A 72089-nucleotide genomic window follows, 5' to 3' on the forward strand; every position below is an offset into this window, starting at 1 on the left:
TATTAAAAAATTATTTAAATAAAATTATTAAAAAAAACGTTTATATAAACGTTTTTAAAATACATTTAAATATTTTATTAAAAAAAACGTTATAAAACTATGCATTTATATAATTATATAATTATAAAATACATTTAAAAATGTTATAAAATAATGCATTAAAATATATTTTATAATTGTATTCAGCAATGTATTTAATTATTGTATTCAGCAATGTATTTTATAATTATATTTTATAATATATAGAACTCCATTACAATTCTAAGCAACTAAACATGCATGGTCTGGTGGTAAGCTTGTAGCAATTTAGCCTTGGTGACTTGGTTTCAAATCCTAGTTTTGCAATTTATTAATTTGCAATTTTTCAAGCTTTCCAAATGCAGTAGCCACGTCAGCCAAACAAGGAAATCAGGCGCCCAGTCAGCAAGATTCTCCCAGCACAGTCAGCCAAACAGGTGATAGGGGGTTCCTGGAAACAGAATCTTGTTTTCTAAGGGGCGAAGGCTAAATTTTTTTTTAATAAGGGGGAAAACCGAATCTCGCTACTTTGGCAGGGGGGTAAATAGTATTTAACCCTATTTACTATTCTTAAAAATATTATTTAATAACAATACTACTAATATTTTTAACTACACATGTTATATTAAACATATGTTAACCATAAAGTTATTATTTTTTTAACTACACATTTTAAACTACACATATTGGAAATATTATTTAATAAAAATACTACTATCATGTTTTTGTTACATATATAGTAATAAAAATAAGAAATAAGAAATATTACTATTATGTTTGGAAATATACAAACACATACATATTATGTTTTTATTACATATATATACAAATTCAGTTTTAAATCTATTATATATGAACAAAATAAAAAATAAAAATAAAAACTGTTTTTATTAAATATATCATATACATATACATATTCTGTTTTTTTTAAATATAATATAATATTACTCATTATAATAAATGATATATATATATATATATATATATATATATATATATATATATATATATATATATATATATATATAATAAAAATTAAAAATTAAAACTTTATAATATATATAACTATTATATTAGTTTTGAATATATTAAATTTGTTTAAGTTATAATAATCTATTTTTTAAAGTGAGAACTTTATAATATATATCTATATTATATTCTTAAAAATGAAAACTTTATAATATATATAACTATTATATTTGTTTTAAAATTATATTAATATTTATAATAATCTATTTTATATATTGTAAAATATTAAACAAAAAATCCGTTTTAATAATATTAATACATAATAATTTTAATAATAGTTTTAATATAATCTATTAGATATGTTTATACTCTATTAGATATGTTTCTAACACCTACTTCAATTTATAACCCAGAATTCATACTCAGTACAGCAAACGTTACAAATTTTATTTTCAACGATTCCACATTAGAACTTATTAGTACAGCAAACATATCTAATTTTATTTTAATATAACCTAATAAATCTATTAAAAAATATACCTAATAAATCTATTAAAAAACTTATCTCTTTAAAATCTATACAAAAATAACCTAATAATCTATTAAAAATATACTACATTAGAAAAAAATAACTTACCTCTTCTTCAATCTACTCCTCCTTCTTCAATCTACTCCACCTTCTTCAATCTACTAAATCTATACAAAAAAATAAATCAAAATTTAAAAACAGAATATAGAATGAAATTATAAGAAAATAATGATGTAACCTTAATTACCTTTGATATAAAAAAATTATTTGGGATTGAATTGGTATTTTAATTGGATTTTGGAAGAGAAGGTTGTGGTTCTGGGTTTGGTTTTGCAGAGGAAAACGAAAATGAATGTGTTCTTGTATGGTGGTGGAGTGAAGTGAATTGGGTACATAAATACACAATGTAGCGACGTGAGAATCACATCGCTATTTGCCACGTGAGAAACACGTTGCAACATGGCAACGGTAACATTAATTAATGTCTCTGCCTGCAAAGCTGTCACTATGTCACTTTAGTGGAACGTTGTGTTTGGTTTATAAATGTTGCGACGTGTTTCTAACGTCACAACCAAATTTTTAAAAATTTGAATATTCCCCCCATGTGAACGTTATGGCTTTTAATGAATTAATTTATAAATTTAATGTAGCGACGTGTATCCCACGTCGCAACCTTTTTTCACATAACCCAATGACTGACTTCTGATTACTTTATGGCTATAAAGTTATTTAATATTTAAAAACACCTTGCGAAGTGATTTTCACGTCGCAACAGGAAATTTTGAGCCATATTAGAATAACAGAAATTAAGCATTTGCAAGAAGCAATAGTGAAGAGAAAAGAAGAAGAAGGAGCTAATTCTCATTGATAAGGTAAAAATCATCTCAACCATACAAAGTGTTACAACTTGGCTTATATACAATTTTGGAAAAGAGAAGAGGCGGGAAAGTATAAAAGGCATAAAGAGAGAAGCTTAACTAGTTAATCACTTAACTAATTAACTTTCTTAACAGTCCCCCTCAAGCTAAGCATGGTATATGTTGATCATGCCAAGCTTGGAAACAAACTTGTTGAAGGTAGCAATGGGTAGTGCCTTGGTGAGAAAATTTGCTAGTTGTTCGTGTGTAGAGATAGGAAGCAATCTGAGCAAACCTTGTTGTAGCTTTTCGCGAACTAGATGGCAGTCAATCTCAAGATGCTTGGTGCGCTCATGAAACACCGGATTGGATGCAATATTCAGAGCACTCTGGCTGTCACAGTATAGCACGGGAAGCTTTGAACAAGATATTCGAAGTTCTTTCAATAAGTAAGTCAGCCAAATCAATTCACAAGTAGCAAATGAAAGAGCTCTATATTCAGCTTCAGATGATGATCGTGATATAGTTTGTTGTTTCTTTGCCCTCCATGAGATGAGAGAGGTGCCCAAGAAGAAATAATATCCAGAAATAGACTTGCGAGAATCGAGGCAACCTGCCCAGTCAGCATCCGAATAGCCCAGAATTTGCAGATCAGAGGTTTTGGAGAATAATAAACCTCTCCCAGGGCAACTCTTGAGATATCGCAAAATACGACAAGCAGACTGATAGTGAATCATTGTTGGGCTGTGAAGAAATTGGCTAAGCTGCTGCGTAGCGTATGTGATGTCTGGCCTAGTAGTGTTGAGATACAAAAGACGACCAATGAGTCTTCTATAGGCACCAATGTCATCGAAAGATTTACCACCATCAGCATGTAACTTGATAGAAGGATCAAGAGGAGTAGCTGCAGGTTTTGAACCAATAAGACCTGACTCTTGTAGGAGATCAAGACAGTATTTTCTTTGAGACAAAGTGATCCCTTCTTTGGAATGAGCAACCTCAAGTCCCAAGAAATATTTCAACAAACCAAGATCTTTGATGCTAAAATTGGTATCCAAACAGACTTTAATTTTGTCAAATTCTTCCATAGAATTACCAGCCAAAATTATGTAATCTACATATACCAATATAGCAGTGAATGTGTTGGCAGTATTGAGAGTGAACAAGGAATAATCAGCAGTAGATTGAATGTATCCTTGTTGAGTAAGTAAGGCAGTTAACTTCTCATACCATTTTCGACTTGCCTATTTTAAACCATACAAACTCTTCAATAATTTGCAAACTTGATTTGGTTTTTCACAAGGAAGCCCCTCCGGTATGGTCATATATACATCCTCCTGTAAGTCCCCATGCAAAAAAGAATTATTCACATCAAGTTGATGTAAAAACCAACCGTTGATGGCAGCAACAACTATAAGTGTTCTAACAGTAGTCAAATTTGCTACAGGAGAAAATGTATCAAAAAAATCCAGCCCTTCAATTTGATTGTAGCCTTTGGCCACCAATCTGGCCTTATATCTCTCCACAGTTCCATCAGCTTTATGTTTGACCTTATATACCCATCTACTCCCTATAGGCTTTACATGAGGAGGCAGATCAACAATATTCCAAGTTTTGTTTTTGTGTAATGCCTCAATTTCAGAAGCCATAGCCTTGACCCAATATTCAGATAGACAAGCCTCTTTATAATTCTGGGGTTCAATATCATGTGTGATTGAGGTGGTGAATACTCGATGGGACTCAGATAAGTGGGAAAGAGAATCAAAAGTAGAGATAGGATAAAGAGTATTAGTACAAGAATTACAAGAGTTATCTGCATGATCATGGAAAGTATGACACACATAATATGAAAGATAAGTAGGGGCATGCTTGGTCCTAACAGGTCTACTACTGACAGACTCGTGTGCAGAATTGGTAGTATCAATGTTATCATTATGATGCTCAACAGTTTCAGTGATGTCTGGATGTTCCATATGAACATCATCCTGAATGTTGGCAGTATGAGGAACTGAAACAGGATTAGGAGAAACTGAATCATCAAAACTAACTGGAGACTCTACATGCATATGATAATGCCAAGAAGGATGATGATCCCCTGAGTAAGGGAATATATGTTCATTATGCGTGACATTTCTAGAAACAAATATATCATGATTATGAATATCATACAAGACAGCTCCTTTCATGCCATTCTTGTATCCTAGGAAAACACACTTTCTACTTCGAGGCTCAAGTTTAGTCCTATTAATCTGAAGTGTGGAAGCATATGCCAGGGAACCAAAAACCTTAAGATTTTGAATGTTAGGAACTTCATGATGTAAGAGAAAATGAGGTGACTGATTATTAAGGACAGGAGTAGGAATTTTATTGATAATAAAAGTGGAATGTAAGAAAGCATATGACCAAAATTTCTTTGGAAGTTTGGACTGAAAAAGAAGGGCTCTACCAACATTTAGAAGGTGTTGGCGTTTTCTCTCTACTCTTCCATTTTGTTATGGAGACTCTACACAACTAGTTTGGTGGACTATACCATTTGGGGCATAAAAGTCAGGCATGTTAAATGCAGGCCCATTGTCAGTTCTAATGATCTTAACCTTAGCAGAATGTTGTTTCTCAATGAGTCTAACAAAATTAATGACATGCTGTCTAGCTTCAGACTTAGCTTTCATCAAGGTTATCCAAGTATATCTACTGCAGTCATCAACTGCAGTGAGGAAGTATGCATGACCATGAAAGGACTTAATTGCCAAGTGCCCCCATATGTCAAAATGTACCATATCATAAGGATGCAAAGCTCTATTTATGCTATCATGATAAGGAAGTTTTTTTTGACGAGTAAAATGACAAATGTCACATACATCTTTATTATTGACAACAATGAAAGGATACAAAGAATGTAAAGCAGATAATCTATTTTGAGACAAATGCCCTAACCTAAAATGTCATAAGGCTTTATCAGGTAAGGAAACAGAATTCACATAAACATGGAAGGAACTATTAATGAATGGCTTATCTTCTACATTCAAGTAATACAAGCCATCCCTCCTTTCAGATGAACCAGTCATCATCGAGGATGTGGTGTCCTGAATGTAACAATGAGAACTTGAAAACTTGACATTATATTTTGAAACTTCACATAACTTTGACACAAATATTAAGCTCAAAGTGAATTCAGGGATGAACAGAACATTGGATACAGAGAATTGAGGAGAGAAACTGACAGTTCCAGAATATTTGGCAAGAAGAGAGTGACCATTAGGTAATTTAACATGTATGGGAGGAATAGCACTATAATTTTGAAACCAAGAAAGAGATCCACAATTGTGATCACTAGCACCAGAGTCAACTATCCAAAGACTAGAGTTATGGATGGATAAAGGGAATTGGATAGTACCTGATGATGTGTTTGCAGTGGCAACTTGATTAGAAGAGGCACTCCCAGTAGCTTGATTAAGGCCAGATTTTTGGAGTAACTCCATCAAGGCATTGAATTGGTCCTGAGTCATAGGTGAATTACCACTCTTCATGTCAACAGAATTAGAAGTAGAAGTGGGAGTAGATCCTTGATCTCCTCCTTCAGAACTAGCATTGTTCACAGAATTGGAGTATTATTTCTGCATATGAGGTGGAACTCCATGTTTCTTGAAACAATTCTCAATAGTATGATTGGTTTTCCCACAGAAGGTACAAACACGAGCACTCGTTTTATTGAATCTTGAAGGAAACCTTTTTGAATCAGCAGCATTTATCAAGGCCTGAGCTTCATCAGGGAGAATTTGAGTTGAATTTTGTCTCTCATGTTGAATAACCATGGAGAAAATCTTATTCAAAGGAGGCAATGGTTCCATTAGAAGGATTTGGGATTTAACCACAGCAAAGTTGTCATTTAGGCCAGTCAAAAACCTAATAATGTGCAGCAATTTGTGGTTCGATCTAGCACTACGCAAGGCTTCACATGAACATTGAATGCGACAAGTACACATTGGTAAAGGCAGATACAAATCAAGCTCTTCCCGCAAGATCTTTAATTCAGAAAAGAATGAAGTAACAGATTTATCTTCTTGTTTGAGGCTAAAAAATTCTTGTTGTAATTCAGAAATACGAATCAAATCACCTTGCGAAAAACGTTCTTTAAGATCGTTCCACACATCAATAGAATTTTCAAGAAAAACAATAGATTGAGCTATAGAATCGGAAACAGAATTCATGATCCAAGAATGTACCAGCATATTGCAGAGATTCCACACGCGAAACGAAGGATCGAAAGCATTGATCAGAGGAGGAAGACTTCCATCAATGAATTCAAGCTTCAATTTTCCACCAAGAGCTCGCTTCATTGATCGCGCCCAAGAATGATAGTTGGAACCGGTAAGCTTCGGAGAAACGGTGACAGAATTGGGACCGTCGCTTAGATGGACGAAGTACGGTGAGTGCGGATCAGAAAGAGGATCTGGAGGTGGATTCCTCGGTGGAGCCATGGGAAAGAGGAAGAAGACGATATCAGAGAGTAACGATTGCGGAAGAAGGATCAAATGGCGAAGTGTGGTTGGGCCTAACTCATCCCTACAAAACCGGTTCGTAGGGTGAGGATTGCCCCCACTTATAAGGACATGTTCCAGGCCATATATTGTCCGATGTGGGACTCTTAACACACCCCCTCACGCCCAGGACTAGACAATTGGAGCGTGGAAATAAATGGCGGGTGGCCCGATAGAGGAAACCATAGAAGGTGGCCCACCAGATCTTAAACCAGGCTCTGATACCATATTAGAATAACAGAAATTAAGCATTTGCAAGAAGCAATAGTGAAGAGAAAAGAAGAAGAAGAAGCTAATTCTCATTGATAAGGTGAAAATCATCTCAACCATACAAAGTGTTACAACTTGGCTTATATACAATTTTGAAAAAGAGAAGAGGCGGGAAAGTATAAAAGGCATAAAGAGTGAAGCTTAACTAGTTAATCACTTAACTAATTAACTTTCTTAACAAGCCACATGTTTTTCACGTCGCTAATATATGTCGTTGGGGAGAAGATTTCTTGTAGTCTAAGTAGTCACTTGGGTTGAGTACATATGATCATGTCTATTTAGGTACAAATGATAATTCTTGCCTTGAGGCCTAGATGACCGTATTAGCCTTGAAACAAATTATCAACCTTGTAGATTTAATCACATATGATCATTCTTTTTCACCATGGACATATGATCATGTCTTCTAGCTTAGTGCAAATGCTATTTTGGTCAATATTGTTAACTCTGATGCATATGATAATTTCCATCGTCTAAGTGCATATGATTATTTAGACTTTGGGTTTAGCTGATCAAACATTTTGACTCTAGTATAGATGATAATTCCTCCAGCGGACAATCATGACTTTATTTCTGTAAATAATTGAAAATTGTTCTACACATAAAAACAAACACATTAGAATATCAATTGTTATTAACTATATTGTTATCATTAAAATTTTACCTATAGAGATTATTGTTCTTCAAACCATATTTGATACAAAAACAATTTATGAACAATGACAAAAGTTTCTTTCTTAAGTTGTCCCAAACAAATAGTTTCACAACTTATGTTACAAGATAAACTCTAATATAATGTGATTTAAATGAGTTCTTAGTCTCATTTATATTTTGGGTCTGTTTGGTAAAAATAGCGGTTGACTGATAAGCTAGCTGATAGTTTATGACTGATGGCTGATAACTGGTGACTTATAGCTTATAGCGGATGGTTGAGACTGATAGCTTATAAGCTAATTGAAGTGTTTGGTAAAATTAGCGGTTCAATTAACTTATAAATGTAAAATGACATAAAAGATATTTAATATATATTTATTTTATTTTAAATTAAAATAAATTACAAGGGTTAAAAATGAATTTTAATTAAAATAATAAGGATAAAAAAGGAAGAAAAAATGATAAGCTATAAGACATAAGCTAAAACGCTATTTGAAATAGCGTCTGGAAAATAAGCTATAAGCTAGTAAAATAAGCTATAAGCTCGTGATGAAAAGACCGTTACCAAACGGGTCTAAATTATCATATGAGCTTATAAGACATAAGACATAAGCTATAAGCTCGAAAACTTGACTTACCAAACGGAGCCTTTATCTCGTTACTCTATTTAAACATAAATTAAAGGGTACAACTTCTCTACCCATCACAAAAAGTTGGGTAGTGTACCTTTAACCAATCACAAGACTCAATTTAAGTTTAACACATTTAATTAATTATAAAATAATACAATTGTTTGTTGTTTCCAAGATATTTTACATTGAAGATAACTTTACCCAACTTTTTGAGTTGGGTAGATAAGAATTCACCTATTTTTAAAAGTATAAGATATACTTCATATATATATATATATATATATATATATATATATATATATATATATATATATATATATATATATATATATATATATATATATATATATATGGGGACGACTCAAGTGAGAACACTTGGTTATTATGAGAAATGAGAACAATAAATCACGACCATTAAATTTTGATTTTGTTGATTTTAATGGACTGGATTGGTTTCTCTTTCTATGATCCTTAATATTTATTATAAAGAAAAACCAATCTAGTCGATTAAAATCAACAAAATCGAAATTTAATGGTCGTGATTTATTATTCTCATTTCTCATAATAACCAAGTGTTCTCACTTGAGTCGTCCCCTATATATATATATATATATATATATATATATATATATATATATATATATATATATCACTACAAGAAATACTCGATTTACCTGCGGAATTTTCTGCGGAAAATATTCCGCAGGAATACCTGCGGATTTTCCTGGGAATTTCATCTTAAAATAAAATTTTCTACGGATTAAAAATTGGCAGAAAATTCCGCAGGAATACCTGCGGATTTTTCTGCGGAATTTATATTTCAAAGAAAATATCTCACTTCACTATAAAATCCGCAGGTAATTTCGCAGGAAACTTTCCTGCGGAATTTGCTGCGGGTATTTATCATAACAAAACCAAACTATAATACAAAATCCGCAGGTAACTCCGCAGGAAATCTTCCTGCGGATTTTGCTGCGAATATCTATTTTTATTTTTTATTTTTATTTTTCTGATTTTTTTTATAATATTTTTTATTTAGTTTAATTTTAATTTTTAATCCTTATTTTTTCTATTTTAGTAATTATTTTTATAATGTATTTGAATTAATTTTTAATTTCAACCTTAGTTTTTAATAATTGATATATTTCAGAATTGTTGAAAATTTTCATTTTTAATTTTATTAATTACTAAACATTTCTCATATTAGAATTGAATATTTCTCATATTGGAATTGAACCTATTATGTAACTCATATTGGACCAAAAAATCTACCAGTAAGACAGAATCTTAAATTAATATTTCCCAAAAATTTAATACATCTAAATGATTTCTAAAAATAATAATAATTTTTTTAAAGTTTAATAAAAGCTAGTTTTTAAAATTTAATGTTATTCTTTAATTTATATTTTAATAAATGGTATGATAATTTTGAATAATAAAATTAAAAAATATATAAAAAATTGAAAACAAAAATCTGATAAAATTTATAGAATAGGAATCGAACCTACTATTTGTCATATTTGACCAAATAACCTACTACTAAAAAATAATTTAGTGAAATGAATATTTATATACTTTATTAATTTCTCTTTTTATATATTTTAAAATTATTTCTAAATTTTAAATTTAATCTAGTTATACATTTTGAGTTATAGAAAATTATACGTGTTCAATTGTTAATTATTATTATTATAAAGTTTTAATCCTACTACTCTAATAATAATATTGTTAAAATACCAAATTATATATAGGATTTTAAATTTATAAATTTTATATAGAGAGAAAAATCTAATCGTGTTTCAATCTAAATTCTAAAGCCCTGTTTCTCTCTTCTCTTGTCGTGAATCGCCTCCATCCACATGAAGGTTGCACTGAATCTCTCTCTATCCACCCTTGCGAGTCCTCTCCGTCGAATGCTCCTGCATCTTCGTGTATCATTGCCGTTTTGGTTCGAGTTTGGAGGTTTCAACTCAGTTTAGAGTTTGGATTCGAGCAGCTTTTTCACAGGTTTGTTTTGATTTCAAATCGAGTTTTGTTTCAGTTCAGAATTGGTTGCATTTTGGAATTCTGGCATTTTTACGCTTTCGACTCAATTACGGGTTCTATTACAGTTTGATTGTGATTCGATTTTGGTGAAGAGTTTGAATTAAAATTAACACGAGTATACAACTTCATAAACCTAAATTGGATGAGCACTTACCAGTTGAAATGAAGAAAAATGCGGATTTCGTTCTCGCTCGCAAGGTGTTCGATGAAATGTCCCAACCGGATTATTTCTTTCTCGCTTGCTCATATTGCGGCACTAGAGGTTGATCCTCCAGGATGCGCTTTTAATCCCACGCATGAAAGTCATCAGGTAGGTTTTCTAGCTTTTAGTGATATAATTTATAAGCAGTATAGAATAGATTTGAAAATAAAAATAATTTTATCTGATAGTTTGAATGAAATGTGATTTATATTTAGAAATATTTTTAAAAAATTAGATTTACATTTAGGGGTGGAGGTAGTGTTTTTTTCTTCTTCTTTTGTTATCATACATTCAATCTTCTTTTGTGATTACGTTTAATTTATTCAGTTTTTAAAATTATTACTCGTGTCAACGTATTAGTGTTGGTGTCGTATTTCCGGTGTCCGTGCTTCATAGCTTCCTTGTGATGAGATTTACTTTGAATTTTACTATTTTTTAGGGGTTTGTATCGTGATTGTTTATTGCTTTTGTAAATGATGATGTTGTTGCTTTGATTGTTTCTTCGCTTTGTTGTTTATGTGCTATTTGTTTTGTGTTATGTTTGTTAGTCCTTTGCTTTTTTGGATGTATGTGGTTGTATTTGTATGCCAAAGGTCTAGGATACGATCAATTTCGGTTGGAACTTTGATAACAGTGTAATTGGACTTCGAAATAGAACTAAAACTGATTTATTTGTTGGTGCCAACGGGATAAATCAATTTGTATCATTTCTATTATCTGCTACAATTTTGTAGGTTCTTAACAACCTGCAGATGGGATTGAAAATCAAACAAGATTGTTTATACTTTCACGATGCTTCAATGTTTGTCGTGTTTTAGAAATGCCCTGTTTGGTAAAACTGTTATTGTTTGTGTATAAAACATGAAAACACTTTGTAGTATATTGAACCATAAGACCTTATCTCCATGCATTCATATCTAAAATGTTGCTATCACAATTCTATCTAATGCAAACTGCTAATAGAAATAAGTTTGCCTTGCAGAATCTTTCAGACGAAGGACTTGAATGTATTTTGAAATGCAAGAACCTTGTATCCCTCAATCTGACTTGGTAAACTCACGATCAACTTGAATATCCGTCTATCTCATTTTATGAAACTAATCGAGCTGTATCTGTTTTTACGTGATAGGTGTGTACGTGTGACCGATAAGGGAGTTATAGCTGTTGCTCAGAGTTGCACCTCTCTTGAATTTGGTTTGTGGTTTGAGCTTTGTTTCTGCAGGTAACATTAGGGCTGAGATAGTTAAATTTCTTCTTGAGTGGTAAGGATCAGAGAGAGTTGAGATGGACGCTACGACGACATGCAGGCTGGCTGTTGTATCAAGGTTTGATTTATGATTCGGAAAATTGGTCTTTTGATTCAATTTTGAGCTGATGTTTTCAGAAACTCTATGAAATTAGTCGAGATTCTTTACTGCTTGTAACTATTATGACAAGGAATTTGGTCTGGACATGATAACAAACATGAAAAATAAAATGTTTCATTTGCCAATTTGATCATTAACATAAATCTAGTCTCACTTGCATAACAGTGGCATATATCTCAAATATAAGTGCTTTCACTTTAAAAAGTTGTCTTTTTTTAGAATTTCCCTATATAGAATGCGGTAAATGTTCATATTCAATCTTATATTCATAAAAAATTAATCGTGCTAACATTTAGGCCTCCATATATCCTTTAGCTCCTCTGTTGCTTGGACTGAAACTAATTTAGACTGGACTCAACAATCTTGATTAACACATCCTGTATCTGTTCAAAACAGTATGAGGGATACACTTTTATTCTTCACTGTGCAACCTAGAAAACAGTGGCATATATGAGTTTCGATGGAATATCAACATGAATCTCAACCACATGTTTTCTTTTGAGCAACTCACCACCGGAACTCTTTATCTCTCCACTGGGGGAAGCTATGATTGTAAAGTGAAAGGTCAGGTTTTGTCATTTTGTTCTATCTTTGATCTATTTGATCAAACTATTAAAAGCTTCATATTTAAATGATTCGTAGGTAGGACCTGGAACTTCCTTCTTTGATGTCATTTCCAAAGCAATTGGAAGGATTGATATCTTCTTAGAAAGGACCTGGGCATGCTTTGTAGATGTGTGCTACCAACATGTTAGCTTATAATATTTTAGTTGTTTTATTTCCATACTTTTATCACTGTCTTTAATAATTTCTTCACCCGTCGATAATAAATCTTGACAACAGATATATTTTTGTTACAGATTAAGGGTTGAAGGGAATTCTGCCAGTATGAATATTACTGCAACTCAGGTAAAAGTCCATTCATAGTTATCATAGTTCGCTCTAGCAATAACAGTTTACTTGAGCATAACTAAGAAAATCAATTCTTAATCTTATGACCGATGCAATTTGGAAACTGGGGATGGAGGGCTCCAAGTTCTGTGAGCTTTGACGGGGTACATACAGAGTCAAAATGAAACAGCTATCAACATGGGAGCAGAATGGTTTGAAAATGTCTTTTGGAATATGATGTATTCTATATATGAAAACTAGAATGAAAGTGTTGGTTTAATAGTATATCTAACACCTATACTAATTATATGAAGTTTCATTAAATCCACATTTCATTCTCTTAATAAAAACTTGTGTAGAGTTTATAATAAAAGTCATAATCCATTCTCTCTTAGACTTTGTTCTCCCCATTCAGGAGTTTATAATGTATGTTTTATGTTTTATGTATATCTTATTTCTTTATTCTTTTTTCTTCAAAATCTTATTTCTCCTTAGCGTAATATTACAATAAGAAGTCATATGGATTGTTGAATTTACAGAAGTTCATGCCGCGGTGGACATCATAGGGGAAAAGTGATTTCATCTACGGTTTTGCCAGATGTTCAGCCTCCCATGGTAAATATATAACTTTAATCAATTTGAATGACTTTGAAAGATTAGGATTTTTAATAGAACCTATAACCTATTCAAAATTTGTTTGTTTGCATTGTTCACTCTGCAACTATAGGATGCTGTGGAGTATGCTGAATGTGAAGCTGTTGTGAAGGACTTTCCTCCGTTTCAAGAGGCAATGAAGAAGAGAGGAATTGAAGATATGGATCTTGTGATGGTTGATCCTTGGTTAGTTAGCTACTACATCAAGATAATTAATTTCATTGACATGATACAATTTATTTGATCCATTCATTTCACTAATAATTAATTATAATTGACATGATACAATTTTATTTTTATATCATGGTCATTTTAATATATAATTTATAATGTTTTAAAAATTTATTAAATTTTTTTTTTAATTTGAGATAGAAACTACCTGCGGATTTACCTGCGGACTGTTTCCTGCGGATTTACCTGCGGAATTTACTGCGGAACTTCCTGCCGAAAATATTACCCACGAAGGTTTTAGCTGGGAACATTAAACCGCAGGTAAATCCGCAGGAAATTCCTGCGGAAATTTAACAAAAATCCGCAGGAAAACAGAGTATTTCTAGTAGTGTATATATATATATATATATATATATATATATATATATATATATATATATATATATATATATATATATATGCCATTGTGCTTTCAATTCACCCATCACAAAATAATTTTAGAGAGATACGCGGACCTTGCGCAATTTAAATCTCATTTTAAATAGTTTTATATCTCATTTTATATATATATATATATATATATATATATATATATATATATATATATATATATATATGCCATTGTGCTTTCAATTCACCCATCACAAAATAATTTTAGAGAGATACGCGGACCTTGCGTAATTTAAATCTCATTTTAAATAGTTTTATATCTTATTTGGTGTTTCCATTGTGTCACGTTATATTTATGCAGTTTACTAATGTATATATATACTTGAGCAATTCATGATACCCTACTTCTATTAATTATTTTGTTCATTGATTGTTAGCATAATTAATTCTATATATGGAATGGTAGTTTAAATTTATAAAAATTATGAAAGTCAGATTGTCATGTGCGGATTAGATCGAGTATTTCTAAAAATATTGAAAAAAAAGTTGGTTATTGACATGTTAACCTATTTAAATACTTCTTTGGGTTAATGAACTTTTTGGTCCCTCTAAATATTACAGGTTTCGTTTTTAGTCCCTTCAAAATTTTCCTTTAAGAAATCGTCCCTTCAAAATTTTTCATCTAAACTATTGATCCCTAACGTCAAATTTGCTAGAGATTAGCTACGACTTTAGCCACTGATTAGCTACGAAATTTGACGTTAGGGACCAATAGTTCAGAAGAAAAATTTTGAAGGGACGATTTCTTAAAGGAAAATTTTGGAGGGACTAAAAACGAAATCTGTAATATTTAAAGGGACGAAAAAGTTCATTAACCCTACTTCTTTCATTCGAACATATTTAAATTAGTTATTTGATTTAGGTGAATTTTTTTCTACCCAACTTTTTTTTTTGACTAAAAAGATATTCATTCATTCAAATTGAAAAATATATCGATCATTATAAATTCAAGATCGCTAAAAACGAAAAAAAGGTGAATCTGCAAACAATCTTGCAACACCTAGGTTAATAGCATACAACGGCAAACTGAAAGTGCCTACAAATATGACAAAATAAAAGTCACCAGAATATTCATACTTCTGGATCTGCAACATTGACGCCCAAGTCTTCCTCAAATCTGCAATGATTTGAAGTAAATGTGTCAATCTGAACCAACAAACATCGTATTAAGACGGGAAAACCAACAAACACCGTACTAAGACGGGAAAACCAACAAACACCGCACAAGACGATGAAAACTTAAAAACACACAAAAGAAAAAGAAAATCTATATGAATAACCACTTATTTAAATAAAAAGAGAAAGAAAACGGTGTTGAGGGAAGGGTGATTTCTAGTCAAAAACCACCCCTACGTTGAAATAATGAAAAGAGAGAAAAGTTTAGAGGAGAGAGGTTATCTACCCAACTTAAAAATAACATACCACTTCCGTTTATATATTTTATTATGATTGAACCTTTTTAAAACATGCATATAACATTCTCTCACTTTTAAAATTCTTTAACTTCTTCTTTGCTTAAAATGTGGATGAACCATATGAGTTCTGCAATCTTATTAAACAAAGACTCATGACTAGAGCAACCACTACAACTAATCAATAGTCAATAGTTTCTTATAAAAAGAGGACTACGTATATACGAGTGAAACTATCTAAGCGAGGAACATATGCATCATAAAAATAAAAAACCATGCATGTCATGCGTTAGCTATATATATTATAGATAATTGTCATTCAATAAAAAAAAAGGTTTTAAAAGAAAAATTAAAAAAGACCCTTGTTACATTTTATTTGCATTATTAGACTATGAATTACATTCAGTTATGTTGCTTTCCATTACGTTTGACAATTTTCCTAGCTTATATTGTCATGAAGTAAGATCTGTAATCCCAATGGGCGTGCTTAAATTGACTCTTCTTACTAGCCAAAGGCCAATTAAAACTGGTCTAATTATAACGGTCCGATTTGAGACATCATCAGAAAGCTTAAAGACCAGTGAACAGGTGAAACCTAGTTAGAGAACCAAATACTTGATCTGAGTTATCAATGACGGTCAAGTGTTTAGAAAGAACCAATAATTATTATTACAAAAAATACATATACTGTCGGACACTAAATGTAATTGACCTCGGCTACGGAAGCGTGATAATGAAGGGCGTCATGAAAAGCTACCACTTAAGACCACGATTATTTAAAAGCTAAGGGGTAAAGTTATCTGCACGTTGATTCGATCTCGAATATCTGCATTTTTATTATTTTCACAACTGGATGGCGCAACAAATATTAACACTCAATGTTTTGTAGAACCGAGATAATATCTCAATGTTTTTACCTTGATTTTATGTAAAAATTGAGGGGTTAAGTTTTTTTACTGTCGTTTACAACTATATTATAGAACCATATTACAGAATATAGAACCATATTTTGCAGATTCTTGAAACAGAAACATTGTACATTTTGCCAATTTTTCAATCTGAAACATTGTACAACAAATATTCATTAATTACACCTAATGCAAACCCAAAATGCCACACACTTTATAATTTTACATCAAAACTAAAATAAATGATTAACCAACAAAAGCAAAAACCAAAATGGAAAATTTTGCAGGTGGTCCAATAGGATTTGTCACTGATCGTTAAGCACCTATAATTTGAACAACATTTGAAACTAATTAGGATAGTCAACAACAACTTTAAATCTATAGTACAATGATTAAAAATGAGTAGAATGATTAATTATAAATTACTAAGGAATATAAAACATTTACTTACTAGTTTTCCAATATTTCCCTTTTCATGATCACGACAAATAGCATGCACATCATCTATATCATTTTTTTAAATGATTGACGTACATGTGTTGCTAAACAAGGTGTCTCGTAGTCAAAATCTTGATTTTCATCAATACTATAAAGAAGATTGTTTTCTTGAAGAACAATTTATCATCTAGTGTTAGAAGGATCAGTAACATAAAAAACTTGTTTTGCTTGGGTTGCCATGATGAATGGTTCGTTCTTATAAGTTACCTTTCAACTATCAATCCGTATGAATTCTATTTCATCGGTTTCTTCATCAGTGTTGCTCTCAATCCACTTGCACTTAAATAAAGTCACTTTAAAATAAACATAGTCAATCTCCAAAATCTCCTCAATGACCCTCAAAGTACGCTCTAGATGCTAGTACACAATTGTTATCTCTGGAACTATAAAATTACATGGATTCAACCTCAACCATAACCCTGCTATTTTACATGGTGCTACAATTATCCTTTGATTTTGTATAGACTAAATATTTACTAATGTCGTATGCACTCCAAGTAATTATGTTAAACTTAGGCATACGTGACAACCATTTGCAATTATCTGATGCATTACTCTCTTTAGAAATACTTTCATTAAACCAAGTTATGAAAATTTTGTTATGCTTTGTCAAAACCATTTTTCATTCATCCGGGAGAATTTTTCCTTTATAAAACTTTTGTGAGCGGTCAAGTAAGGTTGAACTTCACTAACCTTATTCAATATATACAAATGTGTTTGAAGAACGGTTTCTCGATCAAATGTCTTAACATTTAAACTTCGAATACCTCTTCCATCATAACAACCATCATGACGAGACTCCGGAATTCCTATAAAGTTCGCTTATGACAAATAGTTTCTACGAAACTCAATAGTTTCTTCTATGATGTACCTTTCTACGATCGAAGCTTCAAGACGGTGATGATTCTTTGTATACCCTTTAAAAAATTTCATGTAACGCTCTACCAGATACATCTATCGTAAATAAAGTGGACCAAAAATTCTAATCCCCCTTATTAGATGAACAACTAATGTCAAATAATAATGGAGGGAAAAATATCTCTAATTGACACAAGATAATTTTAGCTTTGTGTTCCAAGTCATCTAAACTTCCAGGATCAATAACTTTACTACATATAGCATTGAAGAATAAGCATAATCTATAGTTACCCTTACATTTCTTGGTAAAATGTCATGGATAGCCACGGGTAGAAGTTGTTTCACATTTGATGAGTACCATTGGAGAACTTTGATACCTTGAAAACATTCGCAAAAACTTTTTTCATTTTTAGACAAAGTGTGACATGCTGAGGGAAAATAGGTTCTATTTCCTACTTATTTGGGGGCTAACTCTTGTTGTATACCCATCACAACCATATCTTTGCGGGATTTCTTAGTATCTTTTGTCTTTTCTATAATGTTGAGAAGTGTTCTAATCAAACTATCACATACATTTTTCTCCACATGCATCACATCAAGACAATGTCTTGCATCAACACTAAACCAAAATACCGATCTCTTTTTCCAATTATTTTTCTCCACATGTTTTTTTTTGTTTCTTTCCAAAGACAACTTCTTTCCTAGTTAAGGGCTTTGGAGAAATATCAAACTATTGTTCTCAATTAAAAGCCTAGTGAAATCTACGACATGGATGATTAGGTCTTATAAAACTTTTATGCCCAAGATAAATTGTTTTTTTTCCTTTTTGTAATTAATAGTAACATGTATCAACTTCACATATAGGACACGCTTTATTTCCATTGACGCTTTACCCAGACAAATTACCATATGCAGGAAATTCATTGATTGTGCAAAACAACATGGCACACAATTTAAAGTTATCACATGTATACGCATCATCAACATCAACCCATTCCTTCCATAAAAGTCTTAAATCTTCAATCAATGACATTAAATAAACATCTATGTCATTCCCTGATTGTTTTGGACCCGAAATGATCATCGATAGCATCATATACTTGTGCTTCATGCATAACCTTGGAGATAGGTTGTAAATTATGAGAAGTGCAAACCATGACGTATATTTGTTACTCAAAAGGGTTCATTCCTTCGGTGGCGAGTCCAAGCCTAAGGTTCCTTGATTCATGGACAAAATTTGAAAACAAGGAATCAATTTTCTTCCATTGCACTGAATCAGCTACATGGCGAATTTTTCCATCACACACTCTTTCATTTGCAAGCCATCTAGTATTTTTTGCGTAACTAACATTAGCAAACAATCTCTTGAACCTTAGAATTATCAGTAGGTATCACATCACCTTGGCAGGAACACTTTTGCTAGTTACACCATCATTGTCTTTCTGCTTGTAGCGTGACTCCCTACACCTCGGGCACTCCTTCAAGTTTTCAAACTCTTTCCTATATAATATGCAATCATTACAACATGCATGTATTTTGACATAGTCCAAACCTATTTGGCTCAATATCTTCTTGGCCTCATAAGTACGGTTCGGTAACGTGTTACCTTCAGGAAGCAATTCAAGCATTTCTTCTAGATCCAACAATTCTAAAATAACTCGAAACATCGAAAACTTACTGATTAAATAGAGTTTGGAACTTGTTGGAATGTGTTGGTAGTTGATCTTGACGTTATCGGCCGAACTCGAGAGGAAGAAAACAACTTGTTTGGAAGTTTGATTTTTGGTGTTGAGAGAAAGTGTGAGTTAAGAAATGAGAAAGTGAAGAATGGGGACTGGGGAGAGGAAGAATCTGACGCGAATATAACATCAAATGCTTCCGTAGATGCATCTACGGAAGCTTCCGTATATGCATCTACGGAACAAAACTGTAAAAAACTGACTGCTACTTCTATTCTGCAGTTGTAACAATTTTGGACACTTTTAACACTATACTTCCACTGGTGGAAGACTTGCTTTAAAACTGCACAGGACACTTTTTACACTATACTCCCACTGGTGGATATCTTACTTTAAAACTGCACTTTTTACTTTCTTGTTGAAAATGAAAATACAAACAAGTCTTTATATAGACCTAAAAGACTTCTGCTATATTAGGAAATTAAAGCAAATAAATACTCTTAATATGCCACTATCTCTTGGCTTTTCCACTACAAGAACTCTTGGCATTTCAACTACAAGAGACTCTTTATTTTTCACTAACTTATCAATAAAAATCCACTTAATAACATTAAAGTTTATTCAACAAAACTCCCCTGTAAACTTAAATGTTTCTTCTATCCATCATGCCTATCATTTTCTTGCCTCTGTCGAAAATTTCTTTCGATAATGGTTTTGTGAAAATATCTGCTGCTTGATCCTTGCTTGCTACATGCCTCAATTCGACACTTCCTTCCTTCACATGTTCTCGAATGAAGTGGAAGCGAACGTCAATGTGTTTTCTCCTTTCATGATTCACTGGATTCTTTGCTAACTCAATTGCTGACTTGTTATCCACTTGAATTATTGTTTCACCTACCTGCTTTAGCTCTATTTTGCTTAACAATCTTCTAAGCCATATTGCGTGACAAACGCACCAAGATGCTGCTATGTATTCAGCTTCACATGTCGAGAGTGTTAAAATCGGCTGTTTCTTTGAAATCCATGTAAAAGCGGTATTTCCCATAAAGAACACATATCCTGAGGTGCTTTTTTGATAGTCTACATCTCCGCACCAATCGTTGTCGGAATAACCAATCAAATTGTAATCTTATGCTCTTGAATAAAACATTCCAAGTGACACAGTTCCTTGGATGTATCGAAGGATTCTTTTCAATGCCTTCCAATGTGTATATACTGGTTCCTCCATGAAACGACTTACAATTCCGACACTAAGCGAAAGATCTGGCCTTGTACATGTGAGATATCGAAGACTTCCTACCAAAATTTGATATTTGCTTGCTTCGATGCGTTCTCCTCCATCAAATTTCGACAACTTTGCACCTGGTTCCATTGGTGTCGAAATCGGATTACAGTTTTCCATCTTATATTTTTTCAAGATTTCTTTTGCATATTTCTCCTGTGAAATGAAAATTCCTGTTTCTTCTTGTTGAACCTCTAGACCAAGAATGAATCTCATCAGACCTAAGTATGTCATCTCGAATTCATGTGTCATTGTGCCCTTGAATTCTTCTATCATCTGATTGTTGTTACTTAAGAAAATTAGATCATTGACATAGAGAGAAACGAGTAACAAGTTACCTCCATTCTTCTTTACATACAGAGCATGTTCGTAAGGACATTGCTTGAAACTATTTTCTTTGAAGTATGTGTCGATTCGTGTATTTCATGCTCGCGGTGCTTGCTTCAACCCATAAAGCGCCTTTTTTAACTTTAGCACTTTTTCTTCTTTTCCAACTTTCATGTATCTGGGTGGTTGTTCGATGTAAACTTCTTCTTCGAGCACACCATTTAGAAATGTTGTCTTGACATCCATTTGAAATATCGGCCATTTGAATTGAGCAGCTTGTGAGATAAGTAATCGAATTGTCTCCATTCTTGCAACAGGAGCAAATACTTCGTCATAATCAATTCCAGCTTTCTGTTTGTATCCCTTTGCACCAAGCCGTGCTTTATACCGTTCTATTTCGCCTTGAGCATTCATCTTTTTCTTGAACACCCACTTCACACCGATGGGTTGACTTCCTTTTGGTAATTCTGCTAGTTCCCATGTGTTGTTGCGTTCAATGGCCTTGATCTCTTCGTTCATGGCAGTTTTCCATTTTTCGTCTCGTAACGCTTCTTCGAGGCTAATGTTTTCAGTATCTGCCAAAAGACATACAAGGTGTACTTCTTCAGTCATATCATACAAATCTTGAAGACTTCGCATTTTGGGTTGTAGAGGTTCATCTTCATTGTCAGAATCTTCAAGTTATGTTGAATTGCATATTGGTGCAGCGACTGATGTTTCTCCAACTTCAACGATAACTTCTATCGAATTATTCCAGTCCCCCTTGCTCATTTCGTTTACTCGAACATCTCTACTCACTATCACCTTCTTGCTTATGGGATCAAACAGCCTGTACCCTTTTGTCTTCTCATCATATCCAATGAATATGTATTTCTGACTTTTGTCTTCAAGCTTTGTTCTTTGTTGATCCGGTACGTGTGCATAAGCCACACTACCAAATACTTTGAAATGAGAAACTGTTGGCTTTTATCCGCTCCATGCTTCTTGTGGTGTTTGATCTTCTAACTTCGAATGTGGACATCGGTTCTGAACATAAATGGCACATTGTACAGCTTCTGCCCAAAATTTCTTTGACATGTTCTTGCTCTTAAGCATTGATCGAACCATGTCGAGAACTGTTCGATTCTTCCTTTCAGCCACACCGTTTTGTTGAGGTGAATATGGTGCAGTTAGAAATCTCCTTATGCCCTGCTCTTCACAGTACTTCATAAAGGTTGTCGAAGTATACTCACCACCTCTGTCAGATCGAACGGCTTTGATGTGTGTGTCAGTTGCCTTCTCCACCATTACTTTGAACTTTTTGAACACCTCGAATGCTTCAGATTTTTCTTTCAAGAAATAAACCCAGGTCTTTCGTGAGAAATCGTCGAAAAATGAAATGAAATACCTTTTTCCACTGAAAGATTCCGGAGTGATTGGCCCACATATGTCGGTATGAATCAGTTCGAGAATGTGTTTAGATTGATATTCTGCCTTCTTTTGAAATGAGGTTCTGGTTTGTTTGCTAAGCACACACTCTTCACAAAACTTTCCTTCATAGTCCATGTCTGGTAGCCCGTGCACCATGTTCCTCTTTGTTAACCTTCTCAGACCAGCATGATGTAGATGACCAAAATGTAGATGCCACAGCAACCCTTTGTCTTCGACATTGACTTGCAAACATTTTCCTCGAACGCTTCTCAAGTTTAGTTTGTACATTCGATTTTTCCCTTTTCGACTTGAGCAACCAAATGCCCTATCTTTTCCTTCAAGTGTAATATCTGATCTTTCATGAATATCGAATAACCCTTTTCCGTGAATTGCCCCAAACTTGTCTTGAGATCTGGTACATAGTACACATCTTGGATTGACCCAATCAAGTCATCCTTCTGCAAGTAACAAATCGTACCTTTGCCTTCGACCTTCACTTTCGATGCATCTCCGAAAGACACATGACCATCTTCAATCTTTTTCATTTCTTTAAACAGGTGTTTGTGACCACACATATGGTTACTTGCCCCTGAGTCAAGATACCACATATTATCATTATTCGCGTCTACTTCTTTTTGAGTCATCAGCAGAAAGCCTTCATTTGCTTCGGCTTCCAAAGCTAGATTGTTTGTTTCTTCTACCTTCTTTTCGACTCGACAATCTTTAGCAAGATGTCCCATTTTATCACAGTTATAGCATTTGTAGGAGTTGCAATCCTTCGCGTAATGACCATACTTCCCACACTTGTAGCATTCGAAGTTGGTGTAGTTCGACCGACCACCTCTTTGACCTCGTCCTATGTCACGCCAATTTCGTTGGCTCGACTGTCCTCTCTCGAAGTTGTTGCCTCGACCACTTCGACCACTATCACGACCTCCACGGCCACGTCCTCTTCCTCGAAAGTTTTGAGAAAAGAGAACCTTTTCGTCTTTGGTGGACTCCTTGGTCTGAACTGCTTCGTCGTTTGTCTCCTCCTTCTTTTTGATCTTACGTTGTTCGTGTGCCTTGAGAGAACCAGCTAGCTCTTTGACTGTGAGCGTTGCAAGGTCCTTCGACTCTTCTATCGCGCACACAACATTCTCAAAGTTATCAGTTAAAGATCTGAGAATCTTTTCGACAATACGAGCATCAGTCATTATTTCTCCATTTCGATTGAGTTTATTCACCATTGTTTGCAAACGCGTGATGTATTCTGATACAGTTTCCGACTCCTTCATCTTCATTCTCTCCAATTCTCCTCGAAGAGTTTGAAGACGAACTTGCTTGACTCGGTTAGCTCCTTTGTATACTTTTTCTAACGTGTCTCATGCTTGTTTCGAAGTCGTTGCACCTGCAATCTTTTCAAAGCCCGATTCATCAATAGCTCAGAACAAGATGTACAGTGTCGTCTTATCCTTCGAACGCGTCTCTTTCAACGCCTTGGTTTGAGCCGCCGTATACCCTCCGGTATTATCTGGTTCTGTGAAACCAGTTTCAACTGTCTCCCACGAATCTAGAGATCCAAGAAGAGCTTTCATTTGGATACTCCAGTTTTCGTAATTCGCCTTCGTTAATCGTGGTAGCGGCATTTGACTCATCGTATTCGCCATTAGCTCTGATGCCAATTTGTAAAAAACTGACTGCTACTTCTATTCTGCAGTTGTAACAATTTTGGACACTTTTAACACTATACTTCCACTGTTGGAAGACTTGCTTTAAAACTGCACATAACACTTTTTACACTATACTTCCACTGGTGGATATCTTACTTTAAAACTGCACTTTTTACTTTCTTGTTGAAAATGAAAATACAAACAAGTCTTTATATAGACCTAAAAGACTTCTGCTATACTAGGAAATTAAAGCAAATAAATACTCTTAATATGTCACTATCTTTTGGCTTTTCCACTACAAGAACTCTTGGCATTTCAACCACAAGAGACTCTTTATTTTTATCAATAAAAATCCACTTAATAACATTAAAGTTTATTCAACAAAAACAACATTAAACAAAAAAAAAATACTTTCAGAGATATATCTAGAAAAATAAGAAGGTATTTTAGGCAACTCGCATGGTGAGTGAGAGAACTAAAGAGTGGGGTAAGATATTGTCTAATATAAAAAGAGCTTGACCATTACATGGAGGAAAATATATTTTTGATAATAAAAGAAATCCAACGTTCTTTGCAAAAGTAAAATCAGAATGCAGACACACTACATATTACCTAAAACATTACCTAAAACACATTAAATATATTGGCACCCATTTAGTATCACCTATCATACGTAACACTCTAATAACGTTATTCATAAAAAGTAAGAAAAAAACAAGACCTTTGGATGGACTATATAGTAATACTCAATGAGCAAATAATGAGAAAAAAAAAAGTGTGGAGTGCAACTCAACAACCACAATGCAATCCATAGAGAAAAACTAGACGAAAAAAACAGTCCTAGAAGAAGCCAATGACGGTGAAGCCACGACTTACCTTTTTCTCCATACACCTTTTGTTTTCCCTACAGATATGGAAGATTCTAAAACTAAAAGTTCTGAGTAAACTCAGTCGGTTAGATCATCTATTTGGTAATGCAACTCAAGTTGATACCTAAATTATTCAATTTTTTAAATGCAACTCAAATTGATACTTAAATATTAGAAAATATTGTATTTTCCAATAACATATATATATATATATATATATATATATATATATATATATATATATATATATATATATATATATATATATATATATATATATATGGGGACGTATCAAATGAGAACTTTGGTTATTATAAGAATGAGAACTTTTAATAACAACCGTATGATTTAAAATCAATGCTCAGATATGCATTTATGTGATATGTATTTAAATCAGAATCTATCTATTAATTATTGTCTTTTAAAATTTGAGTGAAATCTAAGGCATTGATTTTAAATCATACGGTTATTATTAAAAATTCTCAGTTCTCACGAATCGACACATATATTATGGATTAATACAATTCTGTTAATTATAAAATATTAAAAATCAATATTAAACAGAAGATTTGATTTGAACTTTTTAACAAATTTATTTTATAATAGTTCATTTTATTTAAATAGAAATTTTACATTTGATTCCAAATTTGATCTAATTATTGAGTAAGTATTCTTTTCATTTCTCAAAAGAAATGGATGTGTAAATTATTATATTATAGTTCGATGTTCGATGTGTCGACTATTATTTGGGATGAATATTCGATTTGACCTCAAATTTGTAAATTTAAAAGGATTTTTAGATCTTTGTACAAAATTTATGGAAACAAATAAGTGCAATATATTCGATATGGTTTATAAGTTTTTGAAGTTGACTTTAGTCTTTACAAGTTGTAACTGGAAGCATGTGTTGTGTTTTTTCAGCTGTAAGCTATGTAATAAAATGAGTGATCAATGATTAAAGGATAGTCTTATATTTTTTATAGAAAAAGATTTTCTTGAAATAATTAACAATGATGTTATTTTATTCCATTTGCAAAAAATGGATAGTAGAGGTTTGTCATTGTAAATGTATTTTATTAAAAAAAATATTTTTTATTTTAAATATAACTTACTTTATATTTTCTTGTATGTTTAACCACACCAATATACGGTGTCTAGATCCGTCCCTGACTCACACCTCCATTCATGCACAAGAATATTGAAGGTGAAGATGAAAGAATATAGAGAAAAAGAGAGAAAACTTAACAAACTTTTCTAACAAAATTTCTCAATTGTTTTCAACAGCATAACAAACTGAACTGAATGTAGCTTCAGTTTATATACTAACCAAGTTCCAAAATAAATTCCAAATGAAAACTAAATGCAACTAAAATTGAGACTAAACTCAAATGTAAGACTTGAATATGAATTACGTTTCAACACCATCCCTTAATTCATATTCAAGTTAAAATCATCAACACCAATTACATCCCTCAAATTGATGAAGTGTTTAGTCTTTTGCTTTGGTCAGCACATCTGCAAGTTGCTTCTGAGTGCTACAGTGAACAACTTCAAGCACTCCATTCTGAACTTGATTGTGCAAAAAAATGAAACTTTGTGTCAATGTGCTTGTGACTCCCATGCTGTATTGGGTTCTTGGCAAGACTTACAGCAGATCTATTGTCTATCATCAACTTGACTGGTTTGCTTACTTTGAACTTCAGTTCCTGCTGCAAATTCATCAGCCAAATCGCTTGACAAGCAAATAATGCTCCAACAATGTATTCAGCTTCACAGGTTGACAATGCAACCACCACTATGCCAAATTTGTCCTTTAACAGCACCCCTACTAAAGCGCTTTTAGGAGAAAGCGCTGGTATAGGTTTCGCTAAAAACAAAATAAAAAAACACGCAAAAAAAGCGCTCTTAAAGGGGGGGTTACGAAAGCGCTTTCAAAAAGCATTCTTATATGGGGGGTACGAAAGCGCTTTCAAAAAGCGCTCTTATAGGGGGGTACGAAAGCGCTTTCAAAAAGAGCTCTTATAGGGGGCTTATGAAAGCGCTTTCAGAAGCGCTCTTAAAGGGGGGGTACGAAAGCGCTTTTACCCTAAAAAGCGCTGGTAAAGGCAGGGCTACCAGAGCGCTTTTTAAAAGCGCTTTCATAGCTGTTTCGTTAATTAAAATTTTTAAAATCAAAATAATAGCTGTTTCATAATCCCTAAATCTTCTTTCACTGCCATCGCTGCCCAGAACGAAGAAACGAAGAACCATCGCTGCCCAGAACGAAGAACTCCATAAAAACTCAAAACCGTATCTCATCCTCAAAACCGCAACACTTAATATCCATAAAAACTCCATTGCTGCCCAGAATACGAAGCTAGACAAAGAAAAATCCCTGCCCAGAAAACGAAGACGAAGAGAAGACGAAGGTACACGATTTATAGTTCTGTTTTTGACATTTGAAAGATTAGTGTTTATAGGTATTTTATTCAGACCTTTACTAGACCTTTCAAAAAAGACAGTGTATGTTTCTTCAGAAATAATGCATTTTTGTGTTCTCTGAGTGATGCTGGGGATGGAATAGACCAATGAATATATATTGTGACATAACTGTATAGTTCAGCTTGTGTACCCATTCAGCTTGAGAGATTACTATGTCGTTATGCTGCCGAATGATATGTTTGTTGCTGTGAAAATTCTGTTTTTATCTTTGAAAATTTAGACATTAATCTACATATAATTTAATAGCTGAATTTTAAATATGTTTTGAATAACATTATATCAAAACTAAGTAGTGTGATGGAGTATCAATTTGTTTGAGTTGTATCAATATTTGAAGGCTAGACCTTGGGTTTGTTAAACTTGCATTGTTTAAATAATTGCTGAAGATGTAACCATGCTATCTTTGAAATTGGTGTCAACTGATCCTAACTAGACACACCAGCATGTTAAGGAGAGGGGATTCTAGTTCTGTTAAAAAGGAATAACAAAATTTGATTATCAGAACCTTGTATGTTGACTGTGTAGATTGCTTTAAGTGGCCGGTATGCTTGTAAATGAAAAGCGAAAATATGATTAAGAGATAGCCCTTTATATATGTTGCTTCCTTTCTGTGTTATATAGGTTAGTGTATGTCCAGCGATGGTTTTAGGTTGTAGTTTGTGCTACAGTTTGCATATAGTTCCTTCACTTTTATGATATTTGTATTTAACTGCATCGTGTGTGTGTTTAAATTTATAGTTACTTTGAAGTCTCTGGTTTCTACTTGTACAACACCGATTCAAACCTACCCATCTCCCACATCAAGTCTAACTCAGGTTACTATCCCTTTCTTCTTGCTTATAGTTTGTTGTTTTCTGCTTATAGTTTATTGTTTATGGTTCTATTTAATATCAATTTAGTGTCTCTCAATCAGTTTTTTGGTTTGTGGACTTATATTACCTTGAAATAATGTAATGTCTTCTTTAAGAAATCGGGTATTCTGATTAGGTATTCTATTATTCACACTTTATAAGATCTCATTAGGTATTCTGATCAAGACATAATGATGATAGCTATTTATTATCTTGACAGAATTCCTTAGTACCTGATAGAGAAACCAAGAAGCATTTGTTTAGCTTAATTAAGACATGGATAAGACATGGATGAATTCAAACCGATTGTCGAAAGAGTACGAGAAAGGGGTATGGGAATTCGTTGAGTTTGCGGTTGCGCACTCCGAAGACCCGATTCGAATGTCGTGTCCTTGCTTGGGTTGCTGTTATGGGGATAAGGTTGACGGGAATAAGTTGGCATCGCATTTACTACGGTTTGGAATTGATAAAAGTTATACATGTTGGACAATGCATGGTGAGAAAAGTAACGGGAATGCTGAGTCGAGGTGTAATAGGAAGTATGCTTCAAACGACGATTGCACAGACACATACGATTGCGATCGAGTCGAAGAGATTGCAGAAGCGCTTGAAGAAGATCTTGAGGATTGTCCCAAAATGTTCGAGAGGTTGGTAAGCGATGCAGAGAAACCGTTGTATGATGGTTGTTCAAAATTCACAAGATTGTCTGCGGTGTTAAAGTTGTACAACTTAAAGGCGGACAATGGATGGTCGGATAAAAGTTTCACAGAGTTATTAGCCCTTATGAAAGATATGCTACCAAAGGATAATGTTCTTCCCAATCGAACGTATGAAGCCAAAAAGATGTTGTCCTCTATTGGCATGAGCTATGATAAGATACATGCATGTCCAAACGATTGCGTTTTGTTTCAAAACGAGTATGCAGCGTTGAATGAGTGTCCTAAATGCGGTGCCCCTCGATATAAGAAAAATTTGTCTCCTGCCAAAGTCTTATGGTATTTTCCTATAATTTCGAGATTTAGACGCATGTATCGTAGTGAGACCGATTCAAGACACTTGACTTGGCATGCAGATGAAAGAATTATTGATGGAAAGTTGCGACATCCGGCAGACTCATGTTGCACCCCAAAATTTGCCCTCTTCATTGTGCTATAAGTTATGGTAGACGCTTATTTCGTCGGCCAAAAATAAAGAAAAAGTATAAAGAGTTTCTTATGCATGATGTGTGCGATCGTTAATTCAACGGGGATTCATTGGATTTCATAGTGAGTTGTTCTTATGTGCTTCGATTTTTATCTTCATCAAAGGAGTTCTCAAAGCCTTATGGTTATGTTAAAGTCCTTTGTTGAGGGAGTACCTTTGCCAAAACATGATATATGACTTAAGAATTCATTACAATCGATGCATCCTCGCTCTTTCAGATTGTTTGGTTGTTTGAAGTGCAAGTTGCTTAGGGTTTAAATTGAAGACATGTTTTCATTAAGGTGAAGATGGGGATTCATTGGTAATTACTTGATGCTATGTGTTCAAATTGTTCAAGAGCATATGTTTGTTCATGATGGCAAGATTCGGCGCATACGAGGGATTTCTTAAAATTCAAGTTACAAGCATAAAAGACATATATCATTCATTCAAATTTCAAGGACATAGTTTTATCAAAATATTCATTACAAAAATGTCTAAAAATATACATTCAAATTCATTGTTCAATTCATCATTATCCATACATTATCCATATTTCCATTCAAAATTCCCTGCAAAATACAATTTGATGTTCATTACAAGAATACAAGAATACCAATTGTCCAATTATCCATTACACAAAATATTCAAATATCTCCATATGCTACAAGAACTTTCAGTGGGACCAAAGTCAAAAACCATCAAAAAATCTAAATGCCCTTTCACGTGTTCTTCAATTCTTCAAGACCATCCCTTTTGCGCAAAACCTCACGCTGCATTTCAAATAAACCGAACCGCCTCCTCGGTTCATACCCTGCTTCCAAAACTCAATTCGCAGCCCCATAATACCAACAAAAACCGAACCTGCAAGGGGATGGAGCCGGTTCAACAATCCATCAACAAACTGAAGAACAAAAGCATAACAGAAAAGAAAAGAGAGGAAAAAATCAGGGAGAACAAAAAAAACCTGTAACTGAAAAATCGATAACAAACTGGCTCTTCAATCATCACCAACGCTTCAACCTTCTGAATTCACAATCTCAATTCTCCAGAATCCTTCACAAAACTGTTGAATCTTCATCAGCTCCTTCACGTGACAGAACTTTCAACCATCATCTTCTTTGTAACATCAACAATCTTCATCATCTACAATCACGCTCTCTCTTCAATCGAATCTTTCACTATACGAAAAGTAACCAGAAAATCTCCATCGAAAGCTCTTCAATCTTCACCTTGAATCCACACAGAAAATCGCCAATCTTTCTCGCGTTCTTCAATTCACGCAACATCATCAATAATCTGCAGAAACTTCACATAGAGTCAAACTTCGATCTTCATCATTAGACCTTCAACGTACATCTGCAGAATTATTAGTATCATTCATCATCATCAATTCAAGAACATACGGAGAATGAGAGGAAGAAGAATGAACGAATAAGAATGCAAGCGAGCATACCTGAATTCTTGAGGAACTTCTCCAGATTTCGTACTCGGTTTCGTCAAACTCAAAGAGTCTCCGAACTTGTCTCCGTGAAACGAAATGGATCGTCGAGGGATTTGAGAGAATCGAACGACGCGAGTGAGAGAGTGAGCCGAGAAGTCTTGAGATGAGGTCGAGATCGGAGAGTCTAGAATCGGAATCGAGAGAAAGGAAGACGAGATTGAGAGAAGAGATGGTGTTGATTCGCGGCGGCGTTCAAAACGCTCGCCGGAGAAGGTGGGATTTCCGCCGCCGTCGTTTGTCTGAGTGAGAATAGAAGATGAAGTTCAGCTTGTCACGCAAACATAACCTTAATCCCTTTCTATTTCATTCTTTAATTGATTGATGATTAGTAGAGATTAAATGAGAATTAATGTGAGATTAAGTCTGATGTTTTTTTTTTGATTAAGTCTGATGTTTGAAATCATAAAAATCTGATTAATGCAAGTAATTGGATCGATTGGTTGAATCCCTTGGGCCTTTACCACTTTTGCGCTTTGCACCCCCTCTAGCCCAATCACCACCTTTTTTTTTATGCTGAAGAAAAATATGTACAAAAAACAATCAACCTTGGGCCAAACGAATTACTACCATACAGAGGCCCATCGCACCCCCTTTGTTTAGCCACAAAAATCTGTACAAAAACAATATTATGGGCCTTGCGCCTTGCTTAGACTGTACCTCAATTTCCAGCAATACACCCCCTTGTTTGCATGTTTTGTGTTTAGATTTAATTTTCTTTTTAGTATTTTCTTTCTAGATTTTTTTGAGACATAAAATCATAATAAAATTTGTTAGGTTTTGGATTTAATCTTGATATTGTTTTGTTAAATTTTAGAATTTAATCGAATAGTTTGTTTTGGTAGCTTTTGGTTGAGTATAATGCCATGAAACAATAATTTTTGTTAGTTTCCTTTAGCATGATAAAAAGATAATAAAAACATGTATATTTTGCTTGTTAGAATTTAAATGTTTAGTTTAAATTCTTTGATAAAATACCATGAAAAATATTATGTTTGATTAGATTTCTCGCATTATAAAAAAAATGACGTAAAAACATGTAATATTTTGCTTGTTAGAATTTAAATGTTTTGTTATATAGTTTAGTTTTTATCGTTTTTACCCGATTTTACCGTTTCGGTGTACCTTTTGACTTGTAAATAATTGTTTTGGTTTTCATAATACTGTACATATTTGACTAACATTTGAGTGTTATTTCCGGTTGTTGTCTTACTTTCGCTCGATTTATGTTTTAAAAGTGTATTAATGTCAAATTTCTCATTTCGTTATCCTTTTTCGGTGTAAAGCACCAACGCAATTCCGATTGCGATGTTTGTTATCTCTAACTTGTGTGCTAGTGTGCAAGGCATTTGGATAGTCACCGATCGACACTTATTGCTCGAGTGTCTCGCTTCACTTGCGTGACACGATTCTATTCACTCGTGGCGTGTTCTCATCCTGGAGACACGTTTCTATTACTTTATATCTGCTTGTTTGGTTTGCTTGTTCCTCTTGCAGGTGTATTGTGATTATGCTCGATGCGCAAGTCGACCTTCGTGTGCTTTCATGACTAATCGGTGTGCTGACCATTCGCTTTTGCTATCTAGCTCGCTCGCGGGATCCTAGTTTCCTTGCTCTCTTCGCTTTAGTTTACGGATCATCATCCGTTTGGTATTGATCCCGTTTCATTTTATTTTTCTCGCACTTTATCGCTTTCTCGCATCATCCAATAACATGAGAAGTAGGACTTAGACATTCATCTGGCCAAGCCCTCGAAAGAGGCTCTGTTTTTGTTGGTGTGTTTATATTTGTGCTTTGCGCAGGGAGTCACAGTGTAATAAGTCCTATATGGCACTCCGTTAAGTCCTCATGGAAGGCATGCGGAAAGGGTTAGCAATCAACCCCCGCCTAGTCTCATCGAGTCCGTTCGGTATGCGCATGCTACGCGTTTCTCGCTTCCGAACATGCACAAGATCTTGTTATCGAGTATGTCAGGAAAAGGGTTCATGTAGCCGGACCCCCGCCTTTCCTATAGCTCGCGTCGCTCGACGCTGATGCTCGGTGTACGCACGCACCGTTTTCCTTTACGATCCGTGACGGCTTGGTTGTTGAGAGGGACTCGCTCCTCTTGTCTATGGCCCGGTCATTTTCGCGAGGTCTAATGCTTGGTTGACTTGGGTCGAGTTGCTCCCCTTGGCTATGGCGGGACCGCTTTTCTACCATTCGGTCAGTACCGTTGGTTTTGTTTGCTTTACGAGCGGAGCTCGTTTGTGTGACATTATTGTTTGTTTCCCTTATCCCTCATAGGTTGCTAGTTTAGTTTAGACTTGTACCCTCTGTATGATAACATTAGGTAGAAAGCTTTCCCCCTTAGCTTAGGTCTTCCTCATGCATTCTTTAAAACACAAACCACACTCTTTGATTTTCTTTTCTTAAGAACTTGTTATTTCCGCTCCATTCCCAAGCATAAGTCTCCAAAGGTCGAGCAGCGGAGTGTGAATGTAACTCGTTCACCTAAAAAACACAAAACAAACAGAAATTAGTTAGCCGAGCTACGGTAGCTCTGATTCTGCAAAACAGATACGTAGGCAGCGGGGTAGGGCCCGTGCAAGCACAATCCTTTATTTTCCCTACATTTTGCATTCGTTTTAGTTCAGATTAGGCGTAGATTTGTTACACACCCATAGTTTTAGACACAGGCGTGGATACCATCGAGTACGATGGGCGCGAGGGGTGCTAATACCTTCCCCTCGCGTAACCGACTCCCTTACCCTTTTCTCTGGTCGTGAGACTGTTGTATTGTTTGTGGTTTGCTGGCATTCCCTTCCTTTTCAGGATAAATATGTTAGTGGCGACTCTATTAATTTTCGCGGTAGCAACAACTCACCACAATGGATGAAAGTTGATACTGATTATCCTGAATTTGGAAAAGAAGCAAGAAACCTTCGCTTGTCATTGTCTACTGATGGAATAAACCCGCATGGTATTCAAAGTATCTCGCATAGCACATGGCCTGTGATTCTTATGATTTATAACCTACCTCCGTGGCTATGTATGAAGCGTAAGTACATGATGTTATCTATGCTAATTTCTGGGCCTAAACAACCAGGGAATGACATAGACGTATACTTGGCACCCTTAATCAAAGATTTAAAGTTTTTGTGGGAGAACGGTGTGGAGGTTTACGATGGATATAGGAAAGAAAGTTTCAACTTGAGGGCGATGTTGTTTGGAACAATTAATGATTTTACAGCATACGGAAATCTATCCGGGTACAGCAATAAAGGCCAAAAGACGTGTCCTGTTTGTGAAGATGAAACCGATACGACACGATTGGAGCTTTGTCAGAAGAATGTCTTTCTCGGCCATCGTAGATTCTTAAATTCTAATCATCACTACTGTGGGTGGAGAAAAGCATTCAATGGAAAGGTCGAACATCGTACAGCCCCGCCTTTTTTGTCAGGTGATCAAATTTTTGAAAAGGTGAAAGATGTGAGCACTCAGTTTGGCAAGCCTTTTGCACATTCACTTGTCAAGGGTGGGTGGAAGAAGAAGTCAATTTTTTTTGAACTTCCATATTGGAAGTCGTTGTACGTAAGACATTTCCTGGATGTTATGCATATTGAAAAAAATGTATTTGACAGTGTCATAGGTACGTTACTCAATATACAAGGAAAGTCTAAGGATGGCCTTAACATAAGGAAGGACATGGTAAACATGGGAATGAGAACTGAATTGGGACCCGTAACGAAAGGAAGACGAACATATCTGCCACCTGCTGTTTACACTCTATCTAGAAAGGAGAAGAAAACATTGTGTAAGTTCCTCAGTGAAGTTAAAGTTCCGGAAGGCTACTCTTCAGATATTAGAAGACTTGTGTCCATGAAAGACCTCAAGTTAAAGAGTTTGAAGACGCATGATTGCCATGTTATAATGGAACATTTTTTACCAATAGGTATACGTTCTATTCTTCCAAAAAAAGTAAGAAGCGCAATAACTAAGCTGTGTTTCTTCTTCAGGTCAATTTGCAGTAAGGTGGTCGATCCCGTGATCTTACCAACATTGCAAAAAGAGATAGTTGTTACTTTATGTGATCTTGAAATGTATTTTCCTCCCTCGTTTTTTGACATAATGGTTCATCTAGTCGTTCATCTTGTGAAAGAGACACAATTGTGTGGACCAGCTTATATGAGATGGATATACCCTGCTGAACGTTATATGAAAATATTAAAAGGGTACGTGAAAAACAGAAGTCGACCGGAGGGTTGTATTGCCGAACGATACGTTGTTGAAGAAGCGGTTGAGTTTTGTACTGAATATCTGTCAAATGTTCAATCAATTGGACTCCCCAAATCTCATATTGTCGAAAAAAAAGAAGGAAAAAGGCTAATTGGAAATAAAGTTGTGACAGTATCAATGGTCGAACGGGATCAAGCGCACTTGTGTGTTCTGCACAATGAGATTGAGGTTGAGCCGTATGTTGAAATGCACAAGGTTGTTCTGCGAGATTTAAATCCGAATAGAAATGAGAACTGGATAGTACGAGAGCACAATCGAAGTTTCATACCGTGGTTTAGGGAACATATTTATTCAAAGTATCGTTCAGATCCTGCTTCAGTAACAGAAAGGTTGAGATGTTTAGCCTATGGTCCAAGTGTAATTCTGTTTTCTTATAGCGCATACGCAATTAATGTATACACATTTTATACCAAAGAACAGGATGATAAAAGTACTATGCAAAATAGTGGTGTTACCTTGGTAGCTGAAGCAATGCACATATCAAGTGCGAATGACTTAAATCCGAAATTTGCAAATTTGTCATATTTTGGGGTTATTGAGCGCATTTTGGTGTTTGATTACGCGAAGTTTCAGATTCCTGTATTTGGTTGCAAGTGGGTTGAAAATAATAGTAGCATACGAATGGATAAGTCAGGATTTTTGCAAGTGGATCTCAATAGGGTAGGGTACAAAGATGAGCCTTTCATTCTAGCCTCTCAAGCTAAACAAGTGTTCTATGTCAATGATCCGACAAGTACGAAATAGTCTATAGTGCTTTTATCTAACAAAATAGTTGATGAAAACACTGAAGATCAAGGTGATATTGGTGTTGGCATTGAATCTTGTACAAGAAACGATCAAAATGAGAATGAATCTTGTACTAGAAATGATCATAATGAGGGTATTTGGATCAATCCAACCGTCCGCGTTGTTAAGAGACGCGTAGAACACAATCCTACCAAGAAAAGAGACGTTAGTGATAAAGGTAATAGTATACATATTCCGACTAATTTGCTTTATTCAATTTGTACCGATTGTTTTATTCAATAGTATACTTATTCAATTTTTGTGCATATTCTCGTTTTGTACATAACTTTTGAACCATGTATCCGTTTGTCGACTTCTTTACATGTAACTATACTATTCTGACGATTCCGGAGCTGCTCATGCACTTATCTTTACATTTCGGGACTGTTTTTTATCGGTTTTGCTTCTGCCCGTAATCAAAAGTCGGGCTTAGGGTCTGAATTTCGGAAAACCGACTTTATTTTTGAGTTCGTGGGGACGTTTTACCATAGCCATGTAAATTTCGTTCAATTTCGACAACTTTCTTTTTTGACGCTTATTTTGATTTCACCGATTTCGTTTCCGATTTACTTGTACATGCATGGTTTGACTTCCATTTGACTTGTATAGATTGTTATCTTATTAATAGTGTACTAATGTGCTTTAGTTTGTTTGATACAGGTTCAATGGCTCCGGATAGAGATGCTCCACCTGAAAACTCACAAGAAAGAGATGCTCAAGAAAGAGATGCTCCGGATACAAATGCTCCACCTGATACTGAAGCAAAAGAAGTTGCACGAGGCATCACCATTATGAAGGGAATTATTCGACATAGAGACCAAGGATTAGTATACCATTTGGAATGGAATTCTGATAACCAACCAATTGGTCCTAATTCTGCAAAGTTGACAAGCTATATTGGTACACTTGTTCGTATGCATATTCCAGTCTCCGTAGCTAAATGGAATCTGAAAAACGAAGAGTTGGATGCGGAAAAAAAAGCGATTTGGGACGAGCTTCAGGTATCATATATGGTTGTTGTTATTATCTTGACGATAAATTGTTTAAATTACTTATACTAACACACTATGCGTATGTTTTCTTGCAGAGGACTTTTGACATACCAGATGAGCGTAGACGCTACATACTTAGTTTGGCCGGAAAAAGATATAGAGGGTGGAAAGCTTTTTTGACAAACACCTATCTTAAGGATAAAGATGGAAACTTTCTTGAAGAGGCACCGGGACGGCCAAAAAAGTATGAGATCTTCATTGATGAAAAAGATTGGGTTGAGTTTGTAAATCAAAGAGATGAAGCTTTTCGGAAAAGGAGTGTCACAAATAGTGCGAGAGCATCAAAACCCGCGTATCCATACAAAAAAAGGCGTTTGGGATATGCACGCTTAGAGGATAAAATTGTAAGTAAATAGAAATGCGTTTTAATTAATTGTCTAAATGTGTTTTATTTGACGATTTTATCATTTGTGTCAATGCATAGTTAGAGGAGACTAAAAGTGAGGAAACCTCACTTCCTGTACATGTGTTGTGGAAGGAAGCTCGTGTGGGCAAGAATCAAGCTGTCGATCCCGATGTTCAGAGAGTTTATACTGAATGTGTAAGTATAATACTGTGTCTTTAATTAAATCAAATGTTTTTTAATATATAAATGATTTTTTATCTCCACTAATAATTATTGAAATGTAAATGAATTACAGGAGACCTTGTCGCAATCGGTGTCCACCGGTGAGGACCAGGATGATAGGAGCGTACTTAGTAGAGCACTAGATGCTCCTGAGTATCCCGGTCGGGTGAGGGGTAATGGTCATGGTGTGACTCCAACCTCTTTTTACAAGCATCCTAGGAGAAGAAATCCTACCAATCAAGAAGTGTTGCAAAAATTGCAGCAATTGCAAGCACAAGTCTCTGAATTGCAAAGAGATAAAGATATGTATATGAGAGAAAAGTGCAATACTGCATCGGTGAAAGAAACTAGTGATAAAGCTAGTTTCAACTGTCAAAGAAAACTTCCCGAGGTAATTATAAATTTCTTTTCCTTACAAATTGTTCTATTTTATTAACGATAATGACTTTATATTTACTATTGGTTTAGGGCATTTCTTCTTGCCAACTATACTTATCGTCACCGAATTATCGCCTAGTTGGCGAGGGAAAAGTGCACAACACTGTGGGAGATTTACTTCACCATAGACCGCTCCCGGATGGACACCTGAAAGTATCAGTTGATGTTGTATTAGATCATGATGCGGTGTTACCGGTACCTGACATGGTCTCAGAGACAACATTGATGCGAGATGCAATAGGGTCATTTGTTGCATGGCCCTCGGAGCTCATTATCATTGGTGATGAGGTATATTGAAAACCATTATGAATCATTTAATTTTCGAATGTCAAATCTGCACCGTTACGTTAATTATTTTTTACATTTTAATTTTAGACTGCTCCTACAAAACCCGCAATTAAGGGCAAAGGGATTTTACAGAAGGAGGAGTCTGTTGCATCACTAAAAGAGGTACATTTAAGGTGTTAATATATAATTTGAATCTAAAACTGCATGATTTTATATTTTATCGATCGTTCTATGATTTTTAGGCATCTGCTTGGGGGTCACAACAAGTGACACAGGAAGTTCGTAGCGTACCACCTAAGGGTCCTCCGAAGCAAGCGGCAAAAAAAGGTGGTGCTTTTGTGCCTCGATACCGGACGACGCTCGGAACACTTGTTGATATGCTCGATTTGAAGGAAGGTGCTCTCCGTCAAATCAATATGGATGAAGGTATCTTTGGTGTTGAATTCATGTCACATATTGCAATAGATGACTTGGAAGAGATTTTTACGCATGAACAACTAGGCGTCGCTAATATGCACTCGTACATCCGGTAATATTCACTCATCCGATATATTATTTAATTAGTCGAACAGTTTATTTACACATTATGTTTATTATGTTTTTCACTCATCCGGTAATATACACTAATATGCACTCATACATCCGGTTATTCACTCATCCGCTAATATGTTTATAATGTTTTTATTTAAGGTTGTTGCATGACAAAGTGTTGCGCGGGACTGCATTGTCAAACAGATTCTGTTTCGTGTCTTCCGCCCATTGTAGCGGAATGACAATTGCTTCGGAACCGGAATCAGTTAGACAGCGCTTAGTCGATAGATTCATGTCATCCGGCAATATAGAAAGTCTGATGCTTTGGGCGTATAATACCCGACCAGTAGGGTTAGTTTCTCATTCTTGGTTCATTTAATCTTTGTTTCTTTTGCGTAGCAAAATTTTCATATAACCTATTGTTTTAATTTATAGAGCACACTGGTTGTTGCTTGCTATCAACCCGATAAGAGAAGTGGTATATTTTCTGAATTCGGTAGATGGTGAGTGGAGCAATTATCCGGCTATGAAGGAAATTATTGATTTGTAAGTGGGATCGTTCTAAATATTCTTGTATATTTATATATTTAATTATTTGTGAGATTGATCTAAATATATGCTTTTATATTTTTGTTAGATCAATACAAGTGTTCCGAAGTCAACGAGACGCACGGGTATCACGGACTAAATCAAACAACATTACTTGGATCAAAGTGCAGGTACATTATTTTTCACAATGTTGCTTATAATATTTATGCTACTTGATAAAACAAGATAACTATAAAATATTATTTGTTTTTCTATGTAGTGTCCGATACAGCGAAACAGTTCAGATTGCAGATACTATGTTTTGAGGTTTATGAAAGAAATCCTTCAAATGAATCAATTAGAGATTCCAATCACGGTATGGATTTATAACTTAATTAGATAACTTCTTATAATTTATTACATTTAACTAAATCATTCATATTATGTTTTTATTCTGTAGTACTTTGACGAATTCCGTGCTGCTTCTTACACGAGACTTAAGTTGGAAGAAATCAAAGAGGATTTGTGTCAATTTTATATTCATCAGCTATTCATGCAGTAGGATTTGTGTCGATTTGAAGAGAATATTATAGTACTCTAGGATATATGGTTACTAACTTTGTTCATATTGTTGTCAATTAATATTTGAAGATAATATTGTTGATGTTAGAGATTTAGTTTGTTTGACATAATGATGTACATATATATATATATATATATATATATATATATATATATATATATATATATATATATATATAATTTTGGATATTATAATGGTATTATATTAGTATATATATATAGTCCTACCTATGGTTGAAAATATATCGTCGAAAATATATTACAGGTCGAAAATATTACAGGTTGAAAATATATTACAGGTCGAAAATATTACAGGTCGAACTGGGAGGCTGAAATTACAGGCTGCACTTTAAAATACCTCATTTAGCAACGACAGCGCTTTTAAAAAGCGCTCTTAAAGGTCCACATACGAAAGCGCTTTATTACAAAAAGCGCTGCCAAAGATTAAAAAAAAAGAAAGAAAGAAAAAAACGCAACCTACCAAAGCGCTTTTGGAAAAACGCTCTAATAGGGGGGCTACCAGAGCGCTTTTTCCAGCAAAAGCGCTCTTATAGGGGGTCTACCAGAGCGCTTTTTCCAAAAAAAGCGCTCTTATAGGGGGGTCTACCAGAGCGCTTTTTCTGGAAAAAACGCTCTTATAGGGGGATCTACCAGAGCGCTTTTAAAAGCGCTGGCTTTGGCAGCGCTTTAAAGCGCTGTTAAAGCCCAAAAAAAGCGCTTTTGTATGTCTTCCGTGTTGTAGTACACTAATTGCTTCTTGGAACACCAAGAAATGGGAGAATCTAAATACATAAACATGTATCCTGTAGTACTTCTTATGTCTATCATGTCTCCACACCAGTCATAGTTTGAATGGAAGAACAACTCAGTAGCATCTGACACTTCAAATGGAAACAAAATTCCATGTTTTAGAGTCCCCTTTACATACCTGTGAATTCTGACAGCAGCTTGTTAATATGACCACATTGGTTTACTCATAAACCTACTCACCATTCTAACTGCATATCATATGTTTGGTCTGGTATTGCACAAATATCTCGGAGAGCCACCCAACTGTTTGATGGTTCTAGAAACTACATCCTCACCATTTGGATTAGAGTCTATCTTATGGTTTGTTTCTGCAGGTGTAACTGAAAACTTACTGTTCATTAGATCAAACCACTTCAGCAACTCAAGTTCATACTTCAATTAATATATATTGATTCCTGTTTCAGAGTTCCATCTCTAGAAAAATACCATATTTCCAAGGTTATTTATATCAAAAGCATTCATGAGCTCCTTCTTGAACTTTGTCATCTCAGTAGTGCAACTTCTTGTTAACAATATGTCATCAACATAAAGACACGCCAAAATCACATTGCCATCAGAGGTATGCTGCACATACAAACCATACTCCATTTAACTTTTTTTGAATCCCTGATGCTTGAAAAATGAATCAATTTCCATATTCCAAGTTCTTGGGGCTTGCTTGGATCCATACAAAGCTTTATGCAACTTGTACAATATCCCTTCTTTGTTCTCTATCACAAATCCAGGAGGTTGTAACCTATAGGATTCTTCTTGCAATGGACCATTCAGAAATGTTGACTTCACATCAAAATGTATCAGAGGCCAATTCCTATTTGCAGCTATTACAATCATCAGTCTAATTGTTTCATGTCTAGCTACAGGTGAAAACACTTTAAAGTAGTCTAAATTGGATTTCTGTAGAAATCCTCATGTTATTAACCTTTCTTTATGCTTGACAATTAGGCCATCTGGCTTCAACTTTATCTTGAAAACCCATCTTACACCGATGGATTTCTTGTTCTTCTTAACAAAAGAAGCCTTCAGAGCCTGTTTAGACACTCTTTCAGATTTTATTTCAGTAATACGCAACTCTTGTGCCTCTAAACTACTCTGAAGTTCTTCAATTCTCATGGTTCTAGTGACTTTAGAATGTTCTATGGCTACAATTATCTAATCAAACAGAGGAGTAAGGGATCTTAGTACCTTTTCAATGATTACTTGTTTAGAGAGAGTTGCTCCATAAGCCTTCATCTCATTCGTGATCAGAGTCATTCTAAATAGGTAATTGGATACCTTATCATTGTTTTTCATGCTAAGATTCTCGTATTGCTTGCATAGAGACTGCAGCTTCACTTTCTTCACTGATGTCTCACCGTCATAGCACCGTACTAGTATATCCTACGTAGCATTTGTCGTTTTCGCATCAACAATCTTCTCAAACACCTTCATATCCAGACACTGATGAATATAGAACAATGTCTTCTAATCATTCTTCCACGTATCACATTTCTCGTTTCTTTATGCTTTTGTTGCATCTTCTGCGATCCGCGTGTAACCTTCATTTACAAGATCAAGAACATATTGAGCTCTGATGTTGAGTAAATCAAAAGAAAGTATTTTTATATTGTACCCACAGAGACTGGAGTGATATTACCAACAATTCGATAATTGAAATCTTTATAAGTTATGATTTTAAGATATGGTTTGATTTGATGGAATAAAACTGAAAAGTAACAAACTGAAAATAAAACGTAAGAATGCAAATGAAAGGTAGAGATTCGGGAAAATCTTGCAAGGATTGGTTTTCCTCTACTGTTTGTGTATGTATTCCACCGATTAATTCGCTATATTCATGCTATTACTCAAATCTCCACATAGTTCTCAAAAGCGAAGTGTATGTCTACAGGAAGTTTTATGGATTCCTTTGGTTTGTCCAATTGATGATTTCTCGACCAATTTGAACAAACTGTTGGTAATTAAGTTCAAGTATTCAACATGGATCTCAAATCTAATTCTATATCTATCAATCAGTATTTGAGCGACTTAGTATCTTTTTATTCAAGGATTTGGATGCAATTGTCATTAACACTCCAATTCACAAAGTTTAGAATTTAAGATCAAGATAGAATTGATAATCATAACAGCATATTTATATTAGAAGGATAATCAGTAAATATACATACTTTTTCAGTAGAGTATTCCATTCCCTAGCAAGAGAGAGTTTAGTTATCCATTATCATGGTAACTTGTACAAAAGGGAAGAATTTGAGATGAATGAACATCAATGATGATTCCTCGATCGTTGATGTGAATCCAACTCGATTCTCTGATTCTCTCTCCTAAATACTTCTTCCTAACTTATATTTCACTATTACAAACTTTAGTTATTATCAAAACTATTTTCCAACTGATATCTTTCTTCCTTTTTGATCTGTCTGCCTCTGAACAAAAACTCCGCTCCTTTTATAACAAATTTTTCTGCCTTAATTCGCGACGCGAACCAAAGTTCGCTTAAGCAAACAATTGCTTCATGGTTAAGTATTTGAATTTGACCGCCTTCAGTAAACCGCCAGAGTTCGCTATGCGAACTTTTATTTCACTTAAGCGAATTATCTTCGTTGCTACTCGCTATGAGCGAACTGAGAAGAGATGCTTCTGTTTCCATTCGCTATAGCGAATCGGGGCTTTGCGTAGCGAATTCTGCTTGTTTGCTTAGCTCGTTGTGGCTCGCTACTAGCGAATAATGCTGTGTTGCTTCTGTTTGTTTTTGAGTGTGTTCGCTACAGCGAATCGGGGCTTCACGTAGCGAATGTCCTTTTGCTTTGATTTCGCTGTGGCGAACCAAAAATCTATGATTGAGCTTTTTCTCCTTTTTGGTTCCTATCCTGCATAATGCAACACAATTCAAAGTATGTAACATTTCTTTATCAAATTATGCCAAAAAAACATGAATAAATGTGTTGTTAGTATAATAATTGGTGTTTTCGTGAGTGTTTTTCTAACAACTTATGGCTTTTCATCAAGCTCCAATTAATACATGCATCTGAATCGACCACCGATTCCAACTCTTTCCGTCGAATACTGGAAGCTTTGTGTTCAAGCTATTGTGTCCTCCGTTCATCTTTGGTCTTGTGCAAATCTCATAAAACACTCGTGTGTCCCAATCCTAAGAATAAAAAAATGATTATTCTCTGATTTTGAACTTCAATTCAGTGTGAATTTGAGGAAAGAAATTAATCACACACCTCACGTACACTCGTGTTTCCTTACACCAGAGTCGGAGCTCTAGATACTAATTTGTTAGAGTTCACACCTCCGTTGATGCACAAGAATCTGGAAGATGAAGATGAAAGAATAGAGAAAGAAAGAGAAAAAACATAACAAACTTTTCTAACAAACTTTTTCAACTATTTTCAACAACATAACAAACTGAATGCAACTTCGATTTATATACTAGCCAAGTTCCAAAATGAATCTCATATGAAAACTAAATGCAACTTAAATGCAACTAAAACTGAGATTAAACTCAAATGAAAGACTTGAATCTGAATTACATTTCAACACAAATGATATTTATTTAAATTTCAAGTTTACAATCTTGTCCACCTCATACATTAATAATGGGACCACCGTGGTTGTCATCAATGACGTATAATGTGACAGAACCCCGAGGACTGCCACTTTAATGTACTTGATAATGTAACACCCCGATTTCTTTAATTTATTTTCGTAAATGGATTATGAAATTTTTTATGTTGTCTGGTGTTTGATGTACTGGGGGAACCCTTGGGTGTAGGGTGGTAGCCTTATAATTGTGAGATTCGAGTTATGGATGTTTGAGCAATTAGGTACAAATATGGGGGTGGTGGGAGTAGAAGTGATTGTTACTATTATTTGATTAGGATGATTTATAAAAATGATAGTAATAGTTACTATTTAAATATTTATTTTTAATTATTCTTGTTATAGTGACATATTAAATAAATATTTGATTTAGAATTATTAAGATAAATAATTAGTTGGAATTGTTTTATGTTAATTATTTGGGATAAGTTATAATAATAATAATAATAATAATAATAATAATAATAATAATAATAATAATAATGTAATAAGAAAAAAAAAAGGGATTTTGAAGTAGAATTGTTAGTGCGTGAAAAGGAGAAGAAAGGTAGAAAGAGACAGCTAGGGCATAGGAGAAGAAGAATCCCCATTAGAGAAGCTTCAAACTCTTCTATCTAAGGTAAGGGTGGAACTTCTTCTTGTATATTGGGATTGTAGGATAACATGTGAGTGAAGTTTCTTTATCTTTATGAATTGTTGCTCTTCTTCTATATTCATGAGTAATTGGATGTATGCTGACACTTCGAGTTGTTGTTTTGGACGAATGGTGTATTTGATGAATGTTTGGAATATTGGGTGTTGTTTGTCTTGGTGAATTAGTAGTTTGTTCTATATTCATGAGTAATTGGATGTATACTGACACCTTCGAGTTGATGTTTTGGACGAAGGGTGTATTTGATGAATGTTTGAAATATTGGATGTTGTTTATCTTGATGATTTGGTAGTTTGTTTTTATATTCATGAGTAATTTAATGTATGTTGACACTTTAGCGTTGTTGTTTTGGATGAATGATGTATTTTATGTATGATTGAAATATTGTGTGTTTGATGAATGTTGGAAATGTTGTGTGTTGTTGGCACTCAAAGTGTGAAGTTGGGGTACATGATTTTTTCATGAAAATTGGGGTTTTAGGGATGTTTTGGAACTGATTTTTGTAAAATAAAATGTGCAAAAAATTACCAATGTTTCAATGGTAATCGGTTGCATTGTTACATGGCTTTGATGTAACCAGTTACATCTGAAGCTTTTTCTTGAAAAATCAATATTTCCTGCATGTCGGTTACATGGTTTGATGTAATCGGTTACATCTAAAACATTTTTAGAAAACTCAATTTTTCCTGCATGTAACCGATTACATTGGCAACAGAACGTGAAACTGGGCATTTTTGGAGCATGTAACCGGTTACATGAAATGATGTAACCCGTTACATTGATCTATCAACACTTTAAAAATTCATTTCTTGAGCTTCGAGTGTCTTATTGAGGCCCCGTTCGAAGCGTTAGAGAGCTGATCCAATGTAATTTAATTTGAAAATAATTTCATTTAAATACCATGGTGTGTAGTCGTGTGTTGTTATGCAATATTTGTGTGTGGATTGTATGCTAATGTGTATTGTGTTACTATAATGCTAATGTTGTATGTATGTAACATTTATTTGGTGTTTGGTGGCCTATATTAGTGTGGTACACTAATTAAGGCGAGTATCATTATACGTATTTATTTTTATTGCATGTCATTGATGAATTCATGCATCATGGTGTTTGGACGGTGATCTGTTGTTGGTGAGCCTCAATCCCATTATGTGGATTGAGTGCGAGTAGCTGGTTCCAGGTGGGAATCGGTGAAGTGTTACCTATGGTGATGGTAACGATTTTGGTGTGCTATGGTCCTATGATGGGGATCGGGAGGGAATGAACCTGAGAGTTCATGATTGGTACCTCATGCATTGAGTCATGAAGTTGACTCTCATTGTATTGCATACATGTTGTATTGTAGTATTTGGTTTGTGTGGTGTGTGAGTTGTTGAATGGGTGATTATGTGTGCGACAATTATGCACTTACATATTATTATGCAATTTCATTATATGATTGTGAATTATCATCCCTTCTGTTTGAATGTTGCCTCTTCATGGATAACACGCAGGTGATCCGCAATGAAGGTGTTGAAGTGAGTGGAAGAGATTACTCTTCCAATGCTTTTATTGAGTTGATGTCTACTCTGATATGTAACACTGAGGGTCGACGTTTGTTTTGTTTATGTAGGGAGGAAATTATATGTATACCTCCGTTGTTGGATAAATTTTATAATTATAACACCTTATGATTATTGTGGTTATAACTTGTGTTTGAGAAGTAAATGGATAAATTGTTGATGCTTTCCGCTGCAATAAAATTAAAGTTAGACATGTTTATTATTATTATTATTCTTAAGAGTTGTATATGTTACATGTCCTATGATATGAGCAGGTTTATGTTGAAAAGTAGCATCCTAATTGTGTAAATGTTTATATTACTCGGATTTTAATTGTAACTACGCGGGGGGAAATTAGGGCGTTACACAGTGGTATCAGAGCAGTTAGATGATTTGCTGGATAGAAAATTTGTGAAATCGAGTGTGTCGCCTTGGGGTGCTTCTATGTTTTTGGTAAAGAAGAAAAATGATTAGCATGAGGTTGTGTGTTGAGCATTTGCAAATTGTGTTGCAAGTGTTGAAAGAGAAGAAGTTGTATGCAAAGTTATATCACTTCACTACACCTTGCAGAAGTATAGAGGTTTGCATCACTACAAAAATAAATTAATGTCCTTCCTTTGAGAAAAGGTTTTACAAGAAAAGTGCATAAAGGCACAAAAAGAAGTTTGATGAGGTTTGTTTTTAGATGTTGTGAAAAGTGTTTGAATATGCTTAAGTGTCTTAGCATTTATTAAGAAAAAGATTTTAGGGATCACTTGATAAATTCAAGGTTTATTGAGAAAAAGTTTGAAGTTTAGAACAAGAAGTTTTGAAAATAGGGAGAAGTTTTGAAAATTGAAGAAGTGGGTCGGAGATGAAGAGACTATCCTAAAGCATAAAGTAAGTGACATTAAATAAAAGGTCTCATTGTGAGGTAGCCCAAGAGAAAGCCTTTGTGTGTGCAATTGTACTAACTACAAGATGGAGTAAGTATTTGATATTGGTCAAAATGAGCATTCCTTTCCATTTGGATTTAGCCACAAGATAAGCAAAGTAAGTAGATGAAAATCACAAGCATCAGATGAACATCAAAAGTCTCAGATGAAAATCAAAACTCTGAGTCTTCAAGTTAATATCAAAAGTTTCTCAGAACAAAGCCAAGTCTTGAATTGAGGTTCAATGATCCAGATGAATCACAAAGTCTCATATACAACATCTCCAAGCAGGGGAAACAACTAAGTCCTAAGGTCCAAAGTCCAAAATACTCATCAAGCAAAGGATAGTAACATCAAGTCCACAAGATTAGAAAGAAATTTTTTAGGATTTTATTCGTTTTATAATATTTTTGGTCTTTTTGAATTATCAAAGCAAAAGAAGCAATAAAGACAATAAGCATAAAATAAAATGACAAGAATGTAAATGACATGAAATTAAATGGAAATAAAGTAAAGGGAATATTAATAAAAGTTAACACAATTATAGGTCAAAGTTAGTATTAATGGAGAATCAACCGAGTCGGAATAATTTAGCACTATGTTAAGTAATTGTTTTATGTGTCGTACATGTTAGAGGAATGATACAAAATCATCCTCCTAAAGTAATGTACCACAATGCTTAAAACAAAAACAAAAGAAGAAGAATATGGAGAAGGAGAGGTGATCAACCAAAAAACTAATTAAATAAGGGATCATGTATCATCAATTTTAACCATTCAACTTCATGGTACAATGGGAAAAACTTATCGCCAATCCAAAGTATAAAAAATGATCCAATGATCATTTAACCAAGAGATTTGAAATGTTGAAAGTTCATACAACCAAAATATCATTCAAAGACCAATTGAAATTGATGAAACTTTAATCAACCAAGTCAACAAAAGGTCAAATCAGAAATGGATAAAAAGAAACAATTAAAAAAATATTAAAAAAGGTTTTAAAAAGGTTTTTTAAAGGAAATTTAATGGAAAATACCAAATAGGCATCAAAACATCAAATAAATTGCCAAAAAAATTTAAGAAAATCAGAAATATTACAAGTAATTAGATCTCAAAAGTTGGAGAGAAAAAAGTTTGAAAATTAGTGAAAATAAATTGTTAAATGGAAATTTAAAAGGAAATAGAAAATAACTGCTAAAAATGATTTTAAAATTCTGGAAAAAATATATGTGATGGAATTTTTTTTTTATGATTTATGAATTTTTTTTGGAGTAATAGATATTAAAGGATCATTTAAAATTAAATCAGAAAAGAAAAGGAAATTAAAAAGAATTTAAAAATAAAAGAAAATAGGCTAAATACGTTTTTTTGGTCCCTTAAGTATACCTCGGGGTCCATTCTGATCCCTTATCTTAAAAAAGTTCTAAAAACTTTTGCATTAGGAAGGAATTGAACCCAAGACATCATGCATGCATGAGTAACAACTTGCCACTACATCACTTTGCATTTCCACTACTAGAAATACTCGAATCTCCTGCGGATTTACCTGCAGATTTTAGCTAAAATTCTGCAGGAAACACGTTACCTGCGGATTTTCCTGCGGTTTTTCATCCCCAGCTAAAACCTTCGTGGGTAATATATTCGGCAGGAAATTCCGCAGCTAAATCCGCAGTAAACAATCTGTAGGTAAATCCGCAGCAAACTTTAAATCCGCAGGAAAAACCCCAGCTAATTTCTTTCTCAAATTTATTAATTTTTTATTTTAATAAACTTTTGAATCATTATAAATTATATATTAAAATAACTATAATATAAATTATAATTTAAATAAGACATTCAAATTCATAGAACAAGTTACCGTAAAATCTACCTCAAAGTTGGTAACATCTTACATAGTCGCATTACTAAAAATGACTCAAAAAATCAAGCTATTACTAATCATTTGTCAACCAAGTTAAAAAGATAAAACAATCCAAATTACAATCAAGTCAAAAAGAAAAAAAAGTACATATCATAATTCATTACTAAGGTCTTCTTCATCTGATTCATCGACGCCATCTTCATTTGTGTGATCATTTTCATTAGTGGGTTGTGGTAGGTGAGAAAAAGACCCAACAAATCCTAAATGATTCATTAAAAATGAAATTTTATTATTCCCTTCAACCATCTCTTTTTCTTTTCGATGCAATTGTTGCCTCATCATCAGCTTCTCTTCTTCTTGTCTTTGCAACGATGCATTTAAAGCATAGACTTGACTTCTCAAAGCATCAACCTCTTGAGAGTCACTAGAAAGACTTAAGGGTTTCTTTAATACTGAAACCAAAGTATTAGAAGCGGTTCCGAGACCAAATACCCTCCCTTTCTTCTTTCCAACCGACTCTACCCATATATCCAAATCAGGCGGCATTTCAATAGTTAGTTGACTATCAGCTCCGTCCTCTCCTGGAATAGTTAGATTCCGAGAAGAAATCTCCAACTTTTTCTGTTCAAGTTTATCCTAAGAGAAAATTGAAAAAATAGTAAGGAATTAAATTCAATAAAAGTGATACTTTCAAAAGACTTGTGTGCAGATTTGAAATTCAATCAAATTAACACTTCCTGAAATACGTACATATGCAGATTCAGCATGAACTCCTACCCAACTTTGATCCTTTTTCCGATGTGTGCAAAAATAGAACTCTGTCAATAATGGATCTACACCCTTTTCCTTTCTCTACAAATTACAAAAGAATAATGTCATTTATTATATTTAAGAAATATAATGAAAAACATATAATATATACCATTCTTTTCCAATGTAAATGATGACGAATATACCCTCTAGTGTGAAGAGATGCGCCATCCATAGAAGACCAGTTTCTTTTATTCATTTCAGATGCTTTTTTGAAATTTAACGAATTCCATTGTACCGATAATTGTTGCCATACATCAGCTCCCATCTACCCCGGTCTGTACTCCAAGTCTTTTCGAACATCTTGCATTAGTTGGGACATCTTAGCTGCACCTCTCTTTTCAAAGTTACATCGCACCGTAACCTTGTGTTCTGGTGGCCATGTAAACTTTTTCTGTACCAAAAAAACCATGTTATACATCGTTCAAATATACACAACAAAGCAAAATTAAAATATCCTAACATTATCATGTAAGTATGAGGATAGAGCATTAAAATTCAAATCCTTAAGTGGTTTGACATGTTGTATTGTTACTCACTACATGGCTATAACCATTAAACTATTTATTATTCTATCCTCTAGCTTCTACAATAGATGCTACCCAACCAAAATTTAATGTAGAAGAAAATACAAGTCAGTGTGAGGATATTTGAGTGAAGAGTTTTATTATGTATTAAGCGCTTAAATTCAATAGGCTATTTGTGTTTCAATGTCCTACTGATCTCAATGCTTACTAGAAAAATCTCATTCTAAACTTGTTGTTTGTAAAAGTTTAAGGGAGTGAATCCAAGACCACAACTGATTATGTGATATAAGGTATAGGAAGCCATACACTTCTCCTATCTCTCGAGCATTAACTAACTAATGCATGTATATTTGTTTAGTTAATCATTGTGAATACAAGCCCACACTCACAAAGGTGTTTTTGATCCATGGCAAACTTCACAAGCAAACAAGCAACAAAGCACAAGCAAAAGAACTCAAGGAAAAGCAAGTTTGGCTATTCAAGACAAAGCAAGTCGACCTGCTCTGCATCTAGGTCGACCCAAAACAAGGAAAACAAGGAAGATTCAGAAATGCCACAGATAGATCGACCTACTCACAATCCAGGTCGACCTAAAATGATAAAATTTACACACCTCACTGTTAGGCCGACTCACATAACAACTAGGTCGACCTAAACTGAAGAAAACTCTTCAGAACGCGTTTCAACAGAATTCTGGTCGACCTAAACCTTCAACAGGTCGACCTAACTGGGAAGAATTTCATCCAGGTTTAATCCAGCTCTGTTAGGTCGACCTAAGCACTACAAGAGGTCGACTTATTTGATCAAAAAGGCCAAAATTGCTGATCTGCTATGCTCAAACTGACCAGCTCTCATATATATTATCAAATGTTCATTATTGAAGTTTCAACACCAACAACTGAAAGATACACAAAGGCTTCTCATCTTCGATCATCGACACAACTCCAACACAACTACACACAATCATTTTTGCATTGAGGGTTTGCGTTCAAGATCGATAACGTCCATGGAACGGAATTGAAGATTCCTAGTGGGTGAAGATTTGTGGGGTTTTTGTGAAGGATAGAAAAACACTTAGAAAGGGGGGGGGGGTTTGAATAAGTGTAGTTTCAAAACTCGTAAGATAAAAATAATTTGCACAAGTATTTTTATCCTGGTTCGTTGTTAACTAAACTACTCCAGTCCACCCTATACAAGGTGATTTACCTCAACTGAGGATTTAATCCACTAATCACACGAGATTACAATGGTTTTCCACTTAGACAACTTCTAAGTCTTCTAGAGTCTTCTGATCACAACTTGATCACTCTAGGAACAACTGCTTAGAGACCTTCTAAGACTTCTCTAGAGTATACTGATCACAACCCGATCACTCTAGTCCTTTACAAATTAATGTAAACAAATTCTAAGAGTATTACAATTGCTTCTTAAAAGCGATAATTACAAACTGTGATATTTCTCTTACAGATTTAAGCTTAGACTCACTAAAGTATTACAACAGTAATGTAGTGAGGTTGAAGATGAAGTTTCTGAGCTTTGAGTTGAACAGCGTTTCAGCAAGTTAATATTCACAGAAATTGTCAAGAATTGGTAACCTTGCTTCTCATCAGAACTTCATTTATATAGGCGTTTGAGAAGATGACCGTTGGGAGCATTTAATGCTTTGCGTATTCCGTACAGCATTGCATTTAATGTTTCACTGTTTTGTCAACTACCTCGAGCCTTGCTTTTGCTGTGACTACTGACATTGCCTTTAATAGCTTCTAACGTTCCTTTTGTCAGTCAGCGTAGCCTGCCATCTAGTACTTGATTCTGATTTGTTCTTTGTAAATACTACGTTGAAAATCATCAGAGTACAAACAACTTGGTGCAGAGCATCTTCTGATCTTCTGATCTTGATATGCTTCTGAGCGTGATTCCATGACTTCAGTGCTTCTGCTTCTGAACTAAGGTTCTTCTGATGCTTCTAATAGACCATGTTCTGATTCTGCTTGACCATCTTCTGATGTCTTGCCAGACCATGTGCTGAAGTTGCATACTGAACCTTCTGAGTCAAAGCTTCTTAGCGCTGATTTGTGCATACTCTTTATATATTTCCTGAAAGGGAAATTTCATAGGATTAGAGTACCACATTATCTTGAGCAAAATTCATATACATTGTTATCATCAAAACTAAGATTATTGATCAGAACAATTCTTGTTCTAACAATCTCCCCCTTTTTGATGATGACAAAAACATATATAAATGATATGAATTTGCAATCAGAATAACAGACGGCAAAAGACAATTACACAGTTATAGCATAAGCATATAAACATAATGTGAATGTGTCTCCCCCTGAGATTAACAATCTCCCCCTGAGATGAATAATCTCCCCCTGAAATTAATACTAGAAGAATTTTATAAATAAAAGACTTCCCTGAGTATTTCAGTAGAGACGTTCACATATGCTTGAACTTCAGAACATTCACTGCTTCTGATTTCTGCTTCCATAGGACAGCTTCAGAACATTGACTTTCTTTAGATCCTCAGATCATTCACAGCTTCTGATTCCTGCTTCCATCGGACAGCTTCAGAACTTGAATTTCTTTGATCCTCAGAACATTCACAGCTTCTGATTCCTACTTCCATCGGACAGCTTCAGAACTTGAATTTCTTTGATCCTCAGAACATTCACAGCTTCTGATTCCTGCTTCCAGCGGACAGCTTCAGAGCTTGAATTTCTTCTTATATCACTTCATGCTAGATTGTATCAGAACATTGTTGAATGTACCAGAGCATCATCAGAGCATCTCTACATCCTGAAATGTTACAGAACAAAACTAAACGACAAAAGTCAGCATGAATGAATCAGAACATAAAAATATGTTTCAGAACATATAATATGTATCAGAGCCATATAAGCCATATAAAATGTATCAGAACATATTCTATCATCAGAATATCTGATCATTCTTCCTTCTTGCTTCTAATTCTGAAGCTTCATAGCACTCAGCTTGCTTCAAGAATCCAAGAACTTGATTCATCTTGTTGCTTATTGATCTTGAATCTTCAATTCCTGCAACAACACAACTTAGAAACATATGAAGCTTGCAGCTTCTGTTAGTAATGTGGGGGCTTTCTTCCCGGCAACTGCTAATATAAATCAAATCATTTATAACTATTTCTCCCCCTTTTTGTCATAACATCAAAAAGAATGTAAAAGATTCAGATGTAAGCACAGGACAAATGGAAAGAGAAACAAATAGTCAGTGATAAACTAAGCAGAAGTACAAGAGTTATGCAGAAAACGGATGCAACAAACAAACAGAAAATAACTAAGACACAAAGACTAAGACCCTAGTCTTGACAAAATCTTGGCTAGTGTCTCATGGATCCCATTGTTGCTCTCAGCCTGCCTTGCCATGAAGGCTCTGAACTCTGCATTGGTCTCATCTTGCCTATCCAGACGAGAAGCCAGGTCATTTTGATTCTTCTGCATGGCCTCCAAAGTCCGCACCAGATAGGAGGGTTCACAAGAAGAAGAAACTTCCAGACTTCTGTTGACTGGCATAGCATTCTCCACTGCTGCTTCCATGGTAGTCTCTTCAGGGAGATCATCAGAATGTACCACCACATTCTCAGCAGGATGATCTTCTGAACGAGAACAGTCAATCTCTTCAGCATCTTCCATCTCTACATCTGAGTCAGACTCAGAAATAGCTTCAGCATATTCTGGTTCTGGGAACTCAGAATTTCCATCTTCCAGGGCTTGAAGAATGGTTGCAAGATTTGTTGGAGAAGGAGGACCAGCAACAGCTGCAGGATAGACCACTTCTGGAAAGTCCATATCAGGAGCACTTTCAGAAGGATTCATTCTGAACCAATTGAACAGCCCCTGAAAGTCACCAGTCAGAACCATGAACTTTGGTCGCCAGACCACAAGAGTTCTGCAGGGATTCGCCTCCAGTTCTGCAAGGAGCCTTGCTAATTCAAGCTCATCAATGAATTTTTTCTCTTCAAAGCAGAATCGACCACTACAACTAGTAAACCAAAAATCTTCAGCATCCCTTAGAAACCTTTTAGGTCTTGGAGCAAGATATTCACAAGACTCCTGAAGGGCTTTAAAGGCAACATCAGACATGAATCTAAAGGACCGCCAGATCTTTCGCATTGCTTCATCATCTATTCCACCATGATGAGCTGCACGAAGGACTTCCACACCTCTGTCTACAAGCTGCTTTACAATTGTAAAGCGTACACCAATACTGTAGGGACGACGAGGTTTGATTTTGTGTAGCCCAAAATTTGGTTTACGTATGAAGTAGGGCTGCGGATCACGGTTAAGTGGAAAAAGGAAATTTTCTACGGTTTCTGAAAAATTATTTAGTGAGGTGGAGGGAATGGGTTCATTATTTTCAGAAGGAGAGAGTGGAGACAAGGGTGAAGATGTTGTGGGAGGAAGGACAGTTTGGAGGGGTTGTATGTCAAGAACAGTGGGTTCAATGACTTGGTTAGACACAGTTTTTGTTTGAGAAGGAGAGGGAGGAATGAGAACATTTGAAATAGGTGAAGAAGAAGGAGTAGTGATTTTAGTTATTGGAGAGGAAGAAGGTGTGAGAACACGAACAAGAATGGGTGATTCTGATGGGGCTGTTTCTAGTTGGTTTAGAGATTCAGAAGGAGGGGCAACAGATATTGGTGCAACTTCTGATTGATAAGCAGGTGCAGAAACAGGTTCAGAGAAGGCAATACCTTTAGAGACATTCTGAAGAGCAGCAAGTTCAGCTTCACGGCGCTTCTGCTTCTTGGATTTCTTCTCTATCACCACCTTTGCTTTTCCAGAAGCAATTTCTTTTCTTCTGGCAGCCATTCGACTGTCTTCTTCCTTTTCTACAGCTTCTGAGGCAGCTTCTTCCTCCTCACTATCAGTCACAATCATTCTTCTTCTCTTCTTCTTCTCAGCAACTTTTTGAACAACAACAACTTGAGATGCCTTTTTCTTTTTCCTTTTCTCAGCAGCAACATCTTCTTCCTTTTCTGCTGTTTTCTCAGACGCTGCTTCTGATTCAACTATAGCTTCAAGTGTAGCAGAACTGTCAGTAGCTATAGGAACAACTTCTGTAAGAACTTCTTTATCCTGACTACCAGAGGAACAGTCAAGCTTCCTTTTAGTTCTTCTTTCTTTGTTGACAGCAGCTTTCTGAGCAGGTTCTTCTAAGTCAGCAGCTTTTGAAGAAGAAGTGCTTTTCCTTTTGCCTTTTTCAGGGACAGTTTGGACGGCTTCTTCATTGAGAGAGTTGAGATACCTTGTCCTAACTTCTGGAATCTCATTTCTGAAGAAGGATTCAAATTCCGCAAGAATAGGATCCCTTCTGTCTTCAGCTCCAGAGAGAGGCTTAGGAACGTTCTTTACAGAACTGATTACATTCATCTTTCTCAAGGTAAGAGCATTTAAGCAGCTTCCTGTGCAAACTGCAAGATCTTTAATGGTTCCTTCTGATTCCAGACTTTCCACAATCTTGGAGTGGACTAGAAGATTTGTAAAGATTCTTCCAAACGGAATGATGTAGCTCTTTTTCGATTTGAAGGTATCCCTAGATTCTTTCACAGCCTTACACATGTGTTTGAAAATGATGTGAATAACATCAACTTTCTTCTGGGTAGCAATACAATACAGAATGTATTGTTGCTCCTTGTTCACATAATCAGCAGAGTGGGTTGATTTCCTGTGATAGAAACACCCCAAAAGAATCTTTGTCCAGATTTGATAAATGAGCTTCAAATCTTTAACAGGCTTGTTGTATTTTCCTCCATCATAGAGAGTGGATAGAACGTCATCCCAGTCTTCTCTTTTATTAAGTTCAAAAGCTCCTTCAGCGGTTCTGAGATCAAACATCATTCTCAGAATTGCTTCTGTTACCACCATAAATTTATTATGAACAAAAGATAGGATGGAGGTAGGAGTGACGACGGCATGAATCCAGAATTCCTTCACTAAATCTGGGTAAGTAGGACCACAGAACTCAGCAAAAAGTGATGTCCATCCCTGAAAAATCATGTCCTCCTTAAGACGAAACTCATGTTCTTCAAGACTGTCAAAATCAACCATGAGTTCACAGATAACTTCCAACTTGTCTTTAGGGATTGAGCAAGTGATGACTGGAACCAACGGTTGTTCTCCTTTGCGAGGATGAATGGGTGCAGAGGGACCAGCATTGAGAGATGATGAGGTAGCCATTTGAGCAACTTTGAGAGAAGAACAAGAACTTGGTTTTCGCTTAGGGTTAGAGAAAAGAGAGAACAGATTGCAGAAATGCATACACAAAGGAAAATGAAAAGAGAGCGAAAAGAAACCCTAAAAGAATTTGAAATGAATTTATAGACACGGATTTGAAAAGACAATGTAATGCATTTTATGACAGTGAACAGTTACAAAATCAAATAAAATCGATTGCATTTAATGAGGAATGACGTTAGGTGAGAGAGTGACTTCTGAAACGATTTACATAGTTACCTAGGAAGACGTCCCTTCAGATGCACGCTTTTACCTGTAGCCAACACGAGTTTACAGCCAGAAGATACCAGATTACAGCTGTCGTCTTGCTTTCAGATGCTGATGACAACAAGACTTTTAGTTTTTAACTTCTGAAAGCAGATTCTGATTTTCACTTTTTAAGAACACTCTGGTTCTTATTGGATCATCTTTCTTTCCAATAATGACATCTTCTGAGTGAGCAGATGTGAGTCTAGATGATCTTCTGATTGTTGGCTCTTCAGAAATTCTTAGATTTTCCAAGGATGCAGCAACCTGATCTTCTGATCCATTGCTTCTGAGACTGCCAGCTCCTGAAACTTTGCTTCTTGGTTCTGCTTCTTCTGATATATTAATATCAAAATCTGCAAAATTCTCAAACTGCTTTGGCTTTTCAAGACCAAGCTTATCATCAAACCTGATATTGATTGATTCTTCTACAATCAATGTTTCAGTATTGTATACTCTGTAGCCTTTAGAGCGTTCAGAATATCCAAGAAGGAAACATTTTTGTGCCTTAGAATCAAACTTACCAAGATGATCTTTAGTGTTCAGAATAAAACAAACACATCCAAAAGGATGAAAATATGAAATGTTGGGCTTTCTGTTCTTCCACAATTCATAAGGAGTCTTATTTAGAATAGGTCTTATAGAGATTCTATTCTGAATATAACATGCAGTGTTTATTGCTTCTGCCCAGAAGTGCTTAGCCATATTGGTTTCGTTGATCATGGTTCTGGCCATTTCTTGTAGAGTCCTATTCTTTCGTTCTACAACTCCATTTTGTTGTGGAGTTCTAGGACAAGAGAAATCATGGGCAATACCATTTTCTTTGAAGAACTCCTCAAAGAATTTGTTCTCAAATTCACCACCATGATCACTTCTGACCTTTATGATTTTACACTCCTTCTCAGATTGGATCTGAGTGCAGAATTCAAAGAACACTGAATGAGACTCATCCTTGTGTTTCAAGAACTTTACCCATGTCCAGCGGCTATAATCATCAACGATGACTAATCCATATTTCTTCCCTTTGACAGATGCTGTTTTGACTGGGCCAAACAGATCAATGTGCAAAAGTTCTAACGGCCTTGAGGAAGAGACAACATTCTTAGACTTGAATGCAGGTTTGGAGAACTTGCCCTTCTGACATGCTTCACAAAGAGCATCTGATTTGTATTTCAGATTAGGGAGTCCTCTGACAAGATTTAGTTTGCTAATCTGAGAAATATTTCTCAAACTAGCATGTCCTAATCTCCTGTGCCAGACCCATTGCTCTTCAGAAACAGACATAAGACAAGTCACCTTCTGATTCTTAAGATCCTGAAGATCTGTCTTATAAATGTTGTTCTTTCTCTTGCCTGTAAATAGGATTGAGCCATCCTTCTGACTTACAGCCTTGCAAGACTTTTGATTAAAGATTATGTCATAACCATTGTCACTTAATTGACTTATGGACAATAAGTTATGAGCTAATCCATCTACTAGAAGAACATTAGAAATAGAAGGAGAGTTACCAGACTTTATAGTTCCTGAGCCAATAATTTTTCCCTTCTGATCTCCTCCAAACTTCACTTCTCCAGCAGATTTAAGCACCAGGTCTTGGAACATAGACCTTCTTCCTGTCATGTGTCGCGAGCATCCAGAGTCCAGGTACCATGACATGTTGTGCTTTTCCTTCTTTGCAGCCAAGGATATCTGCAATAGGAATAATCTTTTCCTTAGGTACCCACAATTTCTTGGGTCCTTTCTTGTTAGTTCTCCTCAAGTTCTGATTGAACTTGGGTTTAGCAAAATATTTAACAGGAGGAACAGCATGATATTCTTTAGGTTTATCAGCATGATATTTCTTAGGATGTGTCACATGCTTCTTGGTGTGAACAGTGTTAAACTTTTGTGCATGTGAAGTGAGCCTAATATCATGTGCATGGCCATATTTGAACTGATCATACAATGGCTTGTATGTGATCTTCAGATCATCAACAGGTTCAAATTTATGTGAGGTATCACCCTCATAGCCAAAACCAAACCTTCTGTTTCCAGAAACACCATATATCATAGAAGCAAGATGACTTCTGCCAATACTTCTAGATAAGAACTTTCTGAAGCTCGAGTCATATTCTTTCAGAATATGATTCATGCTAGGAATGGATTTTTCTGTTTCAGAAGGAGATCCACTATCTTTGGATAGATTTAAAACTTTTTCCTTCAGTTCAGAATTTTCCACTTCCAGCTTCTTAGTTTCAAATTCAAACTGCTTTTTCAGTTTTTTGTATTTGATACTAAGATGAGCCTTGAGTTCCAGAAGTTCTGTTAAACTGGAAACTAACTCTTCTCTAGATAGTTCAGAAAATACCTCTTCAGAATCTGATTCTGATGTAGATTCTGATCCGTCATCCATTATGGCCATTAGTGCCAGATTTGTCTGTTCATCTTCAGAGTCTGATTCTGATTCTGAATCATCCCATGTTGCCATAAGACCTTTCTTCTTATGAAACTTCTTCTTGGGATTCTCTTTCTGAAGTTTTGGGCACTCACTTTTGAAGTGTCCTGGCTCATTGCATTCATAGCACACGACCTTTTTCTTGTCATATCTTCTGCCTCCAGAAGATTCTCCTCTTTCAGGCTTCTTTGAGCTTTTGAAGCTCCTGAACTTCCTTTGCTTGCTTTTCCAGAGTTGATTGACTCTTCTGGAAATCATGGACAGTTCATCTTCTTCTTCTTCTGATTCTGATTCTTCAGAATCTTCTTCTTCAGCCTGAAAAGCGTTAGTGCATTTTTTAAAATTAGATTTTAATGCAACAGACTTACCTTTCTTCTGAGGTTCGTTTGCATCCAGCTCTATTTCATGGCTTCTCAAGGCACTGATAAGCTCTTCCAACAAAACTTCATTCAGATTCTTCGCAATCTTGAATGCAGTCACCATTGGGCCCCATCTTCTGGGCAAGCTTCTGATGATCTTCTTTACATGATCAACCTTGGTGTAGCCTTTGTCCAGAACTCTTAATCCTGCAGTCAGAGTTTGAAATCTTGAAAACATCTTCTCAATGTCTTCATCATCCTCCATCTTGAAGGCTTCGTACTTCTGGATTAGTGCAAGAGCTTTGGTCTCCTTGACTTGCGCATTTCCTTCATGAGTCATTTTCAAGGACTCATATATGTCATGGGCCGTTTCCCTGTTAGACATCTTCTCATACTCAGCATGAGAGATAGCATTCAGCAAAACAGTCCTGCATTTGTGATGATTTTTGAATTCTTTCTTTTGATCATCAGTCATTTCGCTTCTTGTGAGCCTTACACCAGTAGCTTTCACTGGATGTTTGTAACCATCCATCAGAAGATCCCATAGTTCACCATCTAGACCAAGAAAGTAACTTTCCAGTTTATCTTTCCAGTATTCAAAATTTTCACCATCAAATACTGGTGGTCTAGTATAACCATTGTTACCATTGTATTGCTCAGCAGAGCCAGATGTAGATGCAGTTGGATTTGTTTGAACTTCACCATCCATCTTTTACTGAAGCGTTTTTCTCTTCCTGAATCTTTTCTAAACACGGTTAAGTGCTTGCACCTTAGAACCGGCGCTCTGATGCCAATTGAAGGATAGAAAAACACTTAGAAAGGGGGGGTTTGAATAAGTGTAGTTTCAAAACTCGTAAGATAAAAATAATTTGCACAAGTATTTTTATCCTGGTTCGTTGTTAACTAAACTACTCCAGTCCACCCTATACAAGGTGATTTACCTCAACTGAGGATTTAATCCACTAATCACACGAGATTACAATGGTTTTCCACTTAGACAACTTCTAAGTCTTCTAGAGTCTTCTGATCACAACTTGATCACTCTAGGAACAACTGCTTAGAGACCTTCTAAGACTTCTCTAGAGTATACTGATCACAACCCAATCACTCTAGTCCTTTACAAATTAATGTAAACAAATTCTAAGAGTATTACAATTGCTTCTTAAAAGCGATAATCACAAACTGTGATATTTCTCTTACAGATTTAAGCTTAGACTCACTAAAGTATTACAACAGTAATGTAGTGAGGTTGAAGATGAAGTTTCTGAGCTTTGAGTTGAACAACGTTTCAGCAAGTTAATATTCACAGAAATTGTCAAGAATTGGTAACCTTGCTTCTCATCAGAACTTCATTTATATAGGCGTTTGAGAAGATGACCGTTGGGAGCATTTAATGCTTTGCGTATTCCGTACAGCATTGCATTTAATGTTTCACTGTTTTGTCAACTACCTCGAGCCTTGCTTTTGCTGTGACTACTGACATTGCCTTTAATAGCTTCTAACGTTCCTTTTGTCAGTCAACGTAGCCTGCCATCTAGTACTTGATTCTGATTTGTTCTTTGTAAATACTACGTTGAAAATCACCAGAGTACAAACAGCTTGGTGCAGAGCATCTTCTGATCTTCTGATCTTGATATGCTTCTGAGCGTGATTCCATGACTTCAGTGCTTCTGCTTCTGAACTCAAGTTCTTCTGATGCTTCTAATAGACCATGTTCTGATTCTGCTTGACCATCTTCTGATGTCTTGCCAGACCATGTGCTGAAGTTGCATACTGAACCTTCTGAGTCAAAGCTTCTTAGCGCTGATTTGTGCATACTCTTTATATATTTCCTGAAAGGGAAATTTCATAGGATTAGAGTACCACATTATCTTGAGCAAAATTCATATACATTGTTATCATCAAAACTAAGATTATTGATCAGAACAATTCTTGTTCTAACATTTTGGTGAATAAAATCTGAGGGTTTTGTCCTCCAAGATTGGTGAATTTTGGGGGTTTTTATCAAGAGGCTTCATCAAGGATCCAGCTGAGTGTGAAGATTGAAGAACAAGTGTTCAAGCAATTCAAGACACTGCAGAAAGGGATCAAAGTGAAGCTCTTGGAAGACCTTGATCTGGCTCAAGATTAAGGGAGAAGAAGATTCAAAAGATCGACAAATTTGGTTTATTGTTTATCGCTTTGTTATCTTCTTTGTATAAACTGCTTTCAACATTAATGGAAGATTTCCCAATTTCAGTTTGGAATTGGGGGCAGACGTAGTCGTAGCGAGGACGATCGACGAACTGCCTAAACAAATATCGTGTTTTTGTCGCTTTTATCTTTTCATTTACGTTCTGTTCGTATTTTGTTATAATTGCAAATTGATAAACGATTCAAGTGTTAAAATTGTGAATTAAGAACTTGCATAAACATCACAATTCACCACACATTGAATCACCATCAATTTAAACATTATCACCAAGTGTTTGTCTTTTTGCTTCTTCCATTATCACTGCATTGCAAACCAAGGTTTAACAAATTAGAAGTTAATCGATTTTCTTCAGTGTAACGAATTGATTCGATAACATATCCTTTCATTGTTAATCCCAATTATTTCGTGGTTTTATCACATATACAACCCTTGCAATAGCGGTCCGGAATAGACGCAAGTCGATTCAGAACCGCTTTCGCTTAAGTTTGAATTAATTCCGAAAAACTCTGTGAGATCTATTCACCCCCCCTCTAGATCCTTAAGCCTAGCGTCTAACAAGTGGCATCAAGAGCTTTGGTTTATTCCGTGCTACGTGAAACACTTATTGGAAAGATGGCTTCCGGACCTAAAGGGGCTCACAATAGAGCTCCAGTTTTCAACGGTGAAAACTATGGCTATTGGAAGGATTGTATGTGTGTTCACATCAATGCCATTGATAGGAACATCTGGACAACAATTGTCAATGGTCCCTTTCAGATCACCATGACAAATGCAGCTGGTGCCGTTGTTCCAAAACCAGAAAATACTTAGGATGCTGGAGATGAAAAGAGATATGGATACGATTGGAAAGCGAGAAACATTCTAATCTCAGCTCTAGGAGTTGATGAATACTATCGCGTTTCCCATTGTAGATCCTCTAAATCTATGTGGGACACATTGCAAGTTGCCCATGAGGGAACGGATGATGTCAAACTAGCTAGAATCAATACGTTAACTCAAGAGTTCGAACTCTTTCACATGGAAGATGGTGAATCCATCGAAAACATGCAAAAGAGATTCGTTCATTTGAAAAATCGTTTAAACTCTCTTGATAGACCTGTTTCCAATGCAGTTGCTACTAACAAAATCTTGAGATGCTTGAACAGGGAATGGCAACCCAAGGTTACGGCAATAAAGGAAGCAAATGATCTAAATACCTTAGACATCACCACTCTCTTTGGTAAACTAGAAGAACATGAACAACATCTTAAATGCCTTGACATGCATGAGAAAAGGGCAAAGAAAGAGAAGAACATGGAGAAAGAGGTAGAGAAGAAGTCAATAGCTCTAAAAGCTTCAAGCTCCAAGACCTCAAGACAAGAGCTAGAGGATAGTGATACAAGTGATGATGAAGACTCCGATGATGAGGAAATGGGACTGTTTGTGCGAAGATACAACAAATACCTAAAGAAAAATGGAGCAAAACATTCCGACAAAGGCTTGATCAACTATAGAAAGCAATCAAACAAGTTCAAACAAGATGACAATAACAAAGGAAAGATCAGAGGTCCTTGCTTCAATTGTGGCAAAGTCGGTCACTACAAACCGGATTGTCCATACCTTAAGAAGGAGAAAGAGAAGAACCAAAGCAAAGGTCACAACAAATCTAGAAGAGCCTACATAGCATGGGAAAGTGATTCATCTAGTGAAAGCTCATCAAGCGATGAAGAAGAATCAGCAAACTTATGTCTTATGGCTCATCGACACAAGAAAAAGAAACGTGTAAGTCATCTTAAACCTGGACTTATAGATAAAGTATCTCATTCTCACTTAAAACTTGCTTTTGAAGAATTACATAGAGATGCAATTGAAGCTTTCAAACTTTTGGCCTCAAATAAGAAAATCTTTTCATATCTTGAATCAAAAGTTGAGAAAACCGAAAAGGATATGGAAGCTTTAAAACAATCTATGCTAGATATTCAAAAGGATAAAGTTGAGATAGATCCTACATCATGGTTTGGTTGTGAGACATGTCATATTTGGCAAAAAGAAGTAAGAGATCTAAAAGCCAAATTAGACAAGGCTCTACAACCAAAAGTGACTTTTGCGGTTGATCCAAATAAGTTCAAAAGATTGTATACTCCTTTATATAGTAAATACACTTTTGTACCAAAAGTATCAACTAGCAAAACAGCACATTCTCATCATATTACCTGTCACTATTGTTGCAAAAAGGGTCATACCATTGAAAAATGCAAATTTAGGAGGATTTTGGTTCCTAAAGGAGTATTTCAATGGTTGCCCAAGTGCAACAAATTATGTACTCACTACCAAGGACCCAATGAAAATTGGGGACCTCCCTCTCTAAATTAATTTTGCAGGAAAAGTGTATTGACATTGCCGAAAGGTTGTGGTTCCTTGATAGCGGATGTTCAAGACACATGACGGGAGACATATCACTTTTCGTTGAGTTTCACGCAAAGAAAAAGGGGTATGTCACCTATGGAGATAACAATCGGGGAGCTATACTTGGTAAAGGAAGTGTAGGTAACCCCTCTACCACAACTATAACTGATGTATTGCTAGTAGAAGGTCTTAAACATAATCTCTTAAGTATAAGTCAATTGTGCGACAAAGATTTCAAAGTGACATTTACAAATTCTGGCTGCACAATAGAACATACTAAGAAAAGAGACGTTATGTTTAATGGCTTAAGAGTAAACAACATATATATGCTAAACTTGGACGAAGTATCTAAGTCTAGTACCAAGTGTCTAATTGCTCTAGGCGAAGACTCATGGCTTTGGCATAGACGCCTCGCCCACATAAATTTTGACTTACTTAACAAGGTTGTCACAAAAGACTTAGTAATCGGCTTACCAAAAATAAAGTTTTCAAAAGATCATCTATGTGATGCTTGTCAAAAGGGAAAGCAAACGAAAACCTCGTTTAAATCAAAGAACATGGTTTCAACATCACGCCCTCTTGAACTCCTTCACATGGATCTCTTTGGCCCTTCAAGGACTAAAAGCATAGGTGGAAACATCTATGGTTTTGTCATTGTCGATGATTACTCTAGATTTTGTTGGACAATCTTTCTACCTAGTAAGGATCAAACTTTTCCAGCTTTCACGCAATTTGCAAGATTATGTCAAAATAAAATGAACACCAAAATAGTTGCAATTCGAAGTGATCACGGTGGAGAATTTGAAAATTATCTTTTTGAAAAATACTGTGATAAACATGGAATTGAGCATAACTTTTTCAGCTCCTAGAACACCACAACAAAACGGAGTGGTTGAACGTAAAAATCGTGTTCTAGAGGAGTTGGCAAGAACAATGCTAAATGAGGGTAGTCTACCTAAGTATTTCTGGGCTGACGCGATTAGCACCGCGTGTCACGTTTTGAATAGGATAATAATACGTCCTATACTAAACAAAACGCCATATGAATTACTAAAAGGTAGAAAACCAAATGTGTCACATCTCCATGTATTCGGTTGCAAGTGTTTTGTATTGAACAATGGTAAGGATAATCTTGGGAAATTCGATGCTAAAGCTGATGAAGGCATCTTTCTTGGTTACTCACAATCTAGCAAAGCATATAGGATATACAACAAAAGATTACTTATAGTAGAAGAGTCGGTACATGTGTCATTTGATGAATCTTATACAAAATATGTCGAGAAAGGTCTATCTTTTAATGGTGCAGGTCCATCTACTAAAGACATTGTCAAAGATAAGGAAGACGAGAGTGAAACTATTGTGAAGAAAGATGCTGAGAAAGAGAAAGATGAGTCTCATGATGATAATGAAAAAGAAAGCATCTCAAACAATGAAGAACTTCCTAAGGCCTGGACAAATGTGAAAGATCATCCAATTGACAACATAATAGGGGATATCTCAAAGGGCGTTACAACACGCTCCAAGATAAGTAACTTTTGTCATCATTTTGCTTTCGTTTCACAAGTTGAGCCGAAAAACGATAAGGATGCATTACTTGATGAGCATTGGCTAATGGCCATGCAAGAAGAATTAAACCAATTTAAACGGAATGATGTTTGGGACCTAGTCCCTCATCCGGGAGATCATCAAGTAATCGGCACTAGATGGGTTTTTCGTAACAAACTTGATGAAAACGGCGTTATTACTAGAAACAAAGCTAGATTAGTTGCCCAAGGTTACAATCAAGAGGAAGGTATTGATTATGAAGAGACATACGCTCCCGTAGCACGTCTCGAAGCTATTCGCCTCTTACTTGCCTATGCTTGTTCAAAAGATTTTAAACTATTTCAAATGGATGTTAAAAGTGCCTTTCTAAATGGCTATATAAATGAAGAGGTCTATGTCGCTCAGCCACCCGGCTTTGAGAATTACATGTATCCAACTCATGTTTATAAGCTGAAGCGTGCTTTATACGGTCTCAAACAAGCCCCTCGGGCTTGGTACGAATGGTTGAGCAAATTTCTACTTAGTCAAGGATACTCTAGGGGTAAAGTTGACACTACTCTCTTCATTAAAAGAAAAGATAAAGATGTACTCTTAGTTCAAGTTTATGTAGATGATATTATATTTGGGTCGACTAATGCAAAACTTGTCAAAGAATTTTCTAAGCTTATGCAGAGTGAATTTGAGATGAGTCTCATGGGAGAGCTGAATTTCTTCCTTGGCCTACAAATCAAGCAATTTAGTCATGGAACTTTCGTAAGTCAAACCAAGTACTGTACAGAGTTGCTTAAAAGATTTGGAATGAGTGAGGCAAAGGAGATTGACACACCTATGGCAACAAATAGTAACCTAGACAAAGATGAGAAAGGTAAAGAGGTTGATGTGAAATTATACCGAGGTATGATAGGTTCACTATTGTATCTTACAGCCTCAAGACCAGACATCATGTTTAGTGTATGTATGTGTGCAAGATATCAATCTTGTCCAAAGGAATCACACTTAAAGGCTGTCAAAAGAATTCTGCGATATCTACGTGGAACTACTACATATGGCCCATGGTATCCTAAAGGCAATGAGTGTTATTTGGTGGGATTCTCCGACTCAGACTTTGCTGACTGCAAATCCGACAGAAAGAGCACAAGTGGAACATGTCATCTATTCTCAAATTCATTAATAAGCTGGCATAGCAAGAAACAAGTATCAGTTGCATTATCTACTGCTGAGGCAGAATATGTAGCTGTCGGAAGCTGCTGTGCTCAGATATTATGGCTCAAGCAACAACTCATTGACTTTGGTATTAAGCTTGATCGTATACCTATCATGTGCGACAACACAAGTGCCATAAACTTGAGCAAGAATCATGTCTTACACTCACGAACCAAGCATATTGAAATAAGGCATCACTTCCTAAGAGATCATGTAGAGAAAGGAGACGTTATATTTGAACATGTAGAGAGCAAGAAGCAACTAGCTGACATCTTCACCAAACCTCTAGCAATGGAGCAGTTCTTCAACATTCGTAGGGAATTAGGGATATTAGATATCTCTAATTTGGGCTGATTACGTTTGTTTCTCTTAATTTTATTCCTTTACTTTATATATATTGATTATACTCAAGCTAACACTTCTTTTAGTATAAAGGTAGTTCATCATCAAAACAGGCATCATTCCACATTGACTAGAGGACTCTACGAAAGGCTGACGAGACACCTACATATTGAGAAGGCGGTAACATGTTTGTTGTTCACTTCCAAAAATATTATTGATACTATAATATACTATCAATTAACATGCTTATAGTGACTTCATCCATATATCTCTCTTACTTGTATATGTATTTCATCATTAGTCATAGCATATCATGTTTTGGGCATACAAGCAAGTAACTAAGCATAAATCCATCATATATAAACATCACCAAGGCATTTCAAACAATTGAAGCAATTTAGGTCGACCTATTTTGCATCTGAGTCGACCTACAAAAGTTATTTCTCAACAGAAAACAACAAATGTCCAGTTACGTCGACCTACTCTTCTTTTAGGTCGACCTAATTTGATTTTTTTAAGGGTGCTTCTGTTAGGTCGACCCAGCCTTCAATTAGGTCGACCTACTGCTACAAAAATTCCCAAATTTGGGTCTGTTGGTCGACCCGACCCATCCCCATACATAGATAAACATTTCAATTTCCATTTTTGCTCATTCTCATATCATTTGTACGGCCAACCCTAAATTCTCAAGTCCAAAGGCAGCCAAAGTTCATCTCTCTCACTCAAATCCTCAACAACAATGCCTCCAAAATCAAGAAAGGGAAAGGAAATTGCATCCAGTTCATCTTCTCAACCGGTCGCATGTTGTTGACAAATGGGCTTGGATAAGCATTTTTGGTCTCAAAATTGTAGGAGATGAATTCTGTATGGAAGACGGTGACGTACCGGGAAACTATGATCATGTGGCCTACATGAAATCCATTCTCAAAGACCCTTCCGTCTTTGACAAACCGAGTGAAACAATCACAGCTGGTCACTTAAAGAGAGATCCTAGGCTCCTAAATTGGATTATCTCAAGAGTCATTCGACCAAGAGCAGGAGGATTCTCAAGAACTGAACGCAATGAGGTTGTGCTAATGTATCTGCTGCAAAACAGAACGCGTGTACATTGGCCACACTTTCTAGCTGCCAAGTTCCATGAAGTACAACAGAAAATTACCGCTCTATGCTATGGTTCAATCATTCAAACAATCGTGAACCATTTTGGCATGAGGCTTGAACATTTGCCCTACATTCACATGCAACAGTCTCAAGACTTCTCACAAACGACCTTAACTCTCATGGGATACCACTGGGATCCAAATAAGAAAACCTACTATCTCATTCAAAAGGGAACCGGAAAGATCATATACAACTATGACGATCCTACGGAATTTGGCCACCTTGCAGGTAATGAAGATGAAGGCAGTGATCAAGACATAGCAAATGATGATGATCACCCTATGGAAGATGTTCCACATGATGCGGATGCAAATTGGCAATATATTCCTCCTCAAGGAGAGGAAATCCCTTGGGGATACACAGCTCCGCCTCAGCCGGATCAAACCAACATCATTTCCATGTTAGAAAATATGCAACTCCTACAACAACAACACTTCGACACACAGCAGCTCCAATTCCAGAACATGCAACAACTTCAACAAGATCGCTATGACGAACAACAACGACAATATCAATCGTTATACAGCTTGATTCAAGACCACAAAAGCGATTTTGAAACATTTGCATCCAACTCGACCCTAAGACAGAATCAGTTTGAGGAGACTGCATTGAACAGTCATGCCAATCTAAGTCAGAGCTTCAATACTCTAAACATCTCTGTGCTTGATCTGTTGGAACAAGTTGAAGAAGATCGTCCTCAATCGTTTCAAAGAGGAAGAGGAAGACGGGGCAGGCGTTAGGATGCATCACTTTTCATAACATCATCTCATTGCATTTCATTCCATCATCTTTATGTTCATTTGCTAAAATTTTCTAGCACTTAGTCTAGTTTTGTTTCAAATTAGTTGGAATATTATGTGTGCTTTGGGTGTACTGTTAAAATTTGTTTGGATATTATGCTATCTCTGCTTGACTTTACCTATTATACTATGAATGTTCGCATTATATCTATTTTATCTCGTTACTCTCTTCTACTATTCCTTCGTTGTATTTCTTTTGATGTTGTCAAAGGGGGAGATAGGTGCTGAGAGTACGGGGGAGCTCAGTAGGAAGGAGCTTACGCTTACAAGTCCGGGGGAGCTCTCACTACTTGTTTGCCGAAGCTTTCACTACTTGTTTGCCATCATCAAAAAGGGGGAGTATGTGAATACAAGCCCACACTCACAAAGGTGTTTTTGATCCATGGCAAACTTCACAAGCAAACAAGCAACAAGGCACAAGTAAAAGAACTCAAGGAAAAGCAAGTTTGGCTATTCAAGACAAAGCAAGTCGACCTGCTCTGCATCTAGGTCGACCCAAAATAAGGAAAACAAGGAAGATTCAGAAATGCCACAGATAGGTCGACCTACTCACAATCCAGGTCGACCTAAAATGATAAAATTTACACACCTCACTGTTAGGCCGACACACATAACAACTAGGTCGACCTAAACTGAAGAAAACTCTTCAGAACGTGTTTCAACATAATTCTGGTCGACCTAAACCTTCAACAGGTCGACCTAACTGGGAAGAATTTCATCCAGGTTTAATCCAGCTCTGTTAGGTCGACCTAAGCACTGCAAGAGGCCCGACCTATTTGATCAAAAAGGCCAAAATTGCTGATCTGCTATGCTCAAACTGACCAGCTCTCATATATATTATCAAATGTTCATTATTGAAGTTTCAACACCAACAACTGAAAGATACACAAAGGCTTCTCATCTTCGATCATCGACACAACTCCAACACAACTACACACAATCATTTTTGCATTGAGGGTTTGCGTTCAAGATCGATAACGTCCATGGAACGGAATTGAAGATTCCTAGTGGGTGAAGATTTGTGGGGTTTTTGGTGAATAAAATCTGAGGGTTTTGTCCTCCAAGATTGGTGAATTTTGGGGGTTTTTATCAAGAGGCTTCATCAAGGATCCAGCTGAGTGTGAAGATTGAAGAACAAGTGTTCAAGCAATTCAAGACACTGCAGAAAGGGATCAATGTGAAGCTCTTGGAAGACCTTGATCTGGCTCAAGATTAAGGGGGGAGAAGATTCAAAGGATCGACAAATTTGGTTTATTGTTTATCGCTTTGTTATCTTCTTTGTATAAACTACTTTCAACATTAATGGAAGATTTCCCAATTTCAGTTTGGAATTGGGGGCAGACGTAGTCGTAGCGAGGACGATCGACGAACTGCCTAAACAAATATCGTGTTCTTGTCGCTTTTATCTTTTCATTTACGTTCTGTTCGTATTTGGTTATAATTGCAAATTGATAAACGATTCAAGTGTTAAAATTGTGAATTAAGAACTTGCATAAACATCACAATTCACCACACATTGAATCACCATCAATTTGAACATTATCACCAAGTGTTTGTCTTTTTGCTTCTTCCATTATCACTGCATTGCAAACCAAGGTTTAACAAATTAGAAGTTAATCGATTTTCTTCAGTGTAAAGAATTGATTCGATAACATATCCTTTCATTGTTAATCCCAATTATTTCGTGGTTTTATCACATATACAACCCTTGCAATAGCGGTCCGGAATAGACGCAAGTCGATTCAGAACCGCTTTCGCTTAAGTTTGAAATAATTCCGAAAAACTCTGTGAGAGCTATTCACCCCCCTCTAGATCCTTAAGCCTAGCGTCTAACAATCATGTTATTGGTGTAACAACATTTCAATATGATTTTTTTCACGAAGTAATAACGGAGAAAAATAGTATTGACCACTGCGGATATTCAATCACGCTGATGCAACTTTTTTAAAACACTGTTTAAAAGATTCAAGTTCAATACCACCTAGATGAACATTATGCACCAATCAAGATATGTTTAGGCAATGTTTAGATTCCTGGAAATAAGTTAAAGCAAGAATCTCTTTGATCAATTGATAATTTCTTCCATGATGGTTTTCCCTCTTTCAAATGTGTGCGTATGAAATCTACACAAAACACTAGTTCTATGTGAAGGGCTGACACTAAACCGTATTCGAACCGAGTTTTCACAAAAAGTATAAGGAATAGTTAGTCTATGT

At 35.4% G+C, this 72089-nt stretch overlaps 1 protein-coding gene and 2 long non-coding RNA genes across 5 annotated transcripts; 1 reads left to right on the forward strand and 2 right to left on the reverse strand.

Annotated features, from left to right (window-relative positions):
- The first annotated feature begins 10259 nt into the window (after positions 1-10259).
- LOC131617208 (uncharacterized) lies at positions 10260-13840 on the forward strand. 3 transcript variants are annotated; one of them, XR_009288488.1, is made up of 9 exons: positions 10260-10474; positions 10579-10823; positions 11698-11765; positions 11845-12040; positions 12479-12646; positions 12725-12832; positions 12943-12991; positions 13513-13588; positions 13701-13835. It is a non-coding gene; the product is annotated as an uncharacterized LOC131617208 (long non-coding RNA). The 3 variants fall into 3 exon arrangements; XR_009288485.1 differs by having other exon boundaries at positions 11845-12646; positions 13701-13840; XR_009288486.1 differs by having other exon boundaries at positions 11845-12646; positions 12725-12817; positions 13701-13840.
- Positions 13841-29928: 16088 nt separating this feature from the next.
- Positions 29929-31526, reverse strand: LOC131617232 (uncharacterized). The gene is made up of 3 exons (XR_009288490.1): positions 31114-31526; positions 30625-31016; positions 29929-30521 (listed from the first exon to the last, which is right to left on the reverse strand). It is a non-coding gene; the product is annotated as an uncharacterized LOC131617232 (long non-coding RNA).
- Positions 31527-49739: 18213 nt separating this feature from the next.
- LOC131654885 (uncharacterized) lies at positions 49740-50667 on the reverse strand. Its single transcript, XM_058924810.1, has 3 exons — positions 50512-50667; positions 50340-50441; positions 49740-50225 (listed from the first exon to the last, which is right to left on the reverse strand). Exons 1-3 carry the CDS (start codon positions 50665-50667, stop codon positions 49740-49742), a joined length of 744 nt encoding a protein of 247 aa, XP_058780793.1.
- Between the last annotated feature and the right edge of the window lie 21422 nt (positions 50668-72089).

The sequence above is a fragment of the Vicia villosa genome, linkage group LG1 (genome assembly GCF_029867415.1).
Source record: "Vicia villosa cultivar HV-30 ecotype Madison, WI linkage group LG1, Vvil1.0, whole genome shotgun sequence".
In the NCBI taxonomy this organism is placed as follows: Eukaryota; Viridiplantae; Streptophyta; class Magnoliopsida; order Fabales; family Fabaceae; genus Vicia; species Vicia villosa.

Excerpts from the sequence above, each read along its gene's own strand:
- LOC131654885 (XM_058924810.1), bottom strand. The coding sequence starts at position 50,667 with ATGGGAGCTGATGTATGGCAACAATTATCGGTACAATGGAATTCGTTA. Across the intron at positions 50,442-50,511 it reads ATTTACATTGGAAAAGAATG|AGAAAGGAAAAGGGTGTAGA; the intron begins GTATATATTATA and ends TGTAATTTGTAG. Across the intron at positions 50,226-50,339 it reads TTCATGCTGAATCTGCATAT|GATAAACTTGAACAGAAAAA; the intron begins GTACGTATTTCA and ends ATTTTCTCTTAG.